The sequence below is a fragment of the Chenopodium album genome, chromosome 20, assembly GCF_948465745.1.
Source record: "Chenopodium album chromosome 20, dcCheAlbu1.1, whole genome shotgun sequence".
Classification (NCBI taxonomy): Eukaryota; Viridiplantae; Streptophyta; class Magnoliopsida; order Caryophyllales; family Amaranthaceae; genus Chenopodium; species Chenopodium album.
The window spans coordinates 32,795,934-32,849,431 of record NC_137853.1 but is presented as its reverse complement, the minus strand read 5'-3'; the positions used below and the strand labels follow the sequence as shown (position 1 = coordinate 32,849,431).

The 53,498-nt window shown below is 36.6% G+C and overlaps 4 protein-coding genes across 5 annotated transcripts; 1 reads left to right on the top strand and 3 right to left on the bottom strand.

The window, feature by feature from the left end:
* Nucleotides 1-15,328: 15,328 nt before the first annotated feature.
* On the bottom strand, nucleotides 15,329-21,385 carry LOC145597618 (uncharacterized). Of its 2 annotated transcripts, none has more exons than XM_081653827.1 (7): nucleotides 20,938-21,385; nucleotides 19,667-19,810; nucleotides 19,092-19,447; nucleotides 16,696-17,440; nucleotides 16,519-16,615; nucleotides 16,367-16,421; nucleotides 15,329-15,842 (listed from the first exon to the last, which is right to left on the bottom strand). In XM_081653827.1, exons 1-7 carry the CDS (start codon nucleotides 21,251-21,253, stop codon nucleotides 15,783-15,785), a joined length of 1,773 nt encoding a protein of 590 aa, XP_081509953.1. In that variant the 5' UTR covers nucleotides 21,254-21,385; the 3' UTR covers nucleotides 15,329-15,782. The 2 variants fall into 2 exon arrangements, with proteins under 2 accessions (XP_081509953.1, XP_081509954.1); XM_081653828.1 differs by lacking the exon at nucleotides 20,938-21,385 and adding an exon at nucleotides 20,184-20,317.
* Nucleotides 21,386-24,761: 3,376 nt separating this feature from the next.
* Nucleotides 24,762-25,513, top strand: LOC145599448 (oleosin G-like). The gene has a single exon (XM_081655831.1). The coding sequence runs from the start codon at nucleotides 24,762-24,764 to the stop codon at nucleotides 25,245-25,247; it is 486 nt and encodes a 161-aa protein (XP_081511957.1). The 3' UTR covers nucleotides 25,248-25,513.
* Nucleotides 25,514-33,184: 7,671 nt separating this feature from the next.
* On the bottom strand, nucleotides 33,185-34,642 carry LOC145597050 (uncharacterized). The gene is made up of 2 exons (XM_081653230.1): nucleotides 33,820-34,642; nucleotides 33,185-33,663 (listed from the first exon to the last, which is right to left on the bottom strand). Exons 1-2 carry the CDS (start codon nucleotides 34,640-34,642, stop codon nucleotides 33,185-33,187), a joined length of 1,302 nt encoding a protein of 433 aa, XP_081509356.1.
* Nucleotides 34,643-36,471: 1,829 nt separating this feature from the next.
* Nucleotides 36,472-37,350, bottom strand: LOC145597048 (uncharacterized). The gene has a single exon (XM_081653229.1). The coding sequence runs from the start codon at nucleotides 37,348-37,350 to the stop codon at nucleotides 36,472-36,474; it is 879 nt and encodes a 292-aa protein (XP_081509355.1).
* Nucleotides 37,351-53,498: the final 16,148 nt, after the last annotated feature.

Below are 53,498 nucleotides of genomic sequence, written 5' to 3'. Positions count from 1 at the left end.
AAATAAAGATTAGGGTTTCCACCAATGAAATCTGATAGAAGCCCCTTTAAAATTAATAATGGAAGTTAGAGTTTAGGAGAGAGAAGAGAGAGGAGGCTTTTTTTTTTTTTTTTGGCCTTTTTAACTTATATTTTCCCTTTTATAAACATTCTACTATGTTTAATTACACTTTTTATTTTTTTTCCTTTGGTCAACAGTTTAACAATTTTTCTTTTTCTCTAGTCATTCTTTTTATTTTTAAGGCTATGACAGTTATTATTTTAGCTTTGTCCAAAAGAAAGAAAAAATAAAAAAAAAAAACTTATGTGTTGTTATCTACAAGTATTAAATTATTAGAGAAGCAAATACGCGCTACAGCTAACCATTTTTTATGAGCTCTTTCAGTTTGACTTTATGTCACAAATTTAGGTGTTGACAACATTAATGAGAAGAAATATGTAAACATATACTTCGTATCTAACAGATATAAATGTCTACATATTACTCTTAAAAATTTTGAAAAAAGACATTAATGAGTTTGAATAAGTAAAAAAACATTTTAAAGGTTAAAAATATCTAAATATATTCATAAGAGTTATCTTAAACTTTTGAAAAGCTATGGAGTGATGATATGAAACTTTTTTGGTCAAATAAATTAGCAAAGTTGATGACACGAAATTAGTAATACATTCTTTTTTCTTTTCTTTTTTTTTTTTTTTTAAAGAAGTCCCCGATTTAAATCTTGGATCAACCCTTGGACCAGCCCAGCTAAACCCTCAAGCCCATGGGCTTGGGCCTTACTTCTCAAACTTTAAGTCCGACCTAGCTAGGAAAGTCTGTGGTGCGGATCAAGTAAGAAACCCGCCTCCTGCTCCATCCCCGTCCCAATGGGGTTGGGGTGGGGTTGAGGATAAAAACAATACCTGCCGTGAGTGATAGGGCGGGGGTGGATTTTAGATTGTATCCACCCTGCCTCATTGACATCCCTAAACCTAACCAATTGGTGATCTGTCGAGCCTATACACTGTGAAGTCCGTGGATGTGGCCCTTGACCCGACCCAACCCAGCCCAAAGCCATCATTTCTCCTCTAAAGAAGCCCAATTAGTCTAAGGTGCACCCTTGTGCGCCTTAGATAGGTGCAACAACGTAAAAAAAATTAACACTACGCTCTACAAAATGAACATTTAGTAAACAAATATGAACTTTAGTAAAAAAAAGTATGAACATGAAAAAAATGAACATTTAATAATAAAAAATGAACACATAAAAAAATGAACATTTAATACTTATAATGCATATGTTTCATGATCACATTATCTTTTATTTCTTTAAATTTTATGTTCATAATTAAATGCATTATATTCATAATAACATTTTATATGTTCATATATAATTTGAAATATTCATAATGTAAATATACAGTGTTGTTCATGATATATTAATTAAATCTATTTATGCATATGTTGTCTTTCTTAAATGTTTATGTTCATATTTTTTTACGTATATGTTCACCTTTGGAATGCTTATATTCACTTTAAGAGAACCATGTTTACGTTCATATTTTGAAATGTTATGTTCACTTTCTGAAATGCATAAGTTCATATTTTTTATGCCTATGTTCACTTTCTGAAAAGCTAATGTTCACATTTATGGGAACCTATGCATATGTTCATATTTTGCATGATTATGTTCAAATAAAAAAAAAATGCAGAAAATTAGATAAAATTCAATTCGTTAGAATTAAGAAAATCATATACTACCTCCATTAACATTTAGTTGCAACTTTGGAATATTTTATGTCTCTCAAATAATACCCCAAAGTTGCAACTAAATGTTAACGAAGGTAGTATAACCTAATCAATCGAAGTTAATCACAAAGTCACTACATAAGAAATCGAAAATCATACATTTTTATGCCTATGTTCACTTTCTGAAAAGCTAATGTTCATATTTTTTATATCTATGTTCACTTTCTGAAAATCTAATGTTCATATTGTGCTGTTGTTACACCTATTTCTAGGTGCATGAGTGTGCACCTAAAAATATGGGAAAGAAGCCTAAGCCAAATTGCTTAAAGTACAGGCTTGATTTTTAAAGCTAAAAGCCGTGGAAATAAATTAGAACCACCTCAAGTCCTCAACTACCAACGCAGAGTCGCGGCTCCTGTAATTTCTTCAAGTTTCTCTTTCATCGGCTGGCTCATCAGATCCGGCGCCTCAGCTTCCCGCTTTTCTTTCCCTCTTTCAATTTTTCTCTCTCAACAACAACCTCCTTCTGCTGCTACTCCTCTCGCCAATGCCGTTCTTTGGTACTTTCTCTCTCCTCTCTCTTTTTAATTCCTTGTTTTTGATCTGTAATTGGAGCATAATTGCGAATAATGATCATGATAATGTATTTTGTTGTTAGTAGAATTTCATTGAGCTTTCAGCTAACTTTTTCTCTTAATTTCATAATTGATCAACATTTATGGATAAGGTCATCTTTGAAAAATCATCTGATTACTGTTTTGATTTTTCATTGATTGATGAGATTTCCATTGTTTTCTCCTTATTATTTTACTAATAATTTTAAGAACTTTGAATCAATTGTAATTAGTGTATCCCCTTCATTTCTTAAAATTCTTCTTGGCTGTGATTGTCTCACAAATAAAGTCAAATTTATTGTCTTAAAAATAAAATCAAAACAAGAATTTGGTGAGAAAGAGGGTTAAATTGTATTGTAAAATTTAATGATGAAGGAAAAAAAACCAGCTTTGATGTAATTAAACTAGTCAACTTTATACAAAGAGAATTAGAGCATCACAAGCAAGTGAAATTGATTCAGAACATAATTTGGTTATCTACCTCAGACTTTTGTTTTAATTGTACAAGCTAAGAGACACACGCGATCAGAACATTTGTTGGTTATCTAGTCAGCTTTTGATGCGTGTGTGTGCAATATAAAAAAAAAAAAAATCAATCAAGCTCAATTTTTTTACCAGAATGTTATGCACCTTATTCTAATAAAATAAATTAGTGGGTTTAAAAGTTGTTGTTAAAAAAATATAGCTATTACAAAACCACTTGTATATGTTATTTAAAATTATATGTCTATGTGTTTCAATATATATATATATATATATATATATATATATATATATATATATATATATATATATACATATATATGTCTATGAGTTCATGAGACTAAATAATAGAGTATGAATTATCTATAAAAAAAAAAAAAAGAATGGTAGTGTTTTTTTAAAGATGGTAGTTTTTTTTTAATCTTGTCAAAAAAAAAAACGGCTATTTCACCAAATGCCACTGACAAATTTAAAAATTCACCAAATGTCATCGGACTTTTCAGAATTCACCAAATGCCACCGAGTTTTTAAAAAATTCACCCAGTGCCATTAATGACTTACGGCAGTTAACTCCGTTAGTCATTAAGGCTAATTATGCCACATGGTGGCTTATGATTGGTTCACTTTATTATTATTTTATTTATCAAAAAAATTAAAATAAGAAGTTTTAAAAAAAAAATAAAAAAAAATTAAAATCAGAAAAAAAAAAAACAACTAAACCCCAGCCACTCTTCCCACCACACCACCGCCCCTACGCCAGCCCAACCCCTTTCCCCCACCCCCACCGGCGACAACATCCTCTTTGTTGTCGGCGGCCACCCTTCCCCCTCCCCCTACCATCTCCATCCACTTCCCCTCATTAAACCACCATCCTCGTCACCCTAAAACCCCAAAATTGAAATCTCCAAAAACGAAACCCTAAATTTCGTATTTAAGGTTTTTCGATTTTGGGGTTTAAGCGAGGTGGTTCAGGGTGTGGAGATGGGAGGGGGAGGGGCAGTTTTGGTTTTCCAGCGGGGAGGGATCATGGACGCCAGCATTGGGGAGTGGAGGGGGTTTCGAATTCGGGATTTAAGGTGTCAAAACCCTAGATTTCGATTTTGGGGATTTTAATTTAGGGTTTCGGTGTGGTGATTGAAAGGGTAGAGCTCGGAGGGGATGAACTTATTTGAGTTCTCCGGCGTGGGGAGGAGGGTTTGGTCGTCGGCGGTGGGGAGGGGGGGGATTTTCGAGGGAGAAAGAGGGTTTGCGAATCGCGGGAATGGTGGCTGGATAGCGTCGTCGGTGGGGGCTGGCTAGCCTGGGTGGCCGGCGCGGTTCTTTAGGGATGGTCGCCGCCGCGGTGGGGACTGGCTGGAGGCGGGGATATGGTGGTGGAAGTGAAAGACGGTGGTTGGGGCCGAGTCATGGTGGGTGGTTTTTTTTTTTTTTTAAGTCTTTTATTAAGTAATTAATTTACTAATTTAATAAGCAACCAATCATAAGCCACCACGTGGCATAATTAGCCTTAATGACTAACAAAGTTAACTGCCGTTAGTCATTAATGGCACTGGGTGAATTTTTTAAAAACTCGGTGGCATTTGGTGAATTCTGAAAAGTCCGATGGCATTTGGTGAATTTTTAAATTTGTCAGTGGCATTTGGTGAAATAGCCGAAAAAAAAAAGTTTTTTTAAAGGTGGTAGTTTTTTTAAATAAAAAAAGAAAAGAAAAAGAAAATGAGAAGAGTATTTTGGGAAATTGAAATTTATCACCCAAAACCCCTTCTCACTTTATATATTACTATAGATCATATTGGTGGTTAAGTGCATGAAGTTACTTGTGGTTTGATTTTCGAACCTTACTATATGTACTTTTTATCTTTAGTATAGAATGATGAGACAATGCATTACTATAGCTACTTGGAGAAGGTGGAATTTGAGAGAGAGAGAGAGAAGCGTCATGGGTTGTGTAGGTATTATAGACAACTACTTTTGATGTATATAAGTATAATAAATCAATCATATACCATATGCCCCGATACCAAAAGTATCCTTACATGCACACATGTACTCAACAAAGGGAACCAACTGATTCTCCTAGAAATTACTTGCAATTTAATTCATATAAGGAACTGGAGTATTGTGTGATTGCAGCGTACCTCTAAAGTTGAAGGGTACAATCTTCACATATGGATTAGGGCCTGTTCTCATACGTTGAAATTAAGCTCAGCTCAGGTCAATTCAGCTCCTAATTTCCTTCTCTTATAAAATATTCATTTCAGCTCAGCTGAGTTCAGTCAATGAGAACATGCCCTTAGAATGTTGGGCATTTAGGTTTAGGAAAGGTCATATTAGAAAGCTGGGTCTAGCAAGGATGCATTTGTTGAAATGAATGTGTGGAAAACAAGAAAATGTTAGAAATAAAGATATTTGAAAGAAAGTTTTGAAATAAATATGTGAGATACAAGGGAAAATCAGTTTTGTTGGTATGGACATGTAAAATAGCAACTACTTGATGCACAAGTAAAAAGGTGGGGAATTGGGATCATGAGTATTGTAGATGAAGCTAAGGGTGCTCATGGATGGAGGAAGTTAAAAATGATATGAGAAAATTGGGTTTACATGAGGATATAGGCATATAGCACTTGATATGAGGGAGTAGTGGAAGTAGAGGATCTTTGTTGACAACCATCATAACTAATACTTCCTTCGTTTTTATTTTATTGCACCATTAGGACTTTTACACTATTCACTTAATCTTCTTTGACCATCATTTGTGATTTATCCATTAGGAAAAATATAGTCATGTGGGATCTAGTTAGATTCATCTCGAAATCTTCTTTTCAAATATCAAATTTTATAATTTTTACAAAAGTATAATTGAAGATATCATAGCTAAAGTAATGCATTGGCAAGCGTGAAATCTCTCATGGTGCAAGAAAAAAAGAACGGATGAAGTATATTGGTTTATGCAGCCAACCTGACATATTGGGATTATGGCTTTGGTTGTTGTTGCAAGGATGTCACATTAATGTGATGGAAAAGGGAGACTTTTCTCTTGAACTCAGTTTCAATTTGTTGATGCTTATGAATGCTTTCATGACCTGTTGTAAATTAGACATGATTTGCTTCACCTTACACATTTTTAAAATGTTTTCCACATGTGCTTATTCTATCAATCAATCAATCAATCAATCAAAGCCTTCATCCCATAAGTGGGGTCGGCTACATGAACCAAAAGTGATTATTCCGTACTTATTCTACTGTTTGAGAATTCAAAGAAGCATCACTTTGTTTCTATGCAGTGTGAATATGATATTTAAAACCATTGATGAAGTTTATGGAGATGCAATACAAAAATTTTAATGAATGATGCAATACACTATTTGTTGCAGCTATTAGCTTAAGGTTTTACTCACTGAGAAGCTCCTTGCTATGAGAAGGAATAAATCAAAGATGTCACTTTCCTAATGGAAGATTTAGTTTATAGTTGTGCCGATTTGTTGAGCATCGGAAGTGGACTATTTGCTTGGGACTGAGGAAGATTATGGAGTGGAATGGTGGTACAACTTTCCGGAACTTGAAAGGTAAAATCTTTTTCTGGTCCATATGTCTCTAAGAACCACGGAATTTAGTCTTGCTCTTCATGATCCAATTTTAAACTCAGCAACAAGCTGTGTTATTCAAGCTCTGTAATTCTTGAGATTATATAATTGCATTCGCCAAGCTTTTCATTTTTACAATGCTCTGTAATTCTAAGATTATATAATTCATGATCTGATGATTGTTGATGAAAACTATTAACATACTCATAGAAAATGCTGCCAAGCTTTTCATTTTTACAATGCTGGATCATAAAATAAATGATGTTGCACATATCCTTGGTCTGAAGCTAGGTACAATAATGATTATCTTTTTCCTTTCATATTTCCTCTGATCTTATTTACTCTGTAGCTTATATGGTAGCTGATTTGTCAAAGCTTCACCTTAAGATCTCAATTCTCACTCTTTTTTATGCTGTTTAAGAAAAACGAGAAGACAGTAAATGTAAATGAATCCTTCACTCAATAAGGGATATGAATATTGATACATCAACAACTTGTCATTCTTGTTTGTTTATGTAGATATAGAGCCAAAATCTGTGATGGATATGGGAATCATTTCAAATATTGATGCTGTTAATGTGGCCTTGATTCCTTCTGAGAAAGGAAATGACAGTCCATCATCAAAACCACGAAAGAAGACTATGACGTCAGTATATCTCAAGTATTTTGAGACTGCTCCCGATGGAAAGAGTCGTAGGTGTAAGTTTTGTGGACAGATGTACTCCATTGCAACTGCGACTGGTAAATTTTCTTCTCCTATCCTTCTTTATGTCTAGACGAATCAAAATTGTATATAAATATTAACTGATTCATTTACCCTTCCGATAGCAAATTCACACTGAATAGAGTTAAATTGGTAAGAGATCTTGTGATCATGACGCAATATATGTTCCTATTCACTTATATATATGAAGCATAATTGAGAAACATAATATCTTTCTTGTATTCCCTTTCATATATCCCTCATTCTTTAAATCCAAACAAACTGCTGAAAAGTAAGATTAAGAAAATACTGGGGTAATTTCCTTTTTCTACTGTAAATCTTCTTCTAGTGATTTGATATCTCTTCCATCTTGATATGACGACCTTGTCATTGATGAATTTTTGGTAAATAATATGTTCTTTATCCATTTTGTGCTGATTTGTCATTAAAGGTGATAATTATGCTCATTTATCTTTGATCATTGTATAACACCCTCTCTGATTTTTCTGTCTGAAGGAAACTTGGGAAGACATCTTGGTAGTCGCCATCCAGGATATGATAAATCTGGCGATCTGATCCCGAGTACTGCTCCACTGACCAGTCCCACTGTAATAAAAAAATATCAATCTGAAGCCAAATCACCAAAAGTTGATCTTGATCACCTGAATTGGCTGCTTATTAAGTGGCTAACTTCATCTTCTCTACCTCCCTCAACCTTGGAGGAGCCCTGGCTGCTAAACTCTTTCAAATTTGTCAACCCTTCCATTCAGATATGGTCTAAAGAGAAGCTCCAGGGCGTGTTATGTAAAGTTTTCAGGAGCATGCAGGAAGATTTACAAACAACTTTGCAACAGGTGTCCTCTAAAGTTGCAATTACGCTTGAATTCTGGACTTCTTTTGAACAAATTTATTACATGAGTGTTACATGCTATTGGATCAATGAGAGCTGGAGTTTTCAAAAGGTCCTTCTTAATATTTGTCGCATACCGTATCCATGTAGTGGTGCTGAGATCTATCATGCTTTGGTTAAGGTCTTAAAAAATTATAACATTGACGACAAAGTCCTTGCTTGCACACATGATAATAGTCAGAGTGCAGTGCATGCATGCCACAAACTAAAAGAACATATGGATGGGCAAAAGGTGGGCCCTTTCTGCTATATCCCCTGTGCAGCCCAGACACTAAATATGGTGATAGAAGATGGTTTAAGAACCACAAAACAAATAATCTCTAAGGTCAGAGAGTTTGTTATAGAGATGAATGCTTCCCCTGTGATCATGGATGATTTTATTCAGTTAACAACAGCTTATCAAGAAGGCATCTGGAGATTCCCCCTTGACAATTCCATCCGTTGGAATGGACATTACCAGATGATGAATATTGTCCGCAAGGTAAGCACCTTCTGTAAAATACTCCCATAAGAGAGATGAGTGCTAGTTAAATTCAAATGCCATATGAAATAAGGTACAGAAAGAGTGCCTAATGTAATTGGGTAATTTGTCTTCAGTTTAGGAGTTTGGGGAACGGGAAGCACCAAGAATGAATTTATGAGAACCTGGGGGGTGATAAATTGGGATTATGTAGTTATAATTTTTTTCGTCTGAAAAATATTCAATGAGTAAGCATCATCGTAGCTATGTACATTTGAAAACTCAGGTATTCAGATATCTATTATTCAAACATGGTAATCAATACTAGTCATTGAGTTTGGTTTTTTGCTTTCCTTTACACCTGCTAAGACAACATAAGTGCTCTTCGTATAAATTTGAATAATGAAATTGAACAATAGAGTTACTTTGATTTCTATAACCTTGCCTTTCAAATGTTATGTCTCCCCACTGTTATGTTGTATCTGTCTAAGTTCCAACTTGTATACTTGGAACAGAATTCCTATACTATATGTAAGTGACAGTTAAGTGTGAAATGTCCTTTAGAAGATCACAAGGATAGATTTTGAGTTGGAGGGAAGTATAATGGCTGTCTATAGCAGAGATCAGCCCCCACATTTCTCTAAGATTTTTGTGTTCAATTATCCCCCTTTTAATGGTTAATGGCTTTAGTGGTTATAAAAGAATTGCTCAAAAAGTCTGTTCCTAATACCTGAATCTAAATTTAAGTTAATTCATACTTCCTATATTATATTTTAATATTGCAACATAGGGAGATTTATGCTTCCCAAAGCAAAATTTAAATCTTAAACATCTATTATTATATAGTAGTAAAAATTAAAATAAAACATTGATATTGTGAAACTATATATGGAGATGAATCTAACTAGACGACGACTATTTTTTCCTTACATATAAATCACCAAGGAGTATGAATATTGAATAGTGTCAAAAGTGTCAATGTTGCAATATTAAAAGCACGGATTTGGGGGGAGGAGGGTGTTAACAGCAGCAGTCTTGTGGTATAAGGTTTAGAGTCTAGTCAAATGCTTAACTTCCTTCTTTTTTTTTTTTTTTTTTTTTTTTTTTTTTTTTTATTTTTTATTATTATATTATATTTTATTTTATTTTATTTGTTTCTCTTGCTGTTTGATCAAGCTGAGGCTGATGCTCTCAAATTTGATCAGTTGTTCTTCTGGTTTCTTCAGAATTTGTACTTTGGAAGTAAAATTTTTTGTTTTGTTTTTTTTTTTTTTTTTCTCTAAGTAGGAATAGATGAAATTTTTCATCTGCCTTCCATCTTTCTTTATAGCTTTGAAGTCGTGCTGTGGGTGTCAAAATTGCTACATTGCCTGGAGAATGTGTAATGTTAAATGTCTTGGCATTATAACTTTGGCTTTCTTGAAGTATCACGGGGTTTATTCCTCTTGGGGATGATACCCAATTTTTATGGCCTTTATTTTTAATTTAGGGAAGTTATCACTTTGAGTCTTCATTCTTTAAAAAAGGTTTTAGGATACGATTATGTGTTGATTGTCTGTTCAGTTGTCATTATCAAAATGTAGGGAATGAAACTTGGAAGTATTACTCCATAACAGTCCAATTTTCTGTCTGCAATGAATTACTTTTGTAAAACCAAAGCTAAATCTTTTGAGAAATAGGCCTGCCTTGGGGTTTTCTGAGTTCTCTCTGATGGAGTTGAGTTCAGTGTTATATAATTGTCTTTTTTGTTGTTTATCTATTATTTAGGGATTTCAAGCACTTGGGAGGGGTGGTTGCTGCCCTTGCTGAGGGGGAAAGGGGTGTTATTGACTTCTGTTTATATACATATTCTTTTTCTTTTGCTGTGTTTGTATTTGTACATTTTTGACAGATGACAAAAAGAATTTAATCTAAGTTTATAATGTAGTGCAGGCCAGCAAGTCCATGGACGGTGTCATTAGGAAGCATGAAGACTCATTAGGTAGCAGAATGCTTCTAAATGCTGCCGAAAGGAATGCAGTTACCATTATGCATGGATACTTGGAACCCTTCTACAAGACCACGAGTGACATATGTGCAAACAAGGTTCCGAGCATTGGCCTAGTACTGTTTTTCATGGATCATATATCTGAAATGGTTGCCGCATGCAAAGATTCTTGCCATTATCCAGATTGGCTAAAGAGTGCTGCCGAGGAAATGTCACTAAAATCCAGCAGTTACAATGACCAGGTTTCCAATATGTTTACTTACATGACAGCTATTCTTGATCCTCGGATCAAAATAGAACTCATCCCAGAAACACTTAACTTAGAAAACAATTTGGAAGAGGCAAGAACCCATTTCCTTGGAAATTATTCAACCAGTCATTTTTCATCTGTGAACAATATATATGGTGCTTCAGAGAACGAAGATGGTAGTATTGTATCTTTTGCAGAGGAAATAGCCCGAAAAAAACGGAGGGCTAGCATGAGTGTTGCAACTGATGAGCTGACCCAATATCTGTCAGAACCGCCAGCTCCACTAACAACAGATGTGTTGGAGTGGTGGAAAGTTAATAGTGTACGTTATCCACGGTTGTCTATAATGGCTCGGGACTTTTTGTCAGTGCAGGCAACATCTGTGGCACCTGAAGAACTCTTCTCCAGCAAAGGGGATGAACTGGAAAGGCAAAGGTTTGGTTTGCCCGCTTCAACTGCGCAGGCTCTACTCTGTGTTAAGTCATGGGCCGACAGTGGGATTAAGTTGAAATACAGATTAAGTGAAATTGACTATGATATGATTATGGAGCTGGCTACTGAAACTGCATCTGAGCATTGCAAAATAGGTTCTGACAAGAAACAAAAATAACGGAGCGCCTGACTAGAATCTGTGAGCAGGTATGATAGTTTAGATAAAGAGGTAAACCAGCTTTTTTGATTTGTAAAGTGCGATATTTAACAGCCCAGCAGCTAACATGTTGTAAGAATTTTTTTTTTTTTTTTTTTGTGTTGTCAGATATACCATACATGTGTATCAGAAATAGTGTTGTAGAACTATAGAAGGATATCTGAGTTAACATTGTATCAGAAGATATCCATGTATTTGAAAAGTGATATTGATTGTTGTAGAAAGTTGTATATTGTATTAGGTTTTATTTTATTTATCTCATCGAGTGTTGAAATTATTTTTAGGAAATTTTGGATTTGGCTACCTCAAAAAATGGGGGGGGGGGGGGGGGGGTGTGGGTTGAATTTTGGTACCCTTTTAAAATTTATTTTATTTTGGTACCCATCAAACTTTATAGCTTTTGGTACTTTCGTCCATTAAGTTTAACGTTAGGGGGCCCTACATAATTAACTAACCCCCTTTTACCCCTTCTCTCTCCTTGATTTTAACTGTGTACCTTATCTTTCTCTCTCCTTTGTTCCTCCATCATCAAATCTCCCAACCAATTCATTAACTTCATTGATGAATCTCAACCACAATTTCTTTCTCTCCCCTGGCAATCTCAACCACATAATCTCAGCTTTCTCCATTTGACCATAGCGTAAGTGACGGCTAGGAGGTGCGAGTCGTCATCTCCATTGACAAAAGTAGGAGATTCTTCTAACGGGCAGGTATGATTCCTTCTACTATTTGTATTGGTCCAACAATGGTGAAAATTTTGCAATTGTGTACAAAAGTTAGGGTATTTTTGGAAAAAAAATGAAAGAAACCCTAAATTACTGTGTTTGGAATAATTTGTGTTTTTTCTGTAATTGATTAATAATTGATGGTTACAACCAAAACAAAAAGGCAAGGCTCTTGTAAACACTCCATGGATAGTAGAATAAAGAAGACTAAAAGCAGCAAGGGCTCTGAGTAAGGTGAGCATCATTATACCGACACTGTTTGGTTACATCACTTTGGAATTTTGTTACCTACATGTGTCCTTTTCTCTTGTAGGAGCAAAGAAAACAGTTCCCTGACAGCATTGCCAACAGAAAATTTCCACATGAGGAAGCAGATAAGAAAAAAGCAGCTAAAGCAGCATCATTCCAAGCAACAGTAGCATCAGGAGCAACACCATCAGCAACAACAACACCATCAACAAGACCAAGTACTAGATTAAGGAAGTCTGCAACAACTGAACAATACCTTTGCAGCCAGGCTTCAACTACACCTACAGCTAAGAAGTCAGCACCAACTACATCTAAAAAGGCAGGAAGACCCAAGACAACAACAACTAAGTCCAAAAAGTAGATTAGGTTGCAATTAAAACTTTGTTAGGGATCCTATTTTGAACATGTGTCCTATTTTGAACATATTATGCACTAACTTTTGGTTGTTTAAATTACATCCATTAATGAGTACACAAACTCATTTAAGGATGTCAACTATCTCTTGTACATATATGTAAGTAGCTATGACAAGTGACAAATGAAACTTTTGCTAAATGAGACACATATTTATGTTGCCAAACTGTTGTAAATATATTCATAACTAATATAGTCATACATAACTACTAATTTAATAAAATGCAACATCCAACATAATCTAGAAATAAAACATTACATTAATAATTTAACGTCCTGACTTCTCCCAAACTCCCCTAAACACATTTCATTCTTATTACACTACATCCTAAAACCATAAGAACTAAAGTAATTGCAACAACTACAACCAAATAAACTCTGTCAGAATTGCCATTGCTGCTGCTCATCCTTTTCCTGTCCTCACTCAAAGCCTTGCATTTGGTCTTCAATCTGTCAACTCCATTGAGCAAACACCTCCTTTGCCCAACCAAATCATCCACCTCCCTTTGCAAAGAGTTCATCTCAGCTTTCATTAATTTCTTGTCAAGCATCAACTGATTTATCACATCCCTTTGCCAGTCAGTGCCATCATTTGAGTCAACCCATTCAAAACATTTACAGCCCCTTGTCTCAGTGTTTGGAGCATAAAATTTGAATGCCCTAAACTGGCACCCTGGATTGTCCTTAGTCCAAGATGGCAGCCTTGCAAGTGGCACTCCACAGCTACATTTCTTCTGCTTAGAAGGAGATGAGGTATTCCAAGACATTTTGACACTTGAAATTAGGAAAACAAGTGGCATTAAAACTCAACACTTACAAAGGACCACCTGTTATACACATACATCAATGGCAAATACGTACACCTTGTCAAAGTGGTGGTTGAGCTCCAAAATGAGGATAATCAGGTGGTGGCCATGTCCCACTTTGTTTCATCTATACTCCAAAATACAATCAGCCAAGAAACCAGGATCATCAGTGGTACCAACATGAATGGTATACATGTCCTTATTTCCCAACCTCCTAATCATTTTGAACACATCACCATCATCTTCTAACGTCCAATATTTGCTTTTATAAACATACTGAAATGTGGGGTACAAGATGTCTACTGATCCTTCTACTGGATCATCCATTTCACGAAGTCGGTCTTCAACCTCTATTGCAATATCTTGCAAGTTGTCTTTACCTATTTCTACTTCCATGTCAACAACTAAACTCATGTACTTAAATCTAAATACCACCTTGTTCTCATCCATTCTGCAAATAATTTGCAACAAACATACAACAAACAAGCCCACTTTCAGTTATATTACTAACATGCAACTTTAATTTCAATAAACAAACCTCCAACAATAATCCCCTAAATTCAATTAATTGAAGAACCCTAATTTTTTTGGTTGCCTAGAATTACAGGCAAAATCATTCAATTATAGCCACAATTGGTAGTTCAAGCCACAGATTAACAATATAAATACCACAATTAGACATAAATTCCACTCAATTCATCATTATTTTACGCAATTGTATGGAAAATTAAAAATAACAAACTTTTTTTTTCGCTTGTTACTACCTTCGCAATTGCTTCCAAAATCTTCCAAATCCCTTCGCAATAAATTAGAACCTTAACTTTAAAAGAATGTCGTTGAAGAATTTAAGTCAATTCAGTGCAAGATTTTTAGCAAAAATCAAAGTGGGGAAAACTGAAGAGATTCGTTGTTTTAAAGGAGGGATTTATAAAAAAAAATCTTTGGTAAGGGGCCCACTAACGTCAAACTTAACAGAACATAGACGGAAGTACCAAAAACTATATTTTTAAAGTTTGATGGATACCAAAATAAAATAAATTTTATAAGGGTACCAAAGTTCAACGGCCCCCTTTTTGAGGTACCAACTTCCAAAATTTCCTTATTAGGTATATCCTTCTCAAAACAAAAGAGAGATTTATTCATTATTCTAGTACAACTATATGTAAATTATGTAAGGACATTTTGTGAAAAACTACCTTATAAAACAATTTTTTTGCGAGAAACTACCTAATAAAAAAAATGTTGTAAGAAACTACCTTATAAAAGGGTAAATGTTGTAAGAGACTACCATTGGTCGGAAAGTCACTGTTGACTTTCATTTTCCGGCATTGACCACATCACGTGCCGATCACGTGGCTTTTAATTCACCCTTTGCCTCCTTTTTTCTTAATTGGCACGTCACGTGATCAAAGCCGGAAAATGAAAGTCAACGATGACTTTTTGACCATGGGTAGCCTCTTACAACATTTACCCTTTTATAAGGTAGTTTCTTACAACATTTTTTTTATTAGGTAGTTTCTCACAAAAAAAATGTTTTATAAGGTAGTTTTTCACAAAATGTCCATTATTCATCTTTCCTTCTCTCCATGTCCTCTCTCTCTCCTCCAAAACCCTATATTATCTATCCGTCTTTTAATATGATTATTTATTTCTTTGTTTGCTTCAGTTTATATATGTTGTGCATTATCAAACATCTATTTTCATAGTCACAAGAACTCGGGAAAGCAAATTAGAAACATTCACGATAGATCATAATAAAACTCATATCACACAGTCATAATAAAATAATACTCATTAATAACTATAATTAGAAACGTAAATTCACACTGTCATAATAAAATAATAATTAATAATAAGGAATCAAACTTGAACAGAGATTAAGCTACTGGTATATATATGACTTACACCTCATATCACACCTACTGTAAGTGTAAAATTAAAAATTTTTAAAAAAAAAAAAATCATACTAAATTGTAAATTTATTATTCTAGTTGGCTTAATCATTCTAAACAACGTTCAAAATAATACATAGACAACTAATTCCTGTCAAAGAATGCTGGGATCAAAACTGCTTGGTGCAGAAGTTCATCAGTAACATGAAATGAGCCTTCACTTGTATACTGGGATCAAATTTACTATATTAAATATGAGATCCAAACCTAACACCTTTGCAATAGTTAGCCTTGTTATCAACAAGTATTTTAACACAATATCTGCACATTAAAATAGGTGTTCTTTCCCATATTCACGTACAATTACTGGCACGCTCGTAGGTGGAATCTGTATAAAACAAATACTGTAATCAGAAATTGAGAAATAGACGTAAAGTATCAAAGGCTGCAATTTTACATATTTACATCAAGCTCAAGAAATGGCAATGGTTTAATCATTGATTGTTCAACAGCAGTAGCTACGTCAGCTAACTTCTGCATCCCCCCATCAATTCTCAATCCCCTCTCTCTATCTCCCTCTCTCTCTAAATTATTGCCTCATAATACTGTAACTAACATATGGAAGAATTACTTGGTTAAAAAATGTGGAAAAAAGTAGGATGGAGGATGTTTACTTAATAGAGAGCATGTTGATCCAGAAAAGCTAGGTAAGCTAGCTATAATAAAGAATACAAGGAACATCCAAAGGAAAACTTGAACAATACAGCACAATCCACATTGCTGTCCCAAGAAAAATGATACGAAGTACGAATTTTCAAAGAAGGGTAGAGTATTATGAATATAGGTAACAAAACAGGTGTGGGGCAATTGTATTAAAAGCAAAAATTTACCAACCAACAAGAAGAAGCTTACCATGCCATAGTCAGTGATAATCAACGATATGTAATCTGAGGGAGTAGCATCATATCTGTAAATGACATCATTTATGTCATTAGGTATAAGAAATACAATACTGTTTATGTTATATCCAAAATAAGAAAGAAATATACAAGTATGATACTCACAATAAATTTAGGAGTTGCAAATTTTTCTTATTCATCCAATCGTCCAAATAATTTATATCCTTTCTACCAGATACCTTTGCTATAATGTCAGGATCACCTGCAAGGAACACACTCATCATTAGGTAAAAAATCTGGGAGCCCTACGAGCACAACTCGTAAGAAAGGAAAGTGAATTACCAAGTTCATTAGTACATATGGAATCAAGTAGGACCCTTTCGTGAAACTTGTAGGCTTCACAGCAAATAAGAACAGGAACGTGGAATGAATGAGCAACCATAGAAACACATGCGGTTCCAATTCTTGAATAAACAATTCCGTTAGACAATATGGAAGCGGCACCTAAGAAAACTCTTGTGACTTCATGCATGACATAGGAAACTGCATTAATATGCGTGTATGTACAGCTCAACCCTTTTGCAACCAGTCTTCGAAGCAATCCTTGACCTTCAAACTTTGGCCGTGAATCAACTATTACAACACGGAACTTTTTCCCAAGCTCATGGGCATATACCAATACCATTTCAACAACACTAGAACAACCATAAGTAAGAAGAACATCACCGTCCCTAACTTTTGTGACAGCCTGTTGCACAATTACTTTGTCTGCTATTACAATTTTTTCATTAATAAAACGATATATATCAGAAGATAATGTAGCTTTTGTATCTGTCTCAGAAAGGTTTGAAGGCAACTTCGCGATGCGGGCCTTTACGTATCTTATTGCATTACCCATACTGATAGAGAGGGGGCGGCATTCATTTAGGAATGACACATAGCTACTGATCCTTGTCGCTAGATCTCTGGTTAGAATTTTATCTGCAGGGGTATGGTAGTCTTCAATGGCTTCTTTAAAAGCATAAAGCATCGCAATACATCGTGCATTACTTCCAGATATATTGCCCGACAAATATTGCAAACCCACCTGACATCAAAAGCAGGATGTTGTTTAAGCAGATACCAAGTATATTTAAACTACAATTTGGTTGAATTTGATCAACTGAATTCTTCTTTCTCTAAGCTCTAAGGTTTCAGATTGAGAAATACTCTAAAGTACATTGCCATTTAGCTTGCTAAGGTGGGAAAACAAACTGACAAAGTAAAGGCACACTTGGTTGTCTTATGCAGTATTGACTTTTCAATTTTTTTTATTTATTGTTAGCTTCTGGATTTTGAACAATTAGTTGCCAGATAAACCAATTTCTTTCTAAAAAAAAATAATAAAAACAAGAAACAGCAAATTTCAAGCACAACAACAAAAAACTGTTCAAGTCTAAATACTCCACCAGATAACCAGATAGCTCAAGTAACAATAAGGCCAAACTAGAAATCAATGTTCTTATGTGTTCATATGAAATAAAATGCTGGAAAGGGCATGATCTCTGAAAAGATTAGGGCAGTGTGAGCACAGCTTAAGTTTCAAGTGCGCCAACCTTGTAGCTTTAAGCTCAAAAATTAGTTTTTACATAATTTAAAATCCATATGAAATTTGATAAACAATAAAATACTAGGAAACTTAAAATGATGCATGGTGTTCTCTGACTCATTGTTACTTTAGACGGTCAAAATGTTATGGATTTCCATTCAATCAAGGAGAAATAGGTTTGGATGTATTAACTAAATGGTTCATACCATGAATGAATCTTTCATTTTTTTTCCTACTTATTTTGACTTCCCATCTTGTTGTTCACATTCTTCTAAGGTAATAACTCAAAATCTAAAGAGCCTAGAACTTGATATATCAATGCTGAACTCATAAAAAACCTAATATATTATTTATATTGATTATTGAAAAATTAACAGATAAAAAAGACATTAAACCTAACCCCATAAAGATCGGGTTCACCATAGTAGGTCCTTTTCCGATCGTGCACCAAACAAATCATTTTAAACCTTGGATTTGTTTTACCCATAATAAGTGCCTTGATAAGGGCAAAATAAGGAAGGAGTCTAGATGCCGTCCAAAAATTAATTATGCATTGGCTTGCCCAAGAAGTGGATTACAGACACTCAGTGAATATGATGGATTCAAATATAGAGTGAGAAATCCATGTAAGCAGGCCAACAGTAAAAATGAGGAGGGATGTAAAAATTCAGAATTGTTGCTTCTCTTTCTTATTTTAGGGTTGCACTGGTGATTTCACAATTCACAGCACCATTAAAACAAACTATCAGTTACTTTCAATATTGCTTCTTAATGATCTCCTTTACAATATCTCAATTCAAACACATTTTTCAACAGTTTTCAATAGGCTATGAAACCCACTTAAAAACCAAGGTAAGCTCACTCACAAGCAGATCAGATAAGAGAATGTATGTAGCTTAAGGCATTCTTGACTTGGGAACCACAATCTTAACTTTGTATCATAGCTGTGGTAGTTTTTAGTTTTTTACCATTGACTTTAAGTTATGAACTGACTTAGGGGAGGGGTATTATGGGTAGTTTAGTATTGGTCGGCTCATCAAACTTTTTGAACTTTTTAATTATCAACTAACACATGAAAATGTACCATTTTCTTCAATGCTGATAAAAAACAAAAATCAAATTGATCAAAAAAGCTGGTAACTTAATGTACCTTATACACAGCAGGATGAACTGAATCAAGATTGAAAAACTTTGACTCGAGGTCACGGAGCTGATTTCCACGTTCATACTGAGGCAAATGCTGAAATAGCTCCACTCTGTTTCTAGCTTCAGGTTTGTCAATAACAGAGCGCTTTTTAGCCTTTTCCACTCTGCTCTTGTCATCATACTGCATCCGAGGATGGGGAATATCCTTCTTCTTGTCTTTCTCCGGTGGCCGATCGCCTCCTTTCATTTCAGATACTGACACTGAGGATGTTACCAAAGGAACATCTTTTTTCTGTGGATGCTGCTTAGATGCTTTGGTTGGCTTTTCAGTGACAGAAGTTGCCACTCCAGAAGCCGCAGCTGCAATAATCACACCCATCACTTGGTTAAATCAATCAATGTCTTGTTAAATGGTCATGTATACACAGTATTCAAAAGCAAGTATCCAAAAATATTCCAAAAACTAAAAATTATAAGCACTAAGCGCAATATTTGCAATCAAACAAAAGTTCAAACAAATAAAACCCCCTCCCCCCTTCTCATACACACACGCACAATAATGAATGAAAAAGCCTGAACCTTTTTTAGTAGATTTGGCAGCTCTCTGAGCCTCCTGTAAAGCGCGCCTTTCAGCTTTGCTAGTTTTATCCTTCAACGGTTTGGAGGTCACCTTCTTGTCTTCATGGTGAGACACTTGCACTTCTGATATGTTTCCTCCCTTCTCTGCATCATTGGTTTCATTAAAAAAACTGCAACATAGATCATGTTCAAATATAAAAAGAGATACTTACTGAAGGCAATCTAATATAAAAGTAAAATGATTCTATGAATGCATTGCAATGTCAGAAGGAAAAGAAAAGGAACATTTAAAAACTCACACAAATTAAAGGCTACAAAATGCATATATTAACATCTACACCTTCACTACTCAAAGTAAACAAGCTTTTATTCTTAATGCATAGCTAATTTCAACTTAAGTTCACATACAAATCAATTTCAACACATTGATGCTGCCAGCCAACCAACAAACAAATACAGTGACTGATAACTATGAATGCAAATAAATACAAGGAATCAGAATAAGAAAGGTAATTACTGGCTTCAACTCGATTCATTCCGCTACCAAAACACAAGAGCGAGATCACAATGGTTGAAATGCAACGACTTAGCTCAGATCATGAACTAAATCTTTGTACGAAGGAGCTCTTCTTACAATAAACTTAAACTCCGAAATCGAAAAGCAAGATTAGAAAAATAAAAGCTTACAGTCTTACACTATCCCAAGAATCTTCTTATCACGAATCAAACCTAAAAAGACTACGCAACTACACACCGCTTGTAATCAAGATAATAAAATTCCCCAATTCTGCTCCAAAAAAGCGTCAGATTGCAGAAAATGTTATCATATCTTAAAAACAAATTCGAATATGACAGCCCCAAAAGCATTTATACCATTGCCCCATAAATATAAATTACAAAAATCAATCATATGATATTGTAATTTTCCCACATTACAATATCATCATATAAATTGTAATTCTCCCCCATTACAGTATTACACTATCATCCAATTTTGATCCTTTTTCTTCAATTCATCAACAAAATGGTATTTTCAAATTAATATATATATATATATATATATATATATATATATATATATATATATAAGCCCGGTTGACTCGTGCGAGGTTCCGGTCCGATAGAGCAGTTCTAGTCACCATGTTAAGTTCACAATAATTTCAAAAGTATACAGAACAAGAAATAAATCCTTAAATCAATTCAATTCAAAAACCTAAAAAGATACAAAAAATTGGACTCAGAATAAAGCTAAAAACTACAAAATTACTAACCATGATTAATCACAGTAAAATCAGGATCGTGAACAGATTGTTGATCAGCAACAGGAGAATTAACACCAGACATATCAAAACCAAGACTATACTTCCCGGAACTACTCGGAACCCAATCGTCGGAAAAATCAGGCTGAGTTGACTCCGGCGAAGAAGCGGCGAGGTAGGAGTGAGAATCGTCGTAAACTCGGCGAGCGGCGGAGACAGTGGCGGCGGCAGCGGCGGCGGAGTGGGCGGGGACAGGAACAGGAAGAGAAGTGGATGCGACGGCGGCGGCGGCGGAAGTGTCGGAGGGGATCGGCGGAGGAGGGATCATCACCGGAGAAAGGCCGGAGTCGTCGGCGGCGACGACGCCGGAGATGGTGGCGGAAGAATTAGGGTTTTGGGTTGGGGTTGCGGGATTGAATGTGAAACCAACTTGGCGGATTTAAGAAGAAGAAGAAATTAAAGAAGAAGAAGAAGAAATTAAAATGCTTTGTGTGATATTGTGAATGAGTACAAGGTAAGGAAAGGAAGATAAACTTTAATGTTTTACTTTGTATTGTTGAGTTGAGTTGATTTTTTTTGGTTCTTTTGGCATCGCTGTGGTTTTCTGTTTTTGGTTTTTTGTTTTTTAAAAGTATATTATATATATTACATAATGAATCAAAAATTAGTTAGACTTATTAAAATCATGATAATTTTGAAAACTGGCAATAGAAAAGTAAAAACACCTTTTTTTTTTTCCTGTTTTTGGTTTTTAATTTTCTAAAAAACAGAAAACTGAAAACCAAAAATGATGTCAAACAAGCCCTCTGATTTTGGTTTTGGGATAGGTTTGGAATTGATTTGTTTGTCAACTTGTTTTGTACGTGGTTAGCCACAGCGTGTGACCACTTAAAATAAAGTAACCCTTATAATACTGGTCGATTAACCCCTGTAATACTGACCGAAAAACTCTTATTATACTAATCGAATAATCCTTATTAATTTCTCGAAATAACCCCTTTAACACTGACCAAGTAACCCCTATTACACACGAAGTAATCCTTATAATAACTAGCCACACTGTGTGGCCAGCCACTTAAAAGACTTTGTGTTTGTTGCAAGTTTAGAGCATGTTCGCATTGACTGAACTCAGCTGAACTTATTAGAGTTGAACTAAACTGAACTGAAAATAAACACATGAGAATAGGCCCTTAGTCTTAGATATGATTAGTGGTTAATTTATCAACCTTGTTAATATGTTTTACAGGCTTTTATGATAGAGTTAAAGGAAATTGAATAGTTTTTTAATTGATTTCTTTCTTAATTTGGTCATTTGGACACGTAGAAAATCGAAAAAGAAGTGAAATGAAAGGTAGCTTTAAATGAGAATATAGCTGCTTCTATACAATTGGATGACAAATTTACTTTGAGGAAATCTAAGTTAATCTCTTTAATAAACCTCTAACATTTTATCAACTGGCATTATTGTAATAAAATAATGTGTAAAAATAAAACTATTTTCCAAGCTAATTGTCCAATTGGCATGGTAAAAGGCATTTGACGAAGTGAACAACTTTTTTTACTAACCATCGTTAGTGTCGTTACGACTTTAATCCTAGGTGAGTTAAGGCAATTAAAAGTATTCGTACTTTACTTAGCTGTCAAATTACCGTCATACTCCTTATTAACAGCTGAAAATGACATTAATAGACCTAGATAAACATCCAAGTTTATCTAAGAGATCAAATGGGTGCGGCTCATTACTTTTGTCTATAGGGATAACCTTTGATCATTTTAAAGGTAATTTTACACTCATCTTATAATAATAGTTTGTGGTAAACTTGTCATCTGTTTACTAAATTTGGATATTGAATTTCGATATTTAACCAAATTGTTTTACTCCATAGAATCTAAAACTTTCTTTGTGACATTAATATAGAAGTTGACAATTGCATGTGCCTAATGAGTACAAAACTTAGTTTTAGCAAATAACCATGCATGTAGTCTTGTTGGTTAGGGTATATATATGTTCACCTTAATCATTTCAATTTTTTTTTTCAAGTGTAATAAGTTCAATTCATTAAATATAAGTTCTAGTAAGAGTTATTCAAGTATAAAATACAACTAAAATAAGTTTTGATAAGTTCAATTCATATAAGTTCAAATAAGTTCTGATAAATAGATAAGATAAGTTCAAATAAGTGAAAATTAGGTTTAAAAATTGACTTCACTACCTAAGGAAGATTTTATTTTAAACACTCTAATAAGCCCTTTACTTGATCAAAGATAGTTAAAAACTTTCCGAGAGTTCACCAAATCTTATTTTCCCAGTCAGGTATTAAAAGTAAAATAGGGATAATTTGAAAAGTTATTATCGATACTTAACTTATTTGTAATGCCTATTAAAGGCCACACATATTTTCAACAAAATTTAGAGGGATTTAAAGTTTAAGATATTGATGAGGATTTCCTATCAAGGTTTGATTGGGGATAAACTAGACATACAGCTGAGACTTGTATGCCCTCTAAGATGCGACTTTTGAGTTTTATCTTGTTACTCTATTGTCCACTTTAATTTAATCTTAAACACGAATATTCAAATTTTCCTTTGAGACGCATCAGGTTATTACTTATTTTTGTTAGGTGTGCAATTGTTTACCGAAACTATACATCTATAGGTAGTTCATAGATAAGAAACTACGAATCAACAAAACAATTTTAAAGAAAAATAGATAGGTTTTGTTAACACTTCATTGGCTTTTCAACAACGTACGTACAACTAACGATAAAACATTTTTTTAATCCAAACGTATTATTATCATGAGTCGAGTCTACGCAACTAGTTATATGAAATATATTCATTATAAATAGTTGTATGTTCATTTTTAATGTATTTAATGTTAATTTTTAAAGTATTTGCAATTTTTTTTTACATAAATTATACAAAAGTTCTATTGTAATAATTTCAACTCTAAAAATTTTAACATCCACATCAAATCACAAACAAACAAACTATTGCGATTTCACTACCAGATGCAAAATTGATAGGAAATTAACAATTTTATAACATTTACATAATACATATATATAATAAACAAACTCAAAAGTCAAATCCCGTAGAAATAGAAGAAAAGAAAAAAAGAATATATACATATATGTTCATATTTAAAGTACTAATAAGTATAAAACCTTTTGCCTTAACTAGCTTAGTAGAAATAATCACCCTTGTCAAAACTTTAATTATAATCTTGTTGATCTCAAATTCTCAACTCCAAAACTTACTGTGCGGTAAACATAGATGCTTAAAAAATGTCGTGACAAATAGAGAAAATAATGCAAAAGGGGAGATTCCACTTGGCATTAGACTATCATTAAACAATTTTTTTACCATTATTAATTCATAAATCACAAACCCATATTGAATCATTCAATAAAATTGTTTCCAAATCACAACCAAAAAAGTGACTAATTATTACCCTTTCCTCTATAAAATCCAAACAAACCAAACACCTCATCCAACTAAACCAATTATAATCACCCTCACTTCTAATTTAGTAAACAACCCCGCAAAACAAGATCATAAAACAAAATCAAAAACAATGTAATTAATTAATTAATTAATTAAAAAAAAACCTTAAAATCCCTTAATATTCCACCCTTACCTTCTTCCACGTGCTTGGTTGCATGTCCCTAAAATTCACCATTTCCAAAAACACTCACAAATCCCACTTCCACGTGTCACCTCCTCCTCCCTCCCACCTTTCCTTATTAACCCTACTATTCACCTCCTCTTTTTGCATGATCTTGTCTATCAAAACAAATAAAAACATAACATAAGACATACGAGTACTTAAAAAATGTCTTTCACCACCCGACCTCACCGCACCACCCAACTAACCACCACACCACCACCGCACACCACCCTCCTCCGCCGCATCCAAGACTCCTCCCCTAACTCATCCCAACTCATCGGATTCCTCACACTTGCTATCGTAGGCGGGATACTTCTTCTCCTGACTGGCTTCACTATCACCGCTATTGTCCTAGGCTTTATTGTTTTTGCACCCATTATTGTCCTCACTAGCCCCTTTTGGCTTCCCATCTTTGTCCTCGTCTTCGTACCCCTCGTTGGGTTCCTCAGCCTTTGCGGGTTTGGTGTTGCAGCCATCGCGGTTCTATCATGGGTTTACCGGTACTCCCGCGGTCTCCACCCACCCGGTTCGGACCGGTTTGATTATGCTAGGAACCGGATTGCGACTACGGCTCGAGAGGTTAAGGATTATGCTAAAGAATATGGTGGTTACCTTCATAGTAAGGTTAAGGATGCTGCTCCTGGTGCTTAAATGAACCATAACCCGGTTTTGATCGGATTTTTTTCGAATAACGGATCAAAATAACCATGCAATTAAATTAACTTGAGTTTTTAGTTAAATGGACCGTATAATAATTTGTTTTTTTTTTTTTTGTGTGTTTGTTGTATTTTCATTTTTATAAATTTTGTTCCATAGATCTATTAGCTAGTTCCTTGATTTAATGTTGTTCGGTTTTGAATTTTTGATGTATACATAAAAATGCATTTGTAATTTGTTTGTTAAATGATGAATATAATATATACGAAGTATTACATATGCATATGTTACAAAGGATTATTCAAAGTTTAAATCCTTGATTGCAATCTAATCAAATGTTATTAATATGTTTCCTTCAAGAAAAACATATAATTAGATGCTGTATTATGTCAATACATAGTAGTTTGGCTTAAAATCATCCAAATCGTTAGTTCAAATACCAAAAATGTATCCCTTTGAAAATGTTGCGTGTCCTAGCTTTAAGTAAGAGAGACACACCCCTCAAAAAAAGGTAAGAGAGACACACCTCACTAGTACACTACAATATTCTCTATTCAATACTAGTGCACTACAATATTCTCTATTCAATGATTGTAATTTTGATAAAGGGAACATTTATTTGATTCAATTGTTATATGAATTTGATGCATTTTCATGTATCGTATTGTAGTGTGATCTTTTTATCAAATGGAAGTTGTCAATTATGTAAAGTATCATTAACAGATTAATTATTTACATATAATGATTTCTTATATGTAGTAGTTATTGATCTTGATGTCAGCAGAAAAAATAGATAACAGGTGAATTGTTGATTTGTTGTGATGAGACTCATGCATAGGAGGGTCAATTTAGTTGTAGAGCAAACAAAATGAATTTCAATAACGATTGAGAGGGGACTAGAATCTAATTAATCACTTAGAACTGATTCCCAAATCCGAATATTAGCCCAATCGTAGGTTAATCAATTCGTAGATTGCTAGCAATGTAGCATATGTCAAGTTATGATGGAGTCTAATGCATGCATGTCATAGCCAAAGTGGAGAGTTCAAGTGGCGGAGTTTCGTGGAGCACGAATAAGACAATTTTGGCTACATAAAACTACAAAATGTGGCAGCCATGAAAATAAAGGAGCAGAGACTAAAATTTCATAGGAAGTCCATAAAAGTTTCACTTGTACTCCTATTTTTTACTCCTTTTGTTGGTTTTTAATTGTTCCATTTTGACTTTTTGCCAGTGTCATCTTGGATAATTTTGGAGTCCAGATTCCTTAACTAAAAGGGCCCTGTAAACAACAAAGACATATTTCATATACTTCTTTTGATTATAATAGTCGCAACACTTAGGACACATGTCAGTGCTCAAATTTGATTATTAATATTTATAATCTTATATAATTAACAAATATAAAAGATTAATATAGTGAAAATAAACATAAAAACTAATCCAAGAATATTTTACATAGTTACATATGTTTTTTATATATTGATAAAAACTATGGGTTAAAGTAAACATTTGAATGTGCAAAAGTCACTGTGCTGTGATTAACACGAAACGGAGGGAGTATAATTTACCAACTACTCCCTTTGTCCCTTTAATTTTTGCCCATTTGACTTTGTGCGGTCTCCAAGACACATATTAAAATGTTTATATTTCTATTTTAATACGCGTAAAAATTATAAAAAGTTGATATCAATTAAATTTATGACATTTTGTAAAAATTACCTTATATCAATTTTAAATGTCATCTTAAATACTTATATCAATACTTTACATCTTATATGAATTGAGAAAAGCATTTAAGATGGAAAGGAGTACTTAAAAAGGCAAAGAAACTACTCGGGACCTGTTCACTTCATCTTATCTTCAGTTCAGTTCAGTCCAGTTCAGCTCCAATTAGTTCAGTTCAGTTCCAATCAGTTCAGTTTAGTTCACTTCCTAATTTTCTTCTCTCGTAAAATATTCATTTCAGTTGTATTCAGTTCACTTCAGTTCAGCTCAATTCAGTACATGTGAACATGTACTCAATCCCTTGTGGTCTTATTGCTATATAATTTTTTTTTTTTAAATGCAAGTGTGAATAATGTTTGTCTTACATTGCAAAAGAAAGCAAAAAGATTTTCAGTTTATAATCCAAGTAGGCTACTCCATATATTGCCAATTGATTTTAGAAGAAAACCTCATTATAGGCTCTGATTGTAGACTTCCGAACTTCTCTCCTATATTCTTTATTATTTTTTCTCGCTCTTAATTTTCATTGATGTTTCTGTCTGGATCTGATTTTCCCGAGAACTCGGACCTGAGATCCTGATACTCCTATCGGCAAGCTGAGAACCTACACAATGAGAAGAAGTTAGCTAACCCCGGGGTGGTCCGGGGATAACCACTCCGATGACAAAGTCAGAAAGTGTTTAAGAGAGAAGAAGATAAGTATGAGAGAGAAAGTAGAAAGAGAGAGAGAGATTTGTGTCCCCATAAATGAGGTCTTACCTACTATTTATAATGATCCACTTTGACAGGTGGCTCTCATCCATACAAAGCCTCCTGCGCCAAGTGTCAAGCTTCTGTTGCCACGTGCCGAATTCCGACAAGCCGATATGTCTGCTTCCTGGTGCATATCGGCGCCTTTTCGCAATTACTCAGAGTTTGGTCACGTGCTTTTACAAGATATCGGTCCTACCTAGATATCATCCCATACAATTAGCCCCCCAAGTGAGGACGTATGATCACACATCATCGTTCTCAGCTAATGTAGTCGACAAACTTAACCTAACTAAACAAACTTTGGGTTCCACTTCTCATTCTTCGAATTTTATCATATTTTGGAATTTTCATATGACAACGTTTCTTGTACTCTGTCAAGCACTATGCATCAGTGAAACTGTATTGCTATCCCTACTGTCGCTGCAGTTCGTTATATCCATTTTGCTTATATTCAAACACTGCAACGGATGAAGCTCAGAAATTATATCAATTTGACTGCCACTCAGATGTCACAGTGGATGAAGTTTGAGGACACCTTAGAGGCTTGCATCTTTTGCCGAGAAGATTTGCTCCTATATTCTTTTGCTGAGAAGATGTATATATATATATATATATATATATATATATATATATTGTAATTTTCAGGACGACTTTGGTATAGTGTTATAATCCCGTAGTATATTCATTTGCGTTATTTTTGGTGGTATCTCCCAATTTTATACTCCGCTATACTTCATCGACATATTATTGTAATATATAAACTTCCCCCAAGTGACCTTGTGTGCCGATAGCGGACAAGGTCTACTTGTTACAAAATACGGGGGAGCGAAAAACTCCGTTTTTCCCCTCAAGTGACCTTGTGTGCCGATAGCAGACAAGGTCTACTTGTTACAAAATACGGGGGAGCGAAAAACTCCGTTTCCCCCCCAAGTGACCTTGTGTGCTGATAGCGGACAAGGTCTACTTGTTACAAAATACGGGGGAGCGAAAAACTCCGTTTTCCCCCCCAAGGGACCTTGTGTGCCGATAGCAGACAAGGTCTACTTGTTACAAAATACGGGGGAGCGAAAAACTCCGTTTTCCCCCCCAAGTGACCTTGTGTGCCGATAGCAGACAAGGTCTACTTGTTATGTTTTATAGTATGGGAGCGTAACCGTTTTTTTTAGGAGCGGGAAATTTAGTACACGTGTCATAGATCCTACCGCTGCTTTTTGAAATTGATTGTCGATTTAGGGCCGTTGGATCTCTGAACCGCCTTTCATTTCAACTGCCTTTTCAGTTTCTTTTTTAGATCAAAATTCCGCCATTTTTTTTTATTATTTTACTTCTCAATTTTCCAAAGTTTTCTCTCAGTGCCAATTGTTCCTCAATCAGAGCTTTACTCTTCTTGCTTTTCTCGATCTTGTTCCGCGCTTCTCAGCATATTCGGCGTGCTTTTCTTCTTCGTCACTTCTCGCTTTTTAAGTACACCGTATCAGCGACTTTCGTCGAAGGTATTGTCGTTCCCTAACCGTTGATTTTGCATGTTTATTTTTATTTTCTCATTTTTAAATTAAATGTCTGAAGATAGTGTTGAAGAGAACTTCCCTAACCTTAGTACTGCTAGGCGTCGTTTAATTAGGCAATCCCTAGGCAAAGAAACCGGTAGTAATCAGGGTAATTCATCTTCCCTTTCTGATAATATTGATTATCCATTTGAGACGTTATCTTCTGAGGAAGAAAAACGCGCTTTTATGCTACATAGGACTATTGCTCACCGCGAACGTGCTTATTACCCCACTAATCCTGATATCCCTGCCGATACTGAAATTCTTGACGTTGAGCCTGTTAGTGTTCGTTATCACTTACGCAGCTTTGTTGGGAAACGCTATTTTAATCAATACGGCACTAACGTTGGCAATATAGGTATAAACACCATGCCAAGGGTAAAGAGTACCAGTTATCAGTCTCGAGTCGCTGCCCGTGAGGCTGCTGAGGCCGCCAAGGCAGCTGAGTCCAGCAAAAGACCTGGGCAAGGTCAGGTTGTAAGTTCTTCTGAAGAAGAACAAGAAGCTGGTATCCCTGTAAACCCCCAGGAAGGGCCGTCATCTCCCGTTCATGATTCAGCCGTCAATTCGGTCTTAGGAGATGACGAGACTCAAGAAGGTAGTGTCAACAATGAGGGCAGGGAAGACATTGTTGACATGACGGCTGAGGTTATCCAGGAAGAGAACCTGGACGAGGACTATAACTGTGAAACAGACGAAGCTGAATTTCGACAACCTATTACTCTTGCCAGAGATGGGAAAGTGGCTAAGGCAAAAATAAATGATGATTTTAGGAAAACGGCAATTGAAAAAGATTACTGCCGTCGTGCTAAGAAGTTTTTCAATTTACCTGACGGGTATGAGCTGTCAGTTCCCCCTTCTGGAGCCTCAGTATTAGATTGTCCGGCAGGTTCTGTGGCCGTTTATATGAAGCATTTAGATTTCGGCCTCCGCTTTCCCTTACATCCCTTTGTTGCAAAAATCCTGAAGGCCTGGAACGTCTGTTTAGTTCAGGTGACTCCTCCCACCATTCGGGCCGTTATTGCCACCATCTGGGTTATGCTGTATCGAAACTATCCCCTAACCCTTAACGTTTTTAGACGACTGATTACTCTGAAGAGAGATGGTCAATCAGATGGGTGGTGGTCTTTGTACACCCAACCCCACAAATATACCGTCCACCCTAAGATGACAAGCTGCAAGGGTTGGCAAGTCAGGTTCTTCTTCATGTCGGTTCCTGAGGACTTTCCTTTGAGAAGAACCTTTTTCCAGCCTCATCCTCGTTTTGACTCAATTCCCGAGAGAGATCTCGGTAAACATGAAGAGAGAGCCGTTACTCATTTTGACGTCTCAGAATTTGACGAGGGTGACGGCAAGGTCCGCATAGTTCCTAAGGTGTGGGTGCCGAATGTTAGTTACATTCTGGGCAACGCGCCGTTATCTCGTGTCGGTCTCTGTTGGACTGACAATTATGGTACTGTTTATTTTATCGACCTTCTTCTTATTTTTTTTTGTTTCTTTTATAAAATTACTTACCCTTGGCTGATTGAACTTCTTTATTCTTTGCTCTCAGGTACTGATAAGTTGGACAACAGGAAACTCGGCTTATCCTCTGACGGGAAAAGAGTTCTCAGACGTTGCCCTAAAGCTTCAAGCCTCTACGATTCTCTTGCTACCGTTTTCGGCCGCGCTCCAGCTATCAGTGCCAAAAGAAGAGTTGAGATCATGGCCGATGACAATGCCAAAAAGAGAAAGACGACATCTCTGGCCAATCGGCGAGGTGGAATTGTGATTTCCAGCCCTAGACAATCTGAAGGGCGTGGTGGGAAGAAGAAGGACCAGTCGGAGTCCGAGAAGACTCCACCCACCACCAAAACTAAGAGCCCTGAGGCCATTGTGAAGAAGGTTATTCAGGGGGTTGAGATCGAAGATCTCACTTCTGCCGAGTCCCCTCGTCAGCTTCAGCCAACCGTCACAGTGGCCCCTACTACAGTTGGCTCTGATTCAAGCATTCCGGCCCTGACTTATCGGTCCAATCAATGGATTGAACGAGTCTCTGGAAGGTTTCCAGACGAAGTTCTGAAGGGTTTCGCCGTCCCTGCTGGTCATTCCGGAGACCGTTGGCAACCCAACATGGATGTCGGCCGGAATGAATCTATGATTACCGATGACCCAATGCAAGGTGGGAATCTCGGTTATCGGCTTTTAAGCAATCTTACTCTGCCGATGGACAGGCCTGCTGGTCCAATCGGCCCCCTTGCTGCTACTCACATGCATAACATGATGAAGGTACTCTAACTCTTCCTTTGCATATTTTTATGTTCGTGTATACATCATTACTATAGACTTATTCTGTTTATCTTATATTTTTTTTAGGCCGTCATGTCTGGTACAGAGCTTGTTGAGATGTACCGTTACTATCAGGAGAAGAATCATCAAGCCTCCTCCAGCCAAAGTGCCATGCAGGAAATCATCAATAATGCTGAAAGAGCCTTAGATGATTTGAAGAAAATAAAAGAGAGAGATGATAAGGAGATGTCGGAACTGAAGGTTAAGGCTGAAAAGGTTGCTGGTCTGGAATCGGAAGTGCAGAGTCTGAAGACTCGAATTGCTGAAAAAGATAAGGCCATTGAGCGCCTTCCTTCAGTTGAAAAGGATCTCGGCAACGCCAGAGCTAAAATAAAAAACCTTGAGGAGAAGGTTAAACAAATGGAAGCTGATAAGCCTGGTATTCGTCAGAGAGCCGTGGGCCGTTATTTAGCTTCGAACGAGTTCTGCTCCAAGCTTCAAGATCGTTTCGATGGAGGTTGGACTGCTGCTCAGAGATGTGTTGCCCATGCTGCCGGCTGGAAGAAGGAAGATTGGGCCAAAGTTGAAAAAGCTTTCAACGAGGAAGCTTACAAGATCCCTTCCGGCTTCGAGACACAACAATTCTCTGAAGAGGACTTGTACAATTTGGTACCCAGTGCTGATGACGGCCCTAAAGATCCCAGCATTTTAAACTCTCCAGCGTCTGAGAACGCACAAGCTTAAAGGGGCGGGCAGTCATCACCGACATCTTCTTGTGGGTCTTGTATTATTGGGCCTTATCAGCTGTAACTCTCTTTTTATTGCTTTTTGTATGTCTTAACATTTATTTTGACAATGCTGTTTTATCGGCATATACCCCTTTTTTGTGGTGATGCCTGTCGATTGTCAACTTTTCTGTCATGTACACTTAACTCATTTTTATTTTCGTTGTTTATACTCCGTCTGCAAATTTAAACATGTCTTATCGTAACTGAGTTGTTCTTACTTATCACTTGCTAATTTGCTTAATTAAACAATGTTATCGTAACTACATTGTCTTGCAATTCACAATACACAAAAGACAGAGATATGCGAAAGACAGTCTGCAAAAACGAAGATTTACCTGATGATTTATCTGATATCCGACATCTTTCAACAATTATCAAATTATGAAGATATCATATCATAACAACCTGTCATTTAAAAACTATCAATGTACGATACTTATCTCATTCCCTACTCCCCCCAGTGTACATAGTTCGTGTTGGAACTATGTATACTTGGCAATTATTATTCATTGCTGGTCCAGATTATAACATTGGTCACCTACTGCTTTGTTGTTTTAGCCAATTAGGTACCCTCTCGGCGATCACTTTCTGAGCTACGCCTCATATCGGCGTATACTCGAATTGATTTGGCCGGTATTATATTTTGAACCAGCAACCTCGTGAGTCAACGTATACAACTGATCAGGTTGTATATCTATTAACTTCACAGAAGCGGTTTTGAGCTGTCTGTCCCATTTAACGGTGTTCTATTAAATGGAGGATGCCTATTCCAACACACGTTGCCTGAATACTTCTTCATTCATCACTGATACCCTTTTTGATATCAGCTTCATATGAAAATTGTACATTACACATAGTATTTCTTCAACATAGCCGAGTTCCATACATTCTTTAGGGGTGCCCCATCCAAAGTTTCCAGATAAAATGATCCTTGGATGACGACATCTCTAATCCGATAAGGTCCTTCCCAACTTGCAGTCAGCTTTCCATCTTCATTTCCCTTACCGGTTGCCGCTGTTCTTCGCAGTACTAGATCTCCCACACTTAACGGCCGATGAGATACTCTTCTGTTGTAGGCCCTTGACATTCTTTCCTTAAATGCAGCTGACTTAACTGCTGCTTTTTCTCTGAGCTCTGGCAAAAAGTCTAACTGTTGTCGTAGGAGTAAATCATTTTGGTCTTCACAGTAATGCTGAATCCTAAATGTCGGCAACCCAACTTCTGCTGGTATGACTGCTTCTGTTCCAAAAACTAAAGTATAAGGTGATTCACCTGTGGCCTCTCTAATTGTTGTCCTGTTTGCCCACAATATCTCTGGTATCAAATCTGCCCACAAACCCTTTGCATCTTTGATCTTCTTTTTAACTGCCGTTATTATTTGCTTATTTGCTGCTTCTGCCTGGCCGTTAGACTGTGGATGGCATACTGCTGCATAAGCAAATTTCACCTTGTACATCGTTAAGAGATCTTTGATTGACTTACAATCAAATTGGGTTCCATGATAAAAAACCATCGCCATCGGCAACCCAAATCTTGTGAAGATACTTTTCCATATAAACTTCTTCACTTCTGATGCCGTTATCTTCACTACCGGTTCTGCCTCAATCCACTTTGTGAAATAGTCTATCCCCACTATCAGAAATTTCCTTCCACCCGTGGCCGATGGGAACGGGCCAACTATATCCATTCCCCATTGGGCAAAAGGGATTGGATTTAATATCGGAGTCAGGTCATTAGGAGGCAAGTTGATAACTGGGGCAAACTTTTGACACTTCTCGCATCTTTTAACATAAGCTATTGCATCTGCATTCATCGTCGGCCAGTAGTATCCCCTTCTCATTGCTTCTCTGGACAAGGCTCTTGCTCCGAGATGGTTACCACAGCTTCCTTCATGCAATTCTTCTAATAACCTTGCTGACTCAAAATCCGTTATACACCTTTGCAACGGCAGTGAAAACCCCCTTTTGTATAACTGACCTTGGTACATGACAAACCACACGCTATCTTTCCTTAATCTTTTCAACTCCTCCTTATCCGTCGGCCTCGCATCATAGATGAGGTATGCCAGTATTTTATCATACCATTGGTCCCCAACATCAACGCACAAAATTTCTGCCGACATCTCATCTATGCTTCTCTGCTTTAAAACCTCCACCATGACCGTCCTTTCCAAGTCGTTAAAACTTGAACTTGCCAACCTTGCTAGCGTATCTGCTTGAGCATTTTTCAATCTCGGAACCAGTTTTATCTCAAAGTACTGCAACTGCGCTGCTAACTGTTTCATCTTCTCCAAATACTTCACCATTACCGGCTCTCGAGTTTCATATTATCCACTAAATTGACTTGATACCAGCTGAGAGTCAGTTGTTAAAACCAGCCGTTTTGCCTCTGCCGCTACTGACAACTGCATTCCAGCCACTGCAGCTTCATACCCGGCTTCATTATTTGTTGCCTTGAACTTAAACTTCATGGCGTATTCAAACATTTTCCCGTCTGGAGCCGTTATTACAATTCCAGCCCCAGACCCCGTGGCAGTAGCTGATCCATCAACTGATACTTGCCATGTTCCCAGTTCTTCCTCTTCATCGGTGTATGTGGTTTCAACAATGAAATCCGACAATGCTTGAGCCTTAATGGATGTTCTAGGCTTATAGCTTATTTGATATTCCGACAACTCAACTGCCCATGCCAGTAACCTACCAGACGTATCCATTTTATGCAATGATTTCTCCAAAGGGTGATTGGTTAACACCTCTATTGGATGTGCATCAAAGTAAGGCCTCAACTTCCTAGCTGCCACTACTACTGCTAACGCCATCTTCTCTATCACTGGATATCTGCGTTCTGCCGCATTCAATACATGACTGACAAAGTATATCGGCTGCTGCTGCTTCTTCCTTTCTACTAACAGAACGGCTGCTACCGTTTTTGGGGATGCTGAAATATATAGCTGCAACACTTCTCCCTTCTCGGGCCTGGCAATTGTAGGAAGAGATCTAAGATGATTCCTTACTACTTCCAGGGCATCACTTTGTTCCTTTCCCCACTCGAATGCTTTATTTTTTCTTAATACCATGAAAAACGGAAGCGCCTTGTCGGCTGACTTGCTGATAAATCTGGTCAGTCCTGCCATCCTTCCAGTCAATCTCTGTATATCACGAATGGTTTTTGGTTGTTTCATTTGGAGTACCGCATTCACCTTATCTGGGTTTGCATCTATCCCCCGTTCACTGACCATAAAACCCAAAAATTTCCCTGATCTGACCCCAAACACGCACTTCTCCGGATTCAGCTTCATCTGATATCTCCTTAACGTCTCAAATGTTTCCCTCAGATCCGCTATATGGTCCTCTTTTTCTTTACTCTTCACTATTGTATCATCTACATACACCTCAACATTCCGGCCTTTCTGTTTCTCAAATATCTTGTCCACCAACTTCTGATAGGTTGCCCCTACATTTTTCAACCCAAACGGCATTGCTTTATAGCAGTACACACCGACATCTGTTATAAAAGCCATTTTATTCCTGTCAGCCTTATGCATGCTAACCTGATGATATCCCGAAAACGCATCCAAAAAACTGAGCATAGCATGACCAGAGGCTGAGTCTACCAGCCTATCTATTCGGGGTAATGGGTAGCAATCCTTAGGGCAAGCCTTATTTAGATCTGTAAAATCCACACACATTCGCCACTTCCCTGTCGGCTTTCTCACCATTACTAAATTTTCCAACCACTCCGGATACGTGCAAGGCTCAATGAACCCTGCCGCTAAGAGCTTATTTACCTCAGCCTGGATTGCTTCTATTTTTTCAGTTGAGAAATTGCGTTTCTTTTGCCTTATCAGTCTGAATTTTCTATCAACATTCAACTTATGTTCCATCACGTCTGGATGTATTCCTGGCATCTCACTTGCCGAAAACGCAAAGACATCTGCATTTTCTCGCAGCAGGCTTATCAAATTGCATCTTGTATCCACATCCATATCAGCCCCAACCTTCACCGTTCTACTCGGATTGCCCGGTTGCAACTCAACCTGGACAGTTTCTCCCCCTGGTAACGGCCTTGGTGTTTCCTCAGGCCTTGCATCAAAGTTTTTCATAGTTAAATCTTGAACTGTTGGTTCGCCTTCCCTTATCGGATTACACGGTGTCGAAGCACTGCCAACCGGATCTTCAAAGCTGTTACATAGCAGGCCTTTGACATCACCTGACCTCCATACGCCTTCTCCACAGCCCCTAAATTCGACACATAAGCTATTGCTAGATGATAAGTTGACACAACGGCCTGCATATCATGTATTATCGGTCTGCCGATAATTGCGTTGTAGGCTGACTTAACATCTACCACCAGGAACTCTGCCATCACATCTCTTGCTTGCGGCCCATCACCCAGCTTAACCGGTAACACAATCCTCCCTTCTGGCCTTACAGTTGACCCATTGAAGCCAATCACGGGATATGATACCGGTTTCAGGTACTGCCTTCCTATATTCATCTCTTTAAAAGCTTGCATGAACAACACATTTGCTGAACTACCTCCATCCACCAGCACTCTCTTGATGTCAGCCCCATTTATCTTAATTATTAGGACTAATGGGTCATCATGTGGGAACACTATACCCCTTGCATCTTCTTCTGTGAACACCACTTGAGGTATCGATGCTGGCCGAGGACGATTGTCCACATCCAAAGCACAAACTAGATGACGGTGTTCAGCCAAATGCTTCTTTGCTCCACTAATTGTCCCTCCATGAATCGGTCCCCCCGCTATCACATCTACCCTTCCAGTGGATAACGGTGGTATTCCTGCATCCCCTTGTCGGACTATTCCTCCTTGCGCCCTTTCAGGCCTTGCCTCTATCCGTTGCCTCTCAATTGTTTGTGCCGGTTGCTGATTCCTGCCTGCGTTCAACCGGTATTGTGCCAAATGCCCTTTTCTGATCAACTCCTCAATGTTGTCCTTCAACTGCGTACACTCCTCTGTATAATGCCCCACATCCCTATGGAACATACAATATTTCTTCACATCCCTTGGCCTTGCCTTCATGGGAATCGGCCTTTACCAATCCTCTCTATTCTGATTTACTGAGTAGATTGCTGCCCTTGGTGTGTTCAGGGGAGTATAAGTGCTATATCACATTTGCAGCCTTGTTGGTCTAGAATCTTGCCGGCTTCCTCCTCCCCTTCCTGGGGCAGGAGCTCTCGGCCTACTTCCTCCAGACGATGTCCCTTCATACTGACTTTGCCCCTTTCCGGCAACGACATGTCTGCTACTTGTCTTCATCAATTATTCGCTCTTGATGTAATCATGAGCTTTGCTAAACGCCGCTGCTAATGTCGGCAGGTTTTTCCTTGTAAGGTACCGTTTGAAATCAGAATCAGCCAAGCCATTCATTAAAGCCATCACAGCTATTTCTTGTTGTAGTTTTGGGATTGTATTTGCCTCATTGTTAAAATCGCCTAATGTAATCCCTCAAGGATTCATCCGGTTTCTGCTCCACGGCCATCAATTCTCCAGAGGTTCTCTGCCTCACAATGTTGCTGACATACTGACCCACAAACATCTCGGTCAATCTTTCAAAACTGCCTACTGACCTAAATTCAAGGTTGTTAAACCAATCGGCTGCAGCCCCAATCAAAGTAGTCGGAAAGACCTTACATCAGACTGCATCCGAGTTGGTATACAGCATCATGTGCCCCTCATAAGACGTTATGAATCTTGCCGGATCCCCTCTCCCATCATACCTACAAGTCGGCATTTTCACCTTTTCCATTGGCTGGTCCAAAATATGCTGGGCAAATGGGGACGCCCTTAACTGCACCACTGTTCGCACTGCCTGCCCATCTACTTGCGAACTTCTTTGCTGCTGGGTTCTGGTACTCACGGTGTGACTTGAGGATTGTTCAACCCGCCGTGACATTGTGTGCGATCTTATCGGCGATCCATGTTGGGATCTCCTCGGCGAGTTCATCAACTGATTGTGTTGCTCTTCCTGATTACGGTGCGGTGATCCTCTATCGGCCTGAGCGGCCCCCCTTTCAGCCTGCGCCGCCTCAGCCTCCTTTCTCTTCCTACTCATCGCACTCATCACTCTTGCTGCCGTCTCCAATTCATCTGGCGTGAATGTCGCCATAGGATCCTCCGCCTCCCCTCCACCTGCGGGGGAGGTTATCGGCATGTGAAACTGGTTACCCTCTAAGGTATGGGTTTCATCCACTATTTCCACTTGAGGTTGTTCTACTGGTATTTCATTGTTTCCGGCCATGATTATCGTTGTTATATGTACGTTTTGTGTGAGGTTCTTAGGCGATAGAAGTGATCAACGTCCCCTCCTTCTAGCGCCAAATTGTTTCTGTCTGGATCTGATTTTCCCGAGAACTCGGACCTGAGATCCTGATACTCCTATCGGCAAGCTGAGAACCTACACAATGAGAAGAAATTAGCTAACCCCGGGGTGGTCCGGGGATAACCACTTCGATGACAAAGTCAGAAAGTGTTTAAGAGAGAAGAAGATAAGTATGAGAGAGAAAGTAGAGAGAGAGAGAGAGAGATTCGTGTCCCCATAAATGAGGTCTTACCTACTATTTATAATGATCCACTTTGACAGGTGGCTCTCATCCATACAAAGCCTCCTGCGCCAAGTGTCAAGCTTCTGTTGCCACGTGCCGAATTCCGACAAGCCGATATGTCTGCTTCCTGGTGCATATCGGCGCCTTTTCGCAATTACTCAGAGTTTGGTCACGTGCTTTTACAAGATATCGGTCCTACCTAGATATCATCCCATACAATTGACATTTTTGGCCTTAAATTAATCACCCAATTTGCCAACAAATTTAAGGTATGACTCTGACCCATATTTAACATAGTTGTCCATTATATATTAAAAATTCATAGCATTAATTTGACATATAGATCCTTTGACTTGGTAGTGCTTGTAGTCTTATACGTAAGGTGGAGCCGTGGAGCCGCAATGAAAGAGACGACTTTGAAAAACTTAGCATGTCAGTCAATTAAATCGATAAAATTTCTAGAACTATTTAATTAAAAAGTATGATCTTATAACTACTAAGGCAAATGTCTCGTTTACTTTGTTTTTTGACCCAATACATACTACCAAGTCAATTTATCGTTTGCTTCAAACTTAGGGACTTTTTAAAAGGGCCCCAATCACATCAATTGGATTTTTAACAAAGATTTAGACTCACCATTTTTGGCTTTCAAATTTCAATATTGGTGTTCGTTTGTTAGTAGTCTACTAGTCTTAGTTCATTAATTTATTTTTATTTTTTTGATTAAGGGAATTTTAATGTTAAATTTGACTACTTATAAAGTTATAATCATGAACAATATTAATTTGGAATCTTTAATTTATGTGAGAGAAAGGTAAACAAAGCGTAAAAATTAATTAAAAAATGATAGAGGGAGTAATTGTTAATTGTGAAGTAACATAAAAGTTTTATCACGCACTCTTAATATCGAATGTAACATCATTAATTTTAGTCATCTTCTCTAATGCTCTCGTTCAATAGCTTTTGCCTGTCTTTGTATATATTAAGGCTTGTCAAATTCAATTCAACTTTTAATACAAGTCATCTTCTCTGATTTCTTAATTGTTGAGACACTTTAAATACTTAGTACAGTAATAACTCTGCTTCGAGCATTATTACATTTACCTATTGGGTAGATAACCCGTCACAAATAAAATTTTAAAAATATTGATTGATATAGTTAATGTCGTTTCTACTACCACCACTCTCTATTAGTGATGGGTAATTTACTAGTTTACCAAGTGGGTAAAGAAATGATGACTAGTTACTAGTTAGTAGTTACTTTCACTTTCATATTTAATTCATACACGTAGAGCTGCGTATACGATTTTCTGAACACGATAACAGATTAACAGTATAGTATTTGATATTTGATAACATGCATGTATAGAGATAAGGATCAATGCACTAAAAATTACACTAAAGATTTTCAGTTCATTTTGTGTATGGTCGATTACACCGTATGGCCACTTACCCTATACCATACACTGACCAAGTTTTTCTTATAATGTTGAATAAGTAACCTCGATAATACTGACCGAGTAACCCTATAACATTGACGAAGTAACTCCTTCAACACTGATCAAGTAACCCCTATTACACTAGCTAACGAAGTAACCTTAGTAATAACTGGCCACACGGTGTGGCCATCCACATGTTAAAATTTGTAACATTGAATAATGAGATAAATATTGTAATTTAGACTTGAAAATTTGAATAATAACCTTTTAGCTACAGAAATAACAGAAAACAAAAAATAAAAATAAAAAGTTTACACATACTCAAAGCAACATCAATTTAAAAACACTAAACATGCATGTTTGGAATGCCAAACCCTCTATCATATGATTTTCAAATACAAGCACACTATGGCACTATATATACACAAAAGTTGTCCATTCTATCACCTAAATATTTATATCATTCGTACAAACTTTTAATTGCTTCATTAAATATATTTTATAAATTCAAAGTATGTGAGAATGATATGCATATCTAGGTGTTAAACCACAAATTCCTTATCCCTCATCCCACCACTTAATTATTCATATCAATAATTGATGGTAAAATAATTAATCAATTCAATTACCACCAATAATTGAATAATTAAGATGATGGTAATTATTATTATTACCTAATAATTCTCAGCCGTCGGATAACCATGACCAATAAAAGGACTAGCACGTGGCGACTTCATAGGAGTCTCAGGCAACTTATTACCATTACTATCATAATATATGACACCTGAAAAATCCAAAGGTTCACATTTATCACCCATCAAAATGGACCGTCGCCACACACCATCTTCTCCAAAGCTTTCCTCGCCAAAATCTTTCTCCACACCACCACGGCCGAGTACTCGCTTATTTCTCGGCTTCACGGCTTTTTGAACGAGCTTTTTCGAGGCTCGACTCGTGTACTTGGCGCACAAGTATGCTAGAGCCGCTACAGATTCTAGTATGTTGAGAGCTACTAGCTTTGATGAACCTAGGATTTGCTTTGGTTTAATTGGATGACCCATGTTTTTTTTTTTTTTTTGGGTGTGTTTTTTATGAAGCAAAAATGTTAAGTTGACTAAACTAGTTGAGATTGATTATTAGAGGGGATGAAGAAATAATGGGGTTGTAAATTGGTGGTGAATTTGTGTGTGTATATATAAAGAATGTTAGAAGAATGATGTGCGGAGTGACGGGTGACCGGTATTTATAAGTTGGTTTTAGTTGGTTGACCACCTTTAAATTTTCTAGCCCACTTTTTATTTTTATTTTTTATTTTATTTATTTATTTATTTTTTTTTTCGTACTAGTATGATTTATTGAATTGGAATATGTCTTCTTTTTCTAAATGATTTTTTAACTGCACCATTTCACCATTAACAACTATAGTTAAATAATATACTCTGTAATACATATATATATATATATATATACATACTAATTGAGAATGATCAATTAAGACTTGTTATAATAATTATGTTAATAATTTTTATATATTGGAAGCAAGTAATATATAAAATTCTCTCAACTTATGAATAGTATACCGCGATTCCAAAAGGAAGAAAAAAAAAGTTTGTTAGAGTATGAATGTTATAGTCTGATCCATACTAGGCCTGTCTGGATCAGTCTATCTTTAATTAGAGTTTGTTATTTCAAAGGAATGGATTATGAATCCTATGATTAGTGATGTGTATAGTATGATATTCTAGGGTGATAGGTGAAGTTGTATGAGATTTTATAGTAAAATTGTCCAACAAAAAAAAATAAAAATAATGGAATGCATGGATTCCGATCCCATTCCAAGATATATAGCCAACAATATGAACTTTTAGATACATCGAATGGATTCGTGTACAATAGATTAATAATTTTACTATTTATCCTCTAGATTTATGATAACTTATAGTTTGTTCTAATTTTTCTTGTAATGCAGATCAAAAACATCAAGATCGAAACATTAATTAATTTCTTTTTTTTTTTAATTATTATTCGAAACACGTATTATCCAAGAGATTGAGTGCTGTCAATTCAAATGTATGCATTGCTAATAGAATTAGAGAATTTGTTTTTCATAGGATTTACTATCTTTTTATAAGATTTATTAATTAGGGTTATTTTTTTAGGATTTAGTTTTATTTATCTTGTTGGACATGAAATTGTATGTCTATGTATATATGTATTCATTAATGAGACGATATGTTATGGACTTAGTAATTGTTACTTTTCTTCTTATTTGAGTCGAAAAAAAAATCAAAACTTTATTGAATTTGGAATATAGCTAGTATTCTTTATTTTGAAAACTCTAAAAAACGTGATTTAACGACATAATCTTGTATGTTAAGCAGTGATGATCTTAAGGTATAAGTCTGACAAAGGATGAGTTTTTAATTACTCCTTTTTAGCTGGCATTTTTTTTACATACATTTGCTAATAATGAACAATTCAACCATTAATATTTTAGTGTCTAGTAAAAAGGAAAAAAATTATTATTAATAATAATAATAATAGGAAAGGTTTTGGAGTTGATTTTGGCAGAAGGACCTCGTCTCGGACTCCATGTCAACGTTGAGAAAACAGAAGTATTCTGGCCCTCGGAGGACCCTCGTAGTCGTCTCGTCGGTGTCTTTCCTCCGGATATTGGTCGTCCTGTGCATGGTGTTAAGTTACTGGGTGGCCCTGTCAGTGCTGATTCCTCTTTCTGTGGTGAGCTTGTTTCACAAAGAGTGTCGAAGACCGTTGTGCTAATGGATGTTGTTGCTAAGCTCGATGATCCCCAATGCGAGTTGTTGCTTCTTCGTGCGTGTACTGGGGTTTCAAAACTCTTTTTCGTGCACTTGTCCTCCTCGTCTTTTTGAAATAGCACATGTTTCTTTTGACTTGGCCCTTCAGGCTTCTTTGGAGCGTATTGTAACAGCTTCGGGGCCTGGATTTGGTGATTGGCAATGGCGACTTGCCACCTTACCTTTTTCTTATGGTGGTTTGGGTGTCTATTCGGCGGGTGATGTTTGACTTTATGTTTTCCTTGCATCGCGTCTGCAGTCTTCTGGTCTTCAGGCTACGCTTCTTCGCCATTCTGGTATTGTTGGTCCGGGACCGGCCTTCGATGGTGCTCTTAGTCTTTTTAACAGCGCTGTGGAGACCGACCTTATGAGTAACCCTAGTTAGATCGCTGCCCCCAAACTCATGAAAAAGTTGGCAGATATATATTTCACGAAGGTCACTGCATCCGCGGATTCCACTTTCTCCTTAACTCCGCGTCAGGTAGCCTTATGGAAGTCCCAGCAGGTGGATCACTCTTCGGCCTGGTTGCGGACGGTCCCGATATCGGGTTTGGGTCAGACTATGAATGGTAAGACTTACCGTAGTGTTCTTTGCTACCGGTTAGGTGTTCCTTTGTTCTCCATTTCAACACCGTGTTCTGTTTGCTCAAGGGTTTTCGACGGGGATATTTATGGGGATCATGCAGTGTCTTGTGCTGGGATGGTGGGTATTAAACATCGGCACAATGTTGTTCGTGACACCCTTGTTGATATTTGTTTTCGGTCTGGAATCTCTGCTCGAAAGGAGGTTAACATTGGGTTGATTGGAGGAAACGGCGGGGCTCTACGACCAGCAGATGTGCTGCTTTATTCATGGGATAGAGGCCTTGATGTATGTGTTGATTTGACGGGGTCTTCACCTTTGACACAATCGGGGTTGTCTGACTTCGTTCCTGGTCGTGTTGTGTCGGCAGCGGCTCAGGGGAAGCGGGACAAGTATGGTACGCGTTGCAGGGCTATTGGCTATGGTTTTCTTCCTTTCTCCTTTTCTTCTTGGGGGGAATTAGAGAAGGATGCTATTGCGTTGCTAAAGCGGGTTTAGGCTTTCGCTAAGACTCAGGATATTGGTGCTCGTGTAGCTGCTCACATCTTCAGCAGGATCGGGTTCGCTATAGCTAGAGGGGTGGGGGCCCAGATTGTATCTCGGCTCCCCACCAATTTCTTGTAAATTGATTGACTCTGTAGGTTTTGATTTTTGATATAATAATAATAATAATAATAACAATAACAATAACAATAACCCTCAATGTAAAATGACTCCAAATGACTTTTTTCAATTATTGCATGTAAATATAAGTTACTCGTACAAAACACCCTCAAGGAAGAGAGTAATAAAAATGTGTTAAATAATTAAAAAAATATAAATAAATAAATAAATAAATTGAAGAAAGTATACATTAGGGGTGATTTTATGAGTTAAATGTCTTGCAAAGAGAGCAATTTTATCAAAAAAAAAAAAAAAAAAAAAAAGGAAAACGATAGGCCTCTAGGTGAAAAGAGGAATTATACATAACTGACAACAAAGATTAATTAAGAATTATATATACTCAATTCGGTTTTATATTTATCCCAATTCCCTTTTTTCATTCTCAACTAGTGAGTAGCCTGAACGTTGCCCCGGGTTGCCACTTTTGTAAACGTGTAATTGGAATAATTTTTTTTAAGGATTTCGAAATCTGAAATTGACATTGTTGAATGTGTTTTTTTTTTTCAATAATTAAATCATGTAGTTTGCAATTATGTACATTTCTTTTTCATATTTATAACATGCTTATATGGGCTAAGATGTTTAAATAGCCAACTTTGTTATAGTGGCTGGGTGTTCGTTATAAACGCCTTTTAATAGATTAGTATAGATGTACATGTTTTAGGATCAATATCTATCTTCAACTATACTCTTATAATGATCCTACTAGAATATGATTTCTAGAATTCACATTTCACATTTGTGGGTCAATTTATAAATAAGTTTGACCGCAAATTAAAATTGTGGATCTTTAAGAAATAATACAGTCGCATGAATAGTTTTTTTGGTTTAATGTCCACTTATAGGCTGTCATGTACAAGTACATTTTTATAATTTTGCATAACTATGCTTCTTATACTTTTGTTGAAGATTGTAAAAAGTCAGATGAGACAAGCAAAAGAATAATCAGAGTAGTTCATTTGTATTGATTTGTTGTTTTTAGTAGCACTAATGGTTGAGTTATTGGCGCATAATGATTATAGTAATAATGTGTAAGTGATAAGATTTGACTTTATATAACATTATTTTATTTTGTTGCCTCCACGTTTGTGAAATCAAGATATGGTACGTTTAATTTCTAACTTGATTCTAATTTGTGTCATTAATGTGAGATTGTGAGGTGCCAAATTGTAGACAAGAATTTTATCTTTCCCCACTTTTATTATAGATGATCAATGATCATAAATTGGATTAAATCCACAATATCAAAATTGGGTACACCACCAACATAATACGGAGTATATGTTGGGTTTGGTTGCGTGCGAAGATCGATTCAAGAGTAAAAGCAAAGGCTATGGAAGTTAGAGGTGCTGCGCGCGCAAGAGATGTGCATGTGTGCAGCTTCGGCCCCCGGACACAAAATTGGGAGCAAAAATTAAGTAGGCCCCTGTGGACACAAAGGCCAGGATTGCTTATGAAGGGATAGTGCCTTAAGCGGGTAGAGGCCTGTAGCCTGGGCGAAGCTCGGGATTTGTTTTTGCGATTAATGGACATGGACTAGTTTATGTCCGTTGGATTGTTTCTTAGGCTTGCCATGCGTACTATATATATTCATGTATTGTAAATTTGTAATTACTTAGATGTTAGATGAAAGATAGATTAAAAAAATCTCTTGCGTTTATTCATACTCTTAAGATTTGAGAGAGGTGTGAATTTCGTTCATGATTGTTTCAGAACTTGCAATCATCAACATCATGGTTTACTTTATAGTGGATTAGTGGGTTATCTCCCAGCACTTAGCTCAGGTTCTCATGCACTTGCGACCCACGTGGTAACTCTTTCTTATTTCTTTTGTTGTTTGCTTATTTTCAGTTCTATGTTGTTGTTAATTGTTGATTTTCGCAAACTTGGTAGCACATTCGTTATCCCTTTCAATCACTTGATATCACAGCCAAGGTTATAATGTTTTGGTGGTGATTAAGGTTAGTTTGTGTGGCTGAATTAGTTGTTTGTGATTAGAAAGTCCAAAACTAATGGTATCTTTGGTGTTATAGTATCAAATTGTTGGTGTTGTGGGCATTCAAAATTTAAGTGGTCTGTTGTAATATCAATTGGGTTTTGGAAGATGCAATGCAAATTGAGGATTAGTTGTACCAAGGGGATCTTACTTTATCAACCTCTTGATGAAATGAAATATATATACTACGTATGTATATATATTATTCTGCGTTAGATTTCCACTATTCGACAAGACAACGAGTGTACATTCGATTCAAAGCACTTACTTTTGACTGACACTATTTAGGAAAGTCAAGCAAGGACTAGATTCCTCGAAGACCTAAAATATAATAAAGATGATCATAGGATTTGTAAATTACCAAGCAAGACTCTTACTTTGCAATCGCCACTTCAAATCATATACCAACCCCCCTACTCTCAACCCTAAAATAATAATCATGCATTATTTTATCTAGGTATGAAAAATGATGCATCTTAAGAAATTTTAAAATAGATAACACATAAATTAAGAAGTAATATACTGATAGAAAATAAATAACTATATACGATATTGTTGGCCGCCCCTCTTTTCTTTTTCTCTATTCCCTCTTAGCTCCTCTCTCTTCTAGGGTTTTAGTTTTCTTAAGCGTTTAGAAATTAGACTATTTTCGACCCTTTTTCCTTAATTTAATTTTAGTTTTTTTTTTCTTTGCTTTATGTTTGTTTTGCTTTGTTCTCTTCATCCGTGAGAGTCTTTCCCAATTCTCTGGGATTTTTACCCTCATCTATGGATGGAAATTTCATTTTTAGTGTTCCAATAATAATTGGAAGGTGATTTGGATTCCTATGGGTCTGGGGTTTGTCATCAACCTTTTAATCAAAACATCATTGTAGATTGAGTGTGTATGTCTCTACTTGAAAAGAGACAAAGACATCGAATTATTGTTCGCATCAAGCTTGAAGTGATGAGTATGAGCTATCCCAAATATGCAAATTAATTATGATTTTGATTGCAATAGTTATGATATTTTCCTCTGTGGTTTACATATCTTTATTATTAATTGTTGTAGATTTCGTATGACTATTATTTAATAATATTATTACTTCCTGTACAAAAAAAAAAAAAAGATAGATAATTAATGACAATAACAATAATTTAAGTAATATGATTTAAGATCTCAATAATAAGAATAATTTGTAGTAACAAGCTAAGAATAACAATAATACTGATTAAGTAATTAATCATCCACCCCTTGTAACCATTAAATGAGATTTTTTTTTTTTTTTTTTTTTTTTTTTAATTCTAATATCATTATACACTGCGTAGCATGTCTTACTTAACCTATTTAGAAACTGGGGGTCGCGGAGCACATATACTGTCGTCATCTCCTGTACCTACTTTACAAAAATAAGCTTCACAACATTTGCTGAATACATCGCATGGTAGACCAACATCTACGCATTCGAGGCCAATAGAATTCGGAGTTACCGCTTGTAAGAGGTTGTTTGAGGGTAAGGGACTAATGGGATATTGTCGGACGGCCGAGGTGGGTTGAGTTTTAGTTACAACCAACAAAATGGCCATCAACATTAAAAAACTGATTACCTTCCTCATCTCCATTATAATTCACTAATACTTTTTCTTACTATATATATACATGGCTTGCTAATAATTTTCTCAAGTTCTCTTAGTGATGATTTGAAATGATTGTAATGTGTTGGATAGTTGGAGGGGATACCCTTTTATACTCAATGATATACAAACACATTATATTTTCTACTATATATGAATGGCATAATAATTAGCTTTCATTTCTATGAACTAAAGAGGGAACTATATCACTAAATCATGATTTTTTCTTTTCATGTATTGATTCTTCATAAATTGAGATATGGATGAATTATGTTTCTTTCTTTTCTTGTTTTGATTCTTTATACATTCTTTATACATTGAGATATGGATCAATAATTTGTATGCATCTCTATTACATATTGAAAGAGATTGATCGTTGCCTTTCTCATTGATAAGTCAAGTATAAATATACAATGTATAAGAGATAAACTAGCAAACTATGTAGCTACAAACTAGGAAGGATATATACAATTACCAAACTAATTATATACAATATTATCATAATATATTTGCATATATTCTAACACTCCCCCGCAGTCGTAGCAGAAGCATCACGAACGCTAATACAGGCACGAAAGTCATCAAATAAAACTCGTGAAAGGCCCTTCGTAAAAATATCTGCAATTTGATAACGAGAAGGAACATGTAATACTCGTACCTCGCCCTTAGCAACTTTTTCACTAACAAAATGAATGTCCATCTCAATGTGTTTTGTGCGTTGATGTTGCACCGGATTTCCAGAGAGGTAGATGGCACTCGCATTGACACAATAAACAATAGTTGCTTTTCAAATAGGAAAATAGAGCTCAAGAAACAAATTTCTGATCCAACAAGAATTAGATACCACATTAGCAACCCCACGATATTCGGCCTCTGCACTAGACTTGGATAATGTAGGCTGCTGTTTAAAAGACTAGGAAATCAAATTATCCCCTAAAAATACACAATAACCTGAAGTAGATCGCCTGGTGTCGGGGCATCCCCCCCCCCCCCCCCCCAAAATCTGCATCAGTATAAGCAACAAGTTTATCAATAGAAGTCTTATAAAGATGCAAACCATAAGACAAAGTACCCTATAGGTAGCGTATTATACGCTTCAAAGCTCCCATATGCGCATTGCGCGAATCATGCATATGCAGACATACCTGCTGAACTGCATATGAAATGTCAGGTCTAGTAAAAATCAGATACTGAAGAGCACCTGCAAGACTCCAGTACTTAGTAGGATCCTCATATGGAGTATGAGAAGCACTAAGTTTTGATTTCGTATCAACAGGTGTTGGACAAGGACTACAGCTTGACATGCCTACTTTGTCAATGATAGAAATAGCATACTGCTTCTGAGACAAGAGCATACCATCATTATTACGAGTCATAGCAATGCCCAGGAAAAAACTTAAAGAGCCTAAGTCCTTCATAGCAAACTCAGAGCTCATAAGATCCATAAAATGTGTCCGGAGATGATCAGAAGATGTTATAAGAATGATATCATCAACATATAACAGAATATAAGCAGTATTAGTTCCATGCCTATAAATAAACAGAGAATTATCATATTTACTGTTGTAAACCCAATAGAAGTGACAAATCTGCAAATCGCTGATATCAGGCTCGAGGAGCCTGTTTGAGACCATAGAGAGATTTTCGCAATAGACACACATGATCAGGGCGACTCTTGTCGCGGAAACCCATGTGATGATGGATATAAACTATCTCATAGAGATAACCATGTAGAAAAGCATTCTTGACATTTAACTGATGGATCGGCCAAGAGTGAGAAATAGCAATGCTAAGAACAGTACGAATAGTTGTCGGTTTTACAATCGGACTAAAAGTCTCATCACAATCAATACCCTGTTGCCGAGTCTTGCCATCACCTACAAGACAAGCCTTATACCGCTCAAAAGAACCATCAGAATTTCGTTTATGACAAAAAAATCCACATAGAACGAATTACATTCACATTAGGAGGTCCAGGAACCAAATCCCAAGTATGATTATCAATAAGAGCATTATATTCGTCTAACATTGCAATTTTCCAATTAGGGTCACGAATAGCACTAAAAGGGTCCTTTGGGATAGCAGAGATAGTGGTAGTGGTCATCATGTTTAGGTTGGAAAAATATTTTGGGTTAGGCTTTACAATGCCATCTTTGGCTCGGGTTGTCATTTGGTGGGTGGCCGGTGGGTCAGTGTGGTGGTGATGGAGGTGCGGTGTGAGCTGGCAGTCAGTTGGTGGGTTGGGTGGAGGGGTGGCAGTACTGCCGTGATCTGTGATGGGTGGGTTGTCAAAGGGTGGTGGCTCAAGGCGGGGTGTGTGTGCTCAAAAGCGGGCTGCTGGGAGCTCTCCACTTGGGCCGTGACAGTACCAGAAGAGGAGGAGTGAGTTGGGCTTGAGGAAGAAGGCCCAGACGGTGAAGAGTGGGGGCTCACTTGAGGAATAGTGGGCTGGACAGGAGGTGCTTGAGAATGCAAATAGGGTGGGTGATTTGGTGGATTTTCATCCAAAAAAATCATAATCACTATAGTTCGGTTTGTGAACTCTTGAAAACGAAAATTCGCTTTCAATGAATTTCACATGCCGACATATAATAATTTTTCCATTTGAGATACAATAGCACTTAAAACCTCGGTGACTAGGCACAGGTCCTAGGTGAACACAAGGTGTGGATCTTTCTTGAAGCTTATGAATAGAAGTGGCCGAAATAGAGAGAAACATAGAAAACCGAAGACATGCAATTCCGAATAAATTGAATCACGTTGGTATAAAACTTAGTGAGATTTATAACCTAAGACTTTGGTTGGGAGTATGTTGAGAAGGTAAGTGGCCATTTCTAAAGAATGATGCCAAAAGGAGAGAGGAAAAAAAGCATGAGCAAGAAGAGTCCTAATAATGATGTTGTTAATTGATTTTATATGTCGTTCAGCTTTTCCATTTTTGAGGGGACGTGTGAGGGTAAGAAAGACGATAGAGCATGCCATGGTTGTTAAAGAAATCTTTAAGGGTACCACTTACATATTCGGTGCTATTATCACATTGAAAGGTCTTAATGTTACGTTCAAATTGAGTTTGGACTATCTTATGAAAAGATTGAAAAATGTGTAGGTGTAGACACCCATTTGTGTCTCCCCAAAACCAAACCCAGTGATAAATGCCTTTCACGTCGAACCATAATCGAATGAGGTGAAAGTGGTTGAAAGTCGAGTGTTGCGGTTTAGTTTTAATTAAGATTCTTTTCTCTCTGTTTTTGAAAATAACTCTATTTGTTTGAAAATAGCCAAACCAGTTTAGTTTGGTCCATAATTAAGGTCCAATAATAGTGTAGTTGGATGGGGCTCAAAAAGACCTTTCCAACGATATATTATAAGCCCAATTCCGATGAATATTGAGGAAGTTATGGCCAAAATACTAAACTGGGCCCGGTTAATTATTTAAATACGGCCCAGTGATCTAGAGGAGGGCCCAATATTAATTATTATTCCTAAAATTATTAGGATTAATTATAATTTCCTAGAAGTTTCTAGAAGATTCTTTTTAATTCTAATATTATTAGATTTAATAATTATTTATTTTAAAATAGACTTTTATTTGGAGTAAAATATTATTTTATTATCTTAAAAATACGTATTTTATCTTCTGTACGGATTCCGTAGATCAAGTTGATTAAAGATCGGATTCCGCGTGAAGAAAACGCGCTAATACAGGTTGTCGCCAAACGACAAGTCTGTCGCCACGCGACAGACCCTGTCGCCTCGCGACAGAGTCGATTCCTGGCGACAGCGTGTAGTTTTATTCCTTATCAAATTCTATGTTTTTCCGGTCTATTTTCTTATAAATAGGGTCCGAATCCCTGTTTTCAGAACGATTATCATTAACAATCAACTCTCATCCTTAATTCTCTCTATTCTCTCTTGAGCAACATATGCTTTCTTTCTCCCTCTTTTTCTAAACTAGCCTTTTTACAAACAATATTCCGCATTCACAAGATCTTGATTCACCTAGCCAAGTTCGAAGTTGCCTTCGCCCTAGACGTGCAAGGTTGATAATTTCTGAGGGTTTGGTCCAAACCTAGTCAAAACTTTATTTAATTTGATTTTAATTTAATTCTTTAATTATTCTTTATTATTTTCATTGAAGTTTACTAACTTGTGTATTTTGTTATTAGAAAGAGGTACGAGGCTTCAAAGTAAGTAGATTAGCTTACTCCCTATTTCTTTCACAATGTAGAAAGCATGTTTATTATTGTTTAATATTCCTAGTATCATGTTAGGATGTTTTTTATGTTTTCTAGTATCATGTATGTTTAGGACGCCTTTACTCTTTCTAATATCATGTTAGTACCATGTTAGGTTTAAAGCTTTGATCTTTATTGTTTAGTGACATGCTAGGGTTTGTTATTAATCTTGTTAGTATCATGCCTAGGATCTTGCTATTATATTTAAGCTTTATTATATCATGTTATTATCATCGTTGTTATTGTTTATTGGTTATTATGCTTATGTTGCTTGATATATTTTATTGTTATTGCTTGATCACACCTTTTATGATTGTTAAAGGGAATTTGTACTTGAAATCACGCTTAATAAGATAATTATTAATTTGGTTTAGGCTAATGTGATTTTAATTCAAGTGATCGCCAATAATAGTTTTATTTGTGCATTTATATTCAACCAACATAGATAAACAGGTTAGGTTTAATATAATGTTTGTATGTTATTCGAAAAGCGCACATGAATACGAGCAGAACAAAGTAAAGGCCTATTTTATAGGGCGGGTCCTTTCTTTTGTAGATTGGATTCGTACCCTCATCCCCGGACCCTGTTTGGTTCAAGACCTTATGGAGTTGATGGTCCTTTTGGATTGTCTTTTGGGTTTACAAGTTCCTAAAACTTGTTGGCGACTCTTTTGCTCTCTTTTTCTTCCCTTTGGAATGCCACCGTACTTTAGTGTATGATCACAGTGGGGTTCAAGTTTGGGATCATGATGCTTGAAATATTCCCTACAGTTTTTGGCGATTCCACTGGGGAGGATTTCTATTTATATTCCTGAAATTTATTTTGGCAATTATTTAGAATGAGCGGATGAGACTCGAAAAATTCTAAGTATTTCATGTGCGTGATTTGATTAACATTATTGTCATATGCATTAAAAGGTTCTCATGGGAGAGCCCCATGAGTCAATACCTAGGAATTTTACACGTAGGAAATTTGAGAAATATCTTTCATGACTAGAATTGAAAAGATGATGCGAAATCTGGAAAATTCTAAGAACACAGAAACTTGCCAAGGCATGTAGGAACTAGCGTCTAGAAAACAGGGCTTGTCGCCCGTAAAAAGTTTCTGTCGCCTGGCGACAGTTCTGTCGCTTGGCGACAGAGGCTTTTTTGCGGCGACAGTCCCTGTAGTCTGGCGCCAAGTTCTTCCAATACCGAGCCAGGGGTCTGCCTTCTTGCTTTGACCATTTCTAGCATTGTTGGC

What these genes read in the sequence shown, in the direction of transcription:
- LOC145597618 (XM_081653827.1), bottom strand. Translation starts at nt 21,253, where the DNA reads ATGATCCCTCCTCCGCCGATCCCCTCCGACACTTCCGCCGCCGCCGCC. An exon ending in TTTTACTGTGATTAATCATG is followed by an intron (nt 19,811 to 20,937) that starts GTTAGTAATTTT and finishes CCAATGATGCAG; the next exon opens with AGAAGGGAGGAAACATATCA. An exon ending in TGCCAAATCTACTAAAAAAG is followed by an intron (nt 19,448 to 19,666) that starts GTTCAGGCTTTT and finishes TGATTATTGCAG; the next exon opens with CTGCGGCTTCTGGAGTGGCA.
- LOC145597050 (XM_081653230.1), bottom strand. Translation starts at nt 34,642, where the DNA reads ATGGTGAAGTATTTGGAGAAGATGAAACAGTTAGCAGCGCAGTTGCAG. An exon ending in TCATGGAACCCAATTTGATT is followed by an intron (nt 33,664 to 33,819) that starts GTAAGTCAATCA and finishes GTTTGTGGGCAG; the next exon opens with ATTTGATACCAGAGATATTG.
- LOC145599448 (XM_081655831.1), top strand. Translation starts at nt 24,762, where the DNA reads ATGTCTTTCACCACCCGACCTCACCGCACCACCCAACTAACCACCACA.
- LOC145597048 (XM_081653229.1), bottom strand. Translation starts at nt 37,350, where the DNA reads ATGTTCCATAGGGATGTGGGGCATTATACAGAGGAGTGTACGCAGTTG.